The 61,024-nt window shown below is 40.0% G+C and overlaps 1 protein-coding gene across 1 annotated transcript; it reads left to right on the forward strand.

Annotated features, from left to right (window-relative positions):
- The first annotated feature begins 14,681 nt into the window (after nt 1–14,681).
- On the forward strand, nt 14,682–59,254 carry Dipk2b (divergent protein kinase domain 2B). The gene is made up of 5 exons (XM_005323995.5): nt 14,682–15,206; nt 23,451–23,715; nt 46,603–46,776; nt 49,462–49,750; nt 50,951–59,254. Exons 1-5 carry the CDS (start codon nt 14,971–14,973, stop codon nt 51,289–51,291), a joined length of 1,305 nt encoding a protein of 434 aa, XP_005324052.1. The 5' UTR covers nt 14,682–14,970; the 3' UTR covers nt 51,292–59,254.
- The last annotated feature ends 1,770 nt before the right edge of the window (nt 59,255–61,024 follow it).

Below are 61,024 nucleotides of genomic sequence, written 5' to 3' on the forward strand. Positions count from 1 at the left end.
ACTGACGTCACCAGAATGCGGCAGAGGGAATAGCTTCATTGAAACCAGCGGCTCCAGGTGTGTAACCCCTTGGCCCTTCCTCTCTACACAGCGGGGAAACGTCAAGGGCCCCTCCCAGCTCTCCCGTGAGCACAATAGTCAGACCGATGGAGTCGGGAGCGGCACAGGACCCATGCACGGTGCGGGACCCGCAGCGCAGGACCCCCGGCTACCCCCGGCTACCACTCCCACCAGCGCGGACAACCGAGGTCTCTTGCACCAGCTCCCAGGGGCGTGGCTACCGGAGGGCAGGCAAAATACGCTGAAGGTTCCCAGCCCACGCTCCACAACCTTAGGGTCTGAGGGAATGGCAAGCATGGAGAGTGTGCCCAGTCATTCAAGAAAATAGGGCTCCCGGGAGCAGCAGACCTGGCGTGTAGCCAGTATTGTGGTGAGTGTCACCGGTGAGCAGAGCCTGGCTGGAGGAAAAGTGAGGAAGTGACTGGATACCAGAAAAGGCCCTAGGCACTCAGGATTGGAGACCTGCCCAGTCTGGGAGGAAGAGCTGCTGCACAGTGATTGGTTCCTGCGTATTGAGAGGAGAAGCTTGGCCCGGTGGGCACAGCTCCACCTACTGGAAGAGAAGTTAATCAAATTCTAAGACTGCATTTTAAAAATTATTTTTATATATTTTTTATTTTTTTATTTTTTATTATTATTTTTTAAATTTTTTTGTCTTTTCATTTCTTTTCAATTTCTTTATTCCCCTTTTCTTGAATTCTACCTATTTACTCTCATTCTCTTTAGCGACTTCTTCCCTCCCCTTCTAATACCTTTCCTCCCAAGCATCATGACACTGTTTATGTGTAATTTACTAAATGTGTATAGGTAAATGTTCCGAGGCATTATATAGTGCTACCAATTCCCTAGCTACCCCCAAATGCTCCAAACCATTCTCCCGTTAATATTCCTCGTCAGTTGAGCAATCTTTCAAGGTTGCCAAGATATACCAACCTCAATACCATCACATCACTCTACCTAAACATAAGTCCCAAGACCAAACTGCAGACCACTATATGCCATCAGAATCCATACACAGTTTAGGAAACGAATGAATCTGCATTAAAGTGCAACAAAATTCATCATCTCTAGTCATAGTCTCCCATCAGAAAAGAGAGAATCCAGAGATACACAAAACCAAATAAATTTATAGGAGTAAACAGTAACTCAGCAGTCAAACAGAGCTGGAAGTAACATGAGCAGCATGAAAAAGCAAGGAAGAAAAGGAGTACAAACAATGCAGGACAGCCTAAATATACAGGAGAACCTAGAGGCATCAGAAAAATGGTCAAATAAAGAAGTCAAGGAATAACTTATACACATGGAATGGAATCTTAAAGAGGACATGAGACAGCAAATTCAAACAATGAAAGAACACATTGAAAATGAATTACATAAACAGATAAAAGAAGCAAATAAGCAACGTTACCAGGAGATAGAGATTATTTTAAAAAATCAAACAATAATCCTAGAAATGAAGGAAACTATAAGCCAAATTAAAAACTCAAATGAGAGTATCACTAACAGAGTGGAGCAAGTAGAAGCCAGAACGTCAGACAATGAAGACAAAATATATCATCTTGAAAACAGTCTAGCCAACTCAGAAAGGCTGGTAAGAAACCATGAGGAAAACATCCAAGAGATATGGGATAACATAAAAAAAAAACAAACGTAAGAGTCATCAGGATAGAGGAAGGTACAGAGGTCCAAACAAGGGAATGAGCAATCTATTGAATGAAATAATTTTTGAAAACTTTCCAGATATAAAAAAGGAAACGGATGTACAAATTTTAGATGCATACAGAACACTGAACATACAAAATCACAGTAGACCAACGCCAAGACACATTGTTATGAAGATATCCAATATAAAGAACAAAGAGAAAATATTAAAAGCTACAAGAGAAAGGAGGCAGATTACATTCAGGGGTAAACCAATAAGGTTAACAACAGATATTTCAACACGGACGCTGAAAGCAAGAAGATCCTGGAACAATGTATTTCAAACACTGAAAGACAATGGATACCAACCAAGAATTTTGTATTCAGCAAAATTCAGCTTCAGGTATGACAACGAAATAAAAATCTTTCATGATAAACAAAAGTTAAAAGCATTTGCAGCCAGAAAACCAGAATTGCAAAGCATCTTGAGCAAAACACTATACGAGGAAGAAATGAAAAACAATAACCAAAACCAACAGAGGGAAGTGCCTCAGTAAAGCAAGACTGGAGGGGGAAAAAAAGCTAATCATGGAGAAACAAACCAAATTACAAAAAACAGATAAATAATCAAACATGGCTGGAAGTACAAACCATATATCAATAGTAACCCTAAACGTTAATGGCTTAAACTCACCAATAAAGTGACATAGGCTGGTAACATGGATTAAAAAAACAAATACAACAATATGCTGCCTTCAGGAGACACATCTGATTGGAAAAGACATACACAGGCTGAAGGTAAAAGGTTGGGAAAAATCATACCACACACACGGTCCTCGTAAGCAAGCAGGGGTGGCCATCCTCATATCGAATAAAATTAAATTCAAGACTAAGTTAATCAAAAAGGATAAGGAAGGACATTATATACTGTTAAAAGGAACCATTCACCAACAAAACATAACAATTATCAATATTTATGCACCAAATAATGGTGCTGCGACGTTCATAAAACAAACTCTCCTCAAGTTCAAGAGTCAAATAGACCACAACACAATAATTATGGGTGACTTCAACACACCTCTCTCACCATTGGACAGATCCTCCAAACAAAAGTTGAATAAAGAAACTATAGAACTCAATAACACAATCAATAACCTAGACTTAACCAACATATATAGAATATATCAACCATCATCAAGTGGATACACGTTCTTCTCAGCAGCACATGGATCTTTCTCAAAGATAGACCATATATTATGCCATAGGGCAACCCTTAGTAAATATGAAAGTGTGGAGATAATACCATGCATTTTATCTGATCATAATGGAATGAAACTGGAAATCAATGATAAAAGAAGGAAGGAAAAATCCTACATCACTTGGAAAATGAACAATGTTTTACTAAATGATCAATGGGTTACAGAAGACATAAAAGAGGAAATCAAAAAAATTCTTAGAGATAAATGAAAATACAGACACAACATATCGGAATCTATGGAACACAATGAAATCAGTTTTAAGAGGGAAATTCATCACCTGGAGGTCATTCTTCAGAAACAGAAAAAAAACAACAAATAAATGAGCTCACACTTCATTTTAAAGCCCTAGAAAAGGAAGAGCAAAACAACAGCAAATGTATCAGAAGGCAAGAAATAATTAAAATCAGAGTGGAAATCAACGAAATTGAAAAAAAAGAAACTATTGAAAAAATTGACAAAACTAAAAGATGGTTCTTTGAAAAAATAAATAAGATCGACAGACCGTTAGCCATACTAACGAAGAGAAGAAGAGAGAGAACTCAAATTACTAACATACGGGATAAAAAGGCAATATCACAACAGATGCTACAGAAATACAGAAGATAATTAGAAAGTATTTTGAAACCGTATATTCCAATAAAATAGAAGATAGTGAAGACATCGATAAATTTCTTAAGTCATATGATTTGCCCAGATTGAGTCAGGAGGATACACACAATTTAAACAGACCAATATCAATGGATGAAATAGAAGAAGCCATCAAAAGACTACCAACCAAGAAAAGCCCAGGACCAGATGGGTATACAGCAGAGTTTTACAAAACCTTTAAAGAAGAATTAATACCAATACTTTTCAAGTTATTTTAGGAACTAGAAAAAGAGGGAGCTCTTCCAAATTCATTCTATGAGGCCAACATCACCCTGATTCTGAAACCAGACAAAGACACTTCAAAGAAAGAAAACTACAGACCAATATCTCTAATGAACCTAGATGCAAAAATCCTCAATAAAATTCTGGCGAATCGGATACAAAGGCACATCAAAAAAATTGTGCACCATGATCAAGTAGGATTCATCCCTGGGATTCAAGGCTGGTTCAATATACAGAAATCAATAAGTATTATTCACCACATCAAGCTTAAAGATAAGAACCATATGATCATCTCAATAGATGCAGAAAAAGCATTCAACAAAGCACAGCATCCCTTTATGTTCGAAACACTAGAAAAACTAGGGATAACAAGAACTTACCTCAACATTATAAAAGCTATCTATGCTAAGCCTCAGACTAGCATCATTCTGAATGGAGAAAAATTGAAGGCATTCCCTCTAAAATCTGGAACAAGACAGGGATGCCCTCTCTCACCACTTCTGTTCAACATAGTTCTTGAAAAACTGGCCAGAGCAATTAGTCAGACGAAAGAAATTAAAGGCATAAATATAGGAAAAGAAGAACTTAAATTATCACTGTTTGCAGATGACATGATCTTATACCTAGCAGACCCAAAAGGGTCTACAAAGAAACTACTAGAGCTAATAAATGAATTCAGCAAAGTGGCAGGATATAAAATCAACACACATAAATCGAAGGCATTCCTGTTTATTAGCAATAAATCTTCTGAAATGGAAATGAGAAAAACCACCCCATTCACAATATCCTCAAAAAATAAAATACATTGGAATCAACCTAACAACCTAACAAAAGAGGTGAAATATTTATACAATGAAAACTACAGAACCCTAAAGAGAGAAATAGAAGAAGATGTGAGAAGATGGAAAAATATACCCTGTTCATGGATAGGCAGAACTAACATCAAAATGGCGACATTACCAAAAGTTCTCTATAGGTTTAATGCAATGCCAATCAAAATCCCAATGGCATTTCTTGTAGAAATAGGTAAAGCAATCATGAAATTCATATGGAAAAATAAAAGACCCAGAATAGCAAAAGCAATTCTAAGCAGGAAGAGTGAATCAGGCAGTATAGACTTCAAACTATACTACAGAGCAATAGTAACAAAAACAGCATGGTACTGGTATCAAAACAGGTGGGTGGACCAATGGTACAGAATAGAGGACACAGAGACCAATCCACAAAAGTACAATTATCTTATATTTGACAAAGGGGCTAAAAGCATGCAATGGAGAAAGGATAGCATCTTCAACAAATGGTGCTGGTAAAACTGGAAATCCATATGCAACAAAATGAATCTGAATCCCTTTCTCTTGCCATGCACAAAAGTTAACTCAAAATGGATCAGGAAGATTGATATCAAAACAGAGACTCTGCATCTGATAGAAGAAAAAGTTGGCTCCAATCTACATATTGTGGGGTCGGGCTCCAAATTCCTTAATAGGACACCCATAGCACAAGAGTTAAAAACAAGAATCAACAAATGGGACTTTCTCAAACTAAAAAGTTTTTTCTCAGAAAGAGAAACAATAAGAGAGGTAAATAGGAAGCCTACATCCTGGGAACAAATTTTTACTCCTCACACTTCAGATAGAGCCCTAATATCCAGAGTATACAAAGAACTCGAAAAAATAAACAATAAGAAAACAAATAACCCAATCAATAAATGGGCCAAGGACCTGAACAGACACTTCTCAGAGGAGGACATAAAATCAATCAACAAGTACATGAAAAAATGCTCACCATCTCTAGCAGTCAGAGAAATGCAAATCAAAACCACCCTAAGATACCATCTCACTCCAGTAGGATTGGCAGCCATTATGAAGTCAAATAACAACAAGTGCTGGTGAGGATGTGGGGAAAAGGGTACACTTGTCCATTGCTGGTGGGACTGCAAATTGGTGCGGCCAATTTGGAAAGCAGTATAGAGATTTCTTGGAAAGCTGGGAATGGAAACACCATTTGACCCAGCTATTCCCCTTCTCAGACTATTCCCTAAAGACCTTAAAAGAGCATACTATAGGGATACTGCTACATCGATGTTCATAGCAGCACAATTCACAATAGCTAGACTGTGGAACCAACGTAAATGCCCTTCAATAGATGAATGGATTAAAAAATGTGGCATTTATACACAATGGAGTATTACTCTACACTAAAAAGTGACAAAATCATGGCATTTGCAGGGAAATGGATGGCATTAGAGCAGATTATGCTAAGTGAAGCAAGACAATCCCTAAAAAACAAATGCCAAATGTCTTCTTTGATAAAAGGATGGCAACTAAGAACAGAGCAGGGAGGAAGAGCATGAAAAGAAGATCACCATTAAACAGAGAAGAGGGGGAGGGAAAGGGAGAAAGAAGGGAAATTGCATGGTAATGGAAGGAGACCCTCATTTTTATACAAAATTACATATAAGAGGGAGTGAGGGGAAAGGGGAAAAAACAAGAGAGAGAAATGAATTACAGTAGATGAGGGTAGAGAGAGAAGATGGGAGGGGAGGGGAGGGGAGGGGAGAGGAGGGGAGGGGAGTGGAGGTGGATAGTAGAGGATAGGAAGGGCAGCAGAATACAACAGACACTAGTATGGCAGTATGTAAAAACATGGATGTGTAACTGATGTGATTCTGCAATCTGTATTTGGGGTAAAAATGGGAGTTCACAATCCGCTTGACTCAAATGTATGAAATATGATATGTCAAGAGCTTTGTAATGTTTTGAACAACTAATAATAAAAAAATTTGTGATGAAAAAGAAAATATCACAATGGACACTATTAAAATACAGAAGAAAATTAAAAACTATTTTGAAAATTCATACTTCAATAAAATAGAGTGTCTCAAAGACATTGACAAATTTCTATAGACACATGATCCACCCAAAATGAATCAGGAGGACAAACTACAATTTAATCAGATGAATTTCAAGCAATGAAGTAGAAGATGCCCATCAACAGCCTACCAACAAAGAAAAGCCCAGGACCAGACGGATTCTCAGCCAAGTTCTACAAGACCTTCAAAGTAGATCTAATACCAATACTTTCCAAATTATTCCATGAAATGGAAAGTAAGGGAATCCTTCCAAACTCATTCTATGAGGACTAGTATAGCCCTGACACCAAAACCAGACAAAAACACAAGGAAAGAAAATTTCAGACCAATATCTCTGATGAAGATAAATGCAAATAAATAAATAAAATTCTGGCAAATTACATACAAAAACATATTTAAAAGATAGTACATCACAATCAAGTGGGGATAATCCCAGGGATGCAAGGTTGGTTCAATGTATGGAAATCAATAAACTTAATTAATCACCTCAATAGACTTAAAGAATCATATTATCATCTCAATAGATACATAAAAAGCATTTAACAAAATACAGCATCCCTTCATGTTCAAAACACAAGAAAAACTAGGTATAATAGGAACATATCTTAACATTGTAAAAGCTATATTTGCTAAGTCCAAGGTTAACATGATTCTAAACAGAGAAAAACTGAAGGCATTCCCTCTAAAAACTGGAACAAGGCAAGTATTCCCTCTTTCACCACTTCTATTCAACCTAGTCCTTGAAACTCTAGCCAGAGCACATAGACAGATGAAAGAAATTAAAGGGATACAAATAGGAAAAGAATAACTCAAACTATAACTATTTGCCAATGACATGATTCTATACTTAGAGGATCCAAAAAAAATCTACCAGAAAACTTCTAGAACTATAAATGAATTCAGCAAAGTAGCAAGATATAAAATCAATGCTTATAAATCAAATGAATTTCTATACATCAGTGATAAATCCTTTGAAAGAGAAACTGGGAAAACTAATCCATTCACATTAGCTTAAAAAAATAAAATACTTGGGAATCAACCAAACCAAAGAGGTTAGAGACCTCTACATTGAAAACAGAAGAACACTAAATAAAGAAATTAAAGAAGACCTTAGAAGGTGGAAAGATCTCTCATGTTTTTGAATAGTCAGAATTAATATTGTCAAAATGCCTACTACCAAAAGCATTATGCATATTTAAAGCAATTCCTATTAAAATCCCAATGACATTCTGCAGATAAATAGAAAAGGCAATCATGAAATTCATCTGGAAAAAATAAGAGACCCAGAATAGCCAAAGCAATCTTCAGTGAGAAAAATCAAACAGGGGGCATCACAATACCACACCTTAAAGTATATTACAGAGCTATAGTAACAAAAATGTTGTGGTATTGGCAACAAAATAGACATAGAGACCAATGATATAGAATAGAAGACACAGAGACAAATCCACATGAAAATGGTTATCTCATGCTAGACAAAGGCACCACGGGCTGGGGATGTGGCTCAAGTGTTAGTGCACTCATCTAGCATGCGAGAAGCACTGGGTTCGATTCTCAGCACCACATAAAAATGAAATAAAGATATTGTGTCCACTTAAAACTAAAAAAAATAAATATTTTTTAAAAGGCACCAAAAGCATTTACTGGAGAAAAGATAGCCTCTTTAACAAATGGTTCTTGGAAAACTGGAAATTCATATGTTCCAAAATGAAATTAAACCTCTATCTCTCACCATGCACAAACCTCAACTCAAAGTGGATCAAAGACTTAGGCACTAGAACAGAGACCCTGCACCTAATAGAAGAAAAAGTAGGGCAAAAATCTTCATTGAGTTGGCTTAGGACCTGACTTCCTTAACAAGACTCCTAAAGTGCAAGATGTAAAATCAATAATCAATAAATGGGATGGTTTCAAACTAAATAGCCTCTTCTCAGCAAAGGAAACAATCAATAATGTGAGGAGAGAGCCTACAGAATGGGGAAAAAATCTTTACCATATACACATCAGATAGAGCATTAATCTCCAGGATATATAAAGAACTCAAAAAATTTAATATATTACATATACAACCAGAGATACAAAAATTGTGCTCTATATATGTAATAAGAATTGCAGTGCATTCTGCTGTCATATATAAATAAAAAATTTTAAAACAGCATGGGGTTCCTCAAGCTAAAAATATGAAAAATAACTACCATATGATCCAGCAAACCCACTTGTGGGTAAATGTCTAAAGGTAAGGATTTCAGTACATCAAAGAGGCATCTGCATCCCCATGTTTATTGCAGCAGTATTCACTATAGCCAAGATATGAAAACAAGTATAAGTCAACTGAATATTAGATAAAGAAAATGTGAGATAGATAGATGTCAGATAGACAGAGACATTCACACATACAATAGAATAGTACTCAACCATTAAAAGGCTGACAACATTTGTGACAATATGGATATTTTTCTAAGTTAAGTAATCCAGGCACAGAAATACAAATACTGCAAGATCTCACTTATGGGGGCTAGGATTGTGGCTCAGTGGTAGAGTGCTTGTCTAGCATGTGTGAGGCACTGGGTTCGATCCTCAGCACCATGTAAAAATAAATGAATAAATAAATAGAAGGTTAAAAAAACCTCACTTATATGTGGAATCTAAAAAAGTTTAACTTATTTAAGCAGAAAGTAGAATGGCAGTTACCAAAGGTGTAGGGGGTTGGAGAGATATTGGTCAAACAATACAGATTTTCAGTTAGCAGGAATGAGTTCAAGAGATCTATTGTACAGAATAATGATTATAGTTAATAACAATGTATTGTACTCTTGAAAAATAGCTAAGAGAGTAGACTTGAAGTGTTTTCATCCCCAAAACATAAGTATTCACATATTAATCAACTTAATTTAGCCATTTCACAATGTATACATATTTCAAATCATTGTGTGGTACTCAATAAATACATTCAATTTTTATTTCTCAATTTAAATGCATTTTTGCAACTACAATATCATTTATAAGACTAGAATTCTAAAATCCACAAAACACTTATTTAAAAAAAAAATGGTGGCAGCAAGGCTGAGGCAGCAGGATTGGAAGTTCAAGACCAGCCTCAGCAGCTTAGCCAGGCCATAAACAACTTGGCAAGACCTATCTCAAAATTAAAAAAAAAAATTAAGGGGCTGAGGATGTGGCTCAGTTGTTAAGCACCTGGTCCCCCCACTTAAAAAAAATCAAAGACAACCTAAGTGGAGAGACATTTTATGAATTTCAAGACTCAACATACTAAAGAGGTTGTTTTGACTAAACAACTAAAGAGGCCTACTAAAGAGGCTTTTTTTGCCACTGTGACTAAAAGACCTGAGCAGAAAAATTGTAGAGGAGGGAAAGTTTATTTGGGTGCTCATAATTTCAGAGGTCTCAATCCACAGATAGCTGGCTCCATTCCTTGAGGCTCCAGGTGAGGCAGGACATCATGATAGAAGAGTAAGGCAGAGGGAAGCAGCTCACAAGATGATCAGTAAGCAGAGAGACTCCACTCACCAGATACAAAATATATGCCCCCAAAGCCACACCCCCAGTGCCCCTACCTCTTATAGCCACATCCCACCTACCTTAAATTACCACTCAATCCCATCAGGTGATTAATTCACTGATTGTGTTAAAGCTCTTCTAACCCAATCATTTCTCCTCTAAACCTTCTTGCATTATCTCACACATGAGCTTTTGAGGGATGCCTCACATTAAAACCACAACAGAGGTAAATTCTCCTCAAAATTGATATACAATATACAATTCCTATCAAAATGTATGGAAGTTTTTTTGTAGATGTAGACAAGATTATTCTAAAATGTATATAGAAATTCAAATGAACTAAAAAAATCTAACAATTTTGAAAAAGAAAATGGGAACAATCACTCTATTTAGTTTCAAGATTTATTAATATAGGTATACTATACTACCAAAAGTGCTATACAGATTATACAGATTTAATGCAATTCCTATTAAAATTCCAATGACGTTCTTCATAAAAATAGAAAAAACAGTCATAAAATGAATTTCGAAAAATAAAAGGCCCAGAATAGCCAAAGCAACCCTTAGCAAGAAAAGAGAAACAGGAGGCATCACAATACCAGACCTTAAATTATACTACAGAGCCATAGTAACCAAAGCAGCATGGTATTGGTACAAAAACAGAAATGAAGACCAACAGTACAGAATAGAAGACATGGAGACAAACCTACATAAATACAGTTACCTCATACTAGACAAAAGCACCATAAACATACATTGGAGAAAAGATGTCTCTTCAACAAATGGTGCTGGGAAAACTGGAAATCCATATGTAGTAGAATGAAATTTAACCCCCATCTCTCACTCAGCAGAAAACTCAATTCAAAGTGGATCAAGGATTTAGTCATTAGACTAGAGACCCTGTGACAACTTGAAGAAAAAAAAAAAGGCCCAAATCTCCATCATGTCAGCTTAGGAACCAAATTCTTAAACAAGATTCCAAAAGTATAAGAAGTTAAATCAAAAATCAATAAATGAAGCCTGGCTTGGGGTTGTGGCTCAGTGGTAGAGCACTTGCCTAGCATGTGTGAGGTACTGAGTTTGATTATTAGCACCATATATAAATAATTTTTTTAAAAAATAAAGGTCCATCAACAACTAAAAAGTTAAAAAAAATTTTAAAAGAATTAATAAATGGGATGGTATCAAACTAAAAAGGTTCTTCATAGCAGCAAAGGAAACAATCAAGAATGTAAAGAGAGAGCCTACAGAATGGGAGAAAATCTTTGCCAACTGCACCTCAGATAGAGCATTAATCTTCAGGGTATATAAAGAGCTCAAAAACTTAACACCAAAAATTGAAGTAACCTAATCAATAAATGGGCTAAGGAACAGAACAGACACTTCATAGAAGAAGAAATACAATCAATCAACAAGTATATGAAAAAAATGTACAACATCTTTAGCAATTAGAGAAATGCAAATTAAAACTATACTGAGATTCCATCTTACTCCAGTCAGAATGGAAATTATCAAGAATACAAGCAACAGTAAATGTTGGCAAGGGTATGGAGGCAAAAGACACACTCATACATTGCTAGTGGGACTGCAAATTGGAGCAGCTGATTTGGAAAGCAGTATGGAGATTCCTCAAAAAACTTGGAATGGAACCACCATATGACCCAGTTATCCCACACCTTGTTTATACCCAAAGTTCTTAAAATCAGCATACTATAGTGATGCAGCCACATCAATGTTTATTGAAGCTCAATTCCCAATAGCTAAGTTATGGAACCACCGAGGTGTCCTTAAACAAATTAAGGGATAAAGAAGATGTGGTATATACACACAATGGAATGTTACTCGGTCATAAAGAAGAGTGAAATTATGGCATTTGCTGGTGAATGGATGGAACTAGAGACTGTCATGCTAAATGAAATAAGCCAATCCCAAAAAACCAAAGGCTGAATATTTCCTCTGATATGTGGATGCTAACATATAATAAATGGGGGAGGGAATAATAGAAGATCATTGGATTAGACAAAGGGGAATGAAGGTAAGGGAGTGGGAAGGGAATAGGAAAGACAATAGAATGAATTGGACAGTACTTTCTTATGTTCATATATGAATACATGAACAGTGAAACTCCACATCATGTACTACCTAAAGAATGGGATCCTAATTAGGAAAACTTATATTCCATGTATGTATAATATGTGAAAATACACTCTAATGTTGTATATATCTGAAAAGAACAAAGAAAAAAAGAAAAAAATAGGTATGATAATTAAGACTATGGTGTTGACAGAGGAATAGATACATAGATCAATGAGAACCCAGACATAGCCACACACAAGTACAGACAACTGATTTTTGACAGAGGTACAAAAGCAATATCAATGGAGGAAGAATAGGGTTTTAAAAAAATGGTGCTGAAGCAAGAAATGAACTTTGACCTAACCTCATACAAAAATTAACTCCAAATCATCATAGATTTAAATGTAAAATATAAAATCATTAAGCTTTTATAAGAAACTATTGAAGAAAAATCCTCAAGGCATAGAACTAGCCCTAGTTCTTATACTTGTTTAAAAAAATATAATTGGGAGGACATTAGACTGTGGTAGCTCTGGCACTTTAACTTTCTACATGAACAAACCGAAGCTTAACATAAACAGTGAATTGAAATTAGAATCTGTATTAATCAGAAACCACAAACTAACCTATAACAAGCAACTTGCCACTGTAACTAAGCAAAATTGTTTTTTTTTTTTTCTTTCTCTTACAAACACTTTATCAAAGTTCCTTTTGGTCCTTCCTGGAAAAGTCCTAGACATCTGAGATCTGGTTCTACATTGATCAATGAATTGCTGAATGCAATTCATAACTTTTTCTCTGCTAAAAATTCAAGAGAATGAGACTAGTTACTGCCTAGGAGAAAATATGTGCAAGCTACATATGTGTGTGAACTTTTTGTTGCTGTAGCAAATACCTGAGAAAATAATTTTATAAAGAAAAAAGGTTTCTTTGGGCTTAAAGTTTTGGAGGTTTCAGCCCATCGTCAATTGGCCCCATGCTTTGGGGCCTGTGATGAGGCAGTACATCATGGCAGGGAGCACATGGTGGATCAAAACCTCAGAGTGGGGAAGCAAAAGAGAGAGGAAGAGGAAGAAACTCACCATCCCACAATCTCCTTCAAGGGCTCAATTCCAATGACCTAAAATCTCCCTCTAAAGCCTTACCTCTTAAGTTTTCCATCATTATCCAATAGTGCCAAAGACTGAGGATCAAGCTTTTAACACATGGGCCTTTCAGATCCAAACTATAGCACCATGTATCCAACAAAATAAGATCTAGAATATATATTAAAATCTCAAAAATCGACAATAAAAAACAAAATGTGATCTGAGGCTGTGGCTCAGGAGAGGAGCACTTGCCTAGCATGTAGGATGAAGTCCTGTGTTCAATCCCTAGCAACACACAGAAATAATAATAATAATCTGACCAGACATTTTGCCAAAGAGGGTACACAGATGGCTAATAAGCACATTTTTAATCACAGAGAACTGCTTTTATCCTTTCTTCCCACTGACGTTTAGCAAATCTCATCACTTCTCTTGAGGCCATTCTTGTCCCCTGTCACCTCCCTTTTCACCTTTCCCAGCCCCATCTTTCTATACACTCTCTTATATTCTTAAACTGACCAGGTAATCAAGCTGCAACCCCTAGCAGGAGGTCAGGCAACCTACCTTCCCTAATTTAGTGCTTGTAGGCTCACTCTGGTTCCAAATTAGCTCCCTCATCTACTCCATGCTGTGAACCTTATCTTGGTATCCAGAGGAAGGCAATCCCAGGGCAGTTCAATCTTCCCAAGTCAGGCCAGGTGCTGAGAAGTGAGGCAGGGTGGTAAAGTAAAGAGGGGCTTTCAGGCCTTGGGAAGAGGGACCAACAGAGGTGGGTGTAGGCAGGGGGCTCTTTCTGGCACTTCCCTCATCAGCCTATAGAGGCCACGAGATTCTATTCTTCACTATTATTCTTACGTCAGCAAGAGAAAATGGACTAAGCTAAGGTTTTTCCATTTCCTATGCAGCAAAAAGCCTTGACCTTTCCTATCAGTTTAAAAGTGCCATTTTATGGCCAGCAAATTAACCTCTAGTTATTTCACAGCTAAATATAGTAAAGGTAGGGAAAATATGACTGGTTAAAGGAAAGGACAGATTGTCCTGTACAGAAGAGAACAAAAATTGATGTGTGTGTGTGTGTGTGTGTGTGTGTGTGTGTGTGTGTGTGTGTGTGTGTGTGTAATCCTTAGGGGCAGATGTAACCAGATTTAAAGCAGTAGAGGGCGGGGGCCATCAGGATTCTTTGAAACTCCCAGGTGGAACCTAGGTCGGACAGACATCCTGCATTAACCTTTCCTGCCCAGCTGGGATATCCTGTGTTTGTCGAAAGGACCACACGGGGAAACTGTGACCATTGTCCTTCCCGAAATCTGCCAGTGAGCCCCTCCCTAGGCTGAGGCAGCCACCGCAGGCAGAGGAAGAGTAGCTCTGGAAACATGTTATCAGCATCCTCCATGGACTTCCTCACCCTCTCCCCAGCCTCATTAGCCCCATGCTCCTCAGCATCCTCAAACAGAAACCTGGGAGGCCAGGATGGGGTCAGCACCCTGAAACCAGCTGCATCTGACAGCTTCCTCTCTGGCCAAGCCTTGCCTCTGTACAGCCCAGAGTAGGCAGCTGAGGCTGCAGGCACAGCCCAGAGCCCAGGATGGAACCCCGGCCAGGGCCCAAGGCTGCCGCTCTCCGTCTGGGCTGGCTGGCCCTGCTGCTGTTGTGGATCTCAGCCCTGAGCTATTCTTTCTCCTCTCCAGCTTCTCTCCCTCCTTCTCCGGTGCCCCGAGTCCGAACCAGCTACAATTTGGGAAGGACATTCCTCGGTCTTGATAAATGCAATGCCTGCATCGGGACATCTATTTGCAAGAAGTTCTTTAAAGAAGAAATAAGGTCAGAATCTCAATCAAATAACTCTAAGGGGAAAAATTCTGTTCCCTTCATGTAAAGATGGCCAGGACTTTGTTGAATATGAACTGGGATGTGATTTATGGGTGGGAGCTAAAATGAAGCCATTTAATGATAGTGGTGATTGTTCGAAGCCAAATAGCAGCCAGGAATGCTCATTCCAAAAGTTCCTTTTAAAATAAAAGCTTAAGGTTCCCTTTTCTATGAATGGAGTAGCCTGGGGCTATTGAGTTTGCCAAATTCATTTCTCATAGTGGGGGGAATAAAATTTATAGCAAACCTACTATGTGGCAGACATTTTAAACCACCCTGTGTGTTAGTGATTTGCACCCATTATTCAGATAGTGAACTGAGACAGCAAGATTAAGTGACTTGCTCAAGGGCACCATCTAATAAGTGGCAGATCTGGGATTCAAGCCTGGACAATTCGTTCGAAAGTTTTAGAGCCAGTTCCCTCTTTTGAGGTATTGTCTTGATGAGAGTAAAATTAGATTTTTTGTGATACATTTTTGGCTCTCACCAAACAATGGTATCTGGAATTTGAGCCTATTAACACAGTCAATGCCCAGGTACCAAGGCAAGATCTAGCAGGTGCTATGGTAACTGCCACTATAACTGGTCCCTGCACTCTATTGGGTCAGGAAAAGGGAGCCATGTTACAGATAATTATAAGATGTGGTGTGATGCAGGCCAGTATAGAGGACTTTCAGGAATCCTCCAGGAGGTCCAGGGAGGGGACATTAATTCAAAATGGAGACTGTGAAAGTAGTTCTGGGGGTGGGGGATTTTGAGCAACATCTTTAAAACTGAGCTGAAATTTCCTGGGAGGGGAAAGGCAGAAGGCAGAAGAAGCAGATCAAGAAGAGGACCAGAATGTGGGAAGGGGTTAGAGGTTCTTAAGGACTGGAGCACAAAACCTCTATGGAGGTGTGGCAGACAGGAGGTTGGATGGGGCACGGGACTTGAATGCCATGCCAAGGAACTGAAACTTTAACCTGGGAGTTAGTGGTTCCCAACCTTTTCAGTACCAAAGACCCTTGAAATATACCCCTTTTTCTCTACCCTCCCCCAAGGCCCTACTTTATACTCATAAGATTCAGTGACTAAACTAAAGGCATAAACAATAATTTTATTACCAACCTGTATTAATCAAAAACATATTTGATTAATCAATTAAATCACTAAACAGATATAATGAAAAACTACTGATCAAAAATATTTGACTTCTTTTGAGAGACCACAGATATTTTAGGAAGTTCATGTGAAGGTTTCCTATTAAACCTTTTTCAAGACATTTTCAAATATTGAAAATTGAAAGAGCCACAACTGGCACAACTCCGTAGCTGGCACTAGTGAAGGGAAAATGAGATTTGTGTTTTGGGAATATCTCATGGAAAGCAGCATGTAGGATAGACTGGGGTTACTGGCAGGAGCTCTGAAACAAGTTCTCATACTCCAGAAGAGAAGTCATCAAGACATATGAGGGCAGTTTGAGAAATACAAGTCAATTCAGCTAGAGTCATATTTTAACCAACTCCATGTGAAATAAAGATGGAGATACTGAACATGAGCTCAAGGTTTTTCCATGTAGGAAATGAGATGAAAAAGAACAAGAATTCAGGTGAAGTGGTGCTGATTCTTTTGAGAAAAAAAGGCAATGAGAATATCGATATATTCTAAGATAGAAGAGAGTAAAATTAAGGGATTCAACTGAAGATGAGCTCTAGGTTTCTATCCTCCTTATTCACTAAGTGGCAATAAATGAGATTTTCTCACCAGGCAAGTACTAGCCTAATTCAGAAGGCATGTTCCTAAATGGGTTTTTGTGTTCATAGAGTTCAGGATATTACTTCACCTCCCTTAGAATTCATTTTCCATGTGCTTCTAAAAGGGAAGTATGCAGATACATGCAGGAAAACATCAGACAGGACAGGTTTGGGGTTACAGTTCTCCATACTTCAACCTCAGTGGGGCAGAAAAAAGGAAGTGAGTGGATCTGAGAATGTGAATTTGTTTATAGTCCTCCTCTCTACATTGTAATTTTTTCTGGTTGTAAAAGTAGCATCTGTTTACTTTAGAATATTTATTGTAACTGTTGATTAAGGAAAATACAAAATAAAAATCACATATAATTCCTCTCTCAAGAGATGACCCCTTAGAGCAAACATTTTTTTTTGTCTATCACTACTACCCTTTTTCTAAGTATGAATCATGAAATGTTTGCAACAAAACTATGATCATGTTATGTATAACTCTTTGAGGGAACTTTTATTGAACCATGTATGAGAAACACCTTTCTACATGATTAAATATTTTCCTTCACAATTTTGACTTCTAATGGTTTTACAATAGTTAATTACATCAACTAACTATAATTTACTTAGCTAATTCACTACCATGAGACAACTAGGATTTTTTAAAATTTTTCAGTATTATATGCATTGTTACATTGAACATTCCTGTGGTGAAATTTTGTGTGCATTCTCAATTCATTCCATGTGAAAAACTCTTAAAAGTAGGATTTCTGGATCAAAAAATTTGGTAAATTTTTAGGAGGTATATATTATGTATAATATGTGATATAAAATATAGTATATTAATATACTATAGATTATTTAATATATTATTTTTGTATTATACAAATGGCATATGTATTTGTGTGTGTATATACATAAATGGAGACTTCCACATAAAGAGCCCATTTCTTACACACTTACAAGTATTTAATATTACTTTTTTTTTGTACCAAAGATTGAATCCAGGGCCACTTAACCACTAAGCCATATCCCCAGCCCTATTTTGTATTTTATTTAGAGACAGGGTCTCTCTGAGTTGCTTAGGGTCTTGCTAAGTTGCTGAGGCTGGCTTTGGACTCGCCTCAGGCTCCTGAGCTGCTGGGATTACAGACATGTACCACTGTGGTCAGCACTATTTATTTTTGTTTTCATTTCTTCTGAATTGAGTTTTTCTTCAGGTTTATTGAACATTTGTGTTTCTTCTTTGCTAAATTATCTATAAATTCATACCCTTTTCCTGTCTCTTGCAATCTCTCTCTTTCATTCTTTCGCGCTGGGAATCAAAGCCAGGGCTTTGCACATACTAAGCACAAGCTCTACCACTGAACTACATTCTCAGCCCCCTCTTTGCCTTTCTTTCTAATGGTATGTTTGTTCGTTTTAATCTTATTGATCTCCAAACATTTCTCCATTTTAAAAAATGATTACCATAACCTCAAGAGAAAATCCATCCCAAACTCTCAGATATTTGGCTGCAAAGTTCTAGCCAGACCAGCATGAGCATTGTAGCCCTGCTCCTCACGAAGGACTGGAAGATGATCAAATGATAGATGGGCTTCCAAATTCAGCTAGGTATGCTGAAGACCTATGATTGGTAGTTGAATAACACCTTTCCTTGTTTCCTTTATATTTGGAAAAAATTCTAGTGACAAATGAGAGGATTCATATACTGAACCATCAATCTTTGAAAGTTTGAATGTTTCCTATACCCATTTTCTCATGCATTCCATGTTGACTTTTATCTCCTGACTTAAAAGTTGAGGAAAGCTAGGAAATTGAGTAAGCCTAGTTGGCATACATTTCCTACTGAAAATATGACTATGTGAACCCCTGAGTGATTCCATCAACGAGGAGGATCTACCGGTATCAAGTTGATCAGTACTGTGTATAAGGGTGGGTACTTTTAGTGGCAGTAGTTTAGAAAGATTTAGGAGGCCCAAAAGAATGTGCTTGGACTGGTGTTGTGGCTCAATGGCAGAGCACTTGCCTATCATGTATGAGGCACTGGGTTCCATTCTCAGCACCACATATGAATACATTAGTTAATGAAATAAAATTATTATGTTCATCTAAAGCTAAAATATATTTTTTTAAAAAAGAATATGGTTTTCCCAAGGGTTGCCAGTTGTTTGATAAGATCAAAGCAAGCCTGTAAAGGAAACAATAGATAATAGGACTAGAAAGAGAATTATCAACTGTGCTATGACTATCCTGAGAGTTTGGGGAAGATGCTGGATGGTTTAAATGTGTGGTGAAAAGCTGTAGGGTGAAGAAGAGAGAAAAGAGGCAAGAAAGGTTTAGAAAGGCATGTCTACATATGAAGGAAGAGGGCATCTCATTCTAATTCTAATGCCATCTCCCTCCCCTACACACCCATCCTCTTCTCCATGTTGAGAAGCTTGAGAGATTGACCTTTCTGCTTCCTTCCAGCTCTGAGAAGCTATGATCCTGCTTGTCAAACTTTTAACACAATGAGGAACCTGGCAAGCCACCTCAATCATGCCCATGATCTCATTGCAGAGGGAAGATTGGAAAGCTGTCACAGTTTTGAGGTTTTCCAAATTCCAGGATATTAATATTGTAGTGACCGAAAAGAAAGATCTGTTTTCTCACTTGAATTCTTCTATTCAATAAAGTAGGTGATCAATATTGTAAGAATATACATTTTTCTCACTTGATGCAATAAATGTATTACTATTTTGAATAAGGGAGAAGTGAGGCCTGGGAACCTGTTAGTTTGTCTCAATTCATCCTCACGGAGTGACCTGAGCCATTGCTGACCTTGCACAGGCATTCATTGAAGGTTACCTGTCAGCCTTGCTGTCATCTAAGCAGAGCCTACTCAGAGATAAGGCAGAAAAATAGGACAATGATCTAGTCCCACAGGGCAGGCAGGAAATCACCCAACTGGATGAACAGGAGCCCTGAGATCTGCCTCCCTCTACCACTGGGGGGCTTGTGTCTCATAAGGGTGTGTTACTATTATTGTGACTGAAAAAGTCCAATTCTGTTGCTGCTTAATAAAGTCAATGACTCAAGAGACAAGAGTGTCAAGAGAAGAAAGAGCCTTATTTGCTGGCCAAAAGATGGAGAAGAGGGAGCTCTGTTCACAAAACATCTTCTCAACTCCAGGGAATTGAAGGGTTATAAATATAGAATGAGAATAATGAGGGAGGGAGAGAGATTAATAAAGGGGAGAAATATTCATGTTCTTTCTGGGAATAGGCAGAAATCTTCCAGAAACTGTACTGCCTCCTTTTTGCATTCCTTTCATGATCTGGTGTTTCTGGTCATGGAGATTGGTATCTTTATCCTTGAAAGGAGACTAAGCAAGTCCAGGCTAGGTTAACCATGGATTATAGTTCTGGACAAAATATTTCTCAAGTCATCAACACATCTGAGTAGAATCCGACCCAAGGTTAAGGCAGCAAAAAAGATAGACACAATATGAAGGCAGAGTTGCCAGGCCTTTTCCTCCCATTCCAGTTACCCATTTGATGTCTGCAGGGCCAAGTGAAGAGTCAATGTTTTCAGCAGAAGTGGCCTTCATATCCCTGAAAAGTAACCTAGGTAACTGTTATCATCATAAGCCACATGTCAGAGATGTTATCTACAACAAAGCTAGTGAGATACTAAGAATGCATTGCCCAGCTGTGTGACCTCCAAAACCAGTGATTTTTAAGTCAACTAAGCAAGTGAAAATAGAGGGCTTATTTAGGTTTTTCCTCAGATATGTCAACATTATCTAAAAGAGACACTGAACTGTAAATCCTTAGTCCCAGGACTTTTGCAAGTTTCAAACAAGAAAAGCAGCAGGAAACAGGCCAATAGCCCTGCCTCTGGGCCCTGATTCTCCCGGAGGGGATGATCATTTCTCAAGGTTGTCCTGAACCTTCCAGTAAAATCAACTCATTACAAGTTTACAGTGTTTTGTCTTTTCAAAATATCTTTGTGGTAATGCTCTTGAATAGATTTTTTGGTACTAGAAATTGAACCCAGGTGTGCCTAAACACTGAGCCATATCCCCAACCCCTTTTATTTTTATTTATTTATTTTTTATTTAGAGACAGAATCTCACTAAGTTGTTTAGGACCTCACTAAGTTTCTGAGGTTAGCTTTTTTTTTTTATTCATTGTACACAAAGGGAACACAGTTTTTCACTTCTCTGGTAGTACACAAAGTAGGGTCACACCATTCATGCAATCATACACATACCTAGGGTAATGATGTCCATCTCATTCCACCTTCTTTTCTATCCCCATGCCCGTTCCCTCCCCTTTGGCCAATCCAAAGTTCCACTACTCATCCCATGCCCCCCCCATTATGGATTAGCATCCAATTATCAGAGAAAACATTCCGCCTTTGGTTTTGGAGGATGGGCTTATTTCACTTAGCATGATATTCTCTAATTCCAATCATTTACCTGCAAATGCCATAATTTTATCCTCTGTTAATACTGAGTAATATTCCATTGTGTATATATACCACAGTTTCTTTTCTCATTCATCTACTGAAGGGCATCTAGGTTGGTTCCACAGTTTGGCTATTGTGAATTGAGCTACTATAAACATTAATGTGGCTGAATCACTGTGGTATGATGATTTTAAGTCCTTTGGGTATAGACCAAAGAGTGAGATACCTGGGTCAAATGGTGGTTTCATTCCCAGTTTTCCAAGGAATCTCCATATGCTTTCCAGATTGGCTGCACCAATTTGCAGTCCCACCAGCAATGTATGAGTGTGCCTTTCCCCCCCACATCCTTACCAACACTTATTGTTGTCTGTATTCTTGATAACTGCCATTATGACTGGAGTGAGATGAAATCTTAGAGTAGTTTTGATTTGCATTTCTGTATTACTAGAGATATTGAACATTTTTTCATATATTTTTCATATATTTGTATATCTTCTTCTGAAAAGTGTCTGTTCAGCTGCTTAGCCCATTTATTGATTGGGTTGTTTGGTTTTTTGGTGTTAAGTTTTTTGAGTTCTTTACATATCCTGGCTGAGGTTGGCTTTGAACTTGCAATCCACTTGCCTCAGCCCCTTGAGCCACTGGGGCTCAGCTTGAATAGAATTATTGATGTCTACTTCCACTGCAGTTTGCATTGTTGCATTACAGAAGTTGCTTACTGACACGTTCTGTTGGAGCACCATTCCAAATGAGAGAGGCCTACAGCTCAACTGTAGTCCTCAGGGACACAGAGTCCTGGGCTCTCTAGTTCCCTGGACAAATCCCCAGACTTCCTTGCCTTTGGGAGTTTTTGTTTGGCTTTCTTCACCATCAAAACAGTAGTCTCTTAGGATAATGCTACATCATATAAATGAGAAAATAAAATAATCTAGGGTTCGGGGTTCACTGAAATGCCAATTCTTCCAAAATACATTATCTAAAACTCATTATCATAGGGATATCCAATAATGCCCAATAATAAGAATTTAAAGATTTTCATTTAAGTTAAATACATAACATATAACCTGCTTTTCACTTGAAGTATGACCCTCAGTTATTAATAATAATGAAGGTAAACTTTTTCTGAGTGATTTTTCATACATAAATCAAAAGGAGATTTAACATTCTTCCCTGATGGAAATGTCAGCACACAGCTGGAGAAATGATTATGCAGAAAGGGTAAATGTTGGGCCTAGGAAATCAGTAGATGATAATAAGCCTGTGCCTCTCCCCTGAGGAGGATTAAAGAATGGCCAGACCATTGCATAATTTCACACCTCCTGGAGCCCTAATAGCTTCCAATTTGGTGACCTAATATTTAGTAGCCAAGGTTGCCCAAGTCTTGGTTGGTGCTAATTACTTAAACTCATGGGAAAAAAAAGCAAAATTGATGAGCTCCTTGGAGTTGGATATGGAGGATCAGCGGTTTCCCTAGAACAGGCCCAAGAACCTCTTCAAAAACTATCATTCCAAGACCCAGGCACTGGTCAGAGAATGGTGTATTGAGCAATGAGTATGCGGAGGGGTAAGCATGATAGTTTGCTGATGAATAGCCCAGAGTTTGCATCACGGCTTGGCAACATATTGTCTACCTTCAACAAAATACTTAAACTCCATGACCCTCAGTTTCTGCATTTATAAAGTGGGGATGGAATGTGAAGAAAATCAAAAGTGTTAGCACATGTAAAACTACTATCTTTACATGGATTAGATGTTCAGAGGACCATAGCTAGTTATTGCACCAGTGAATTGAGAAGGATATTCTGTCTGACCCATACCTTCCTAACCTTTTACTGACAATAACATATACACTTCCCTAAGTTTGAGGAAATAGAAGTAGTCTTCTCATTGAAAGAATTTGGAACACTTAATCTAAGGAAGAGAAACGGATCAGACAGGCTGTTGTCCCCAGTCTCTCTGTCTTTGGTTCCACTAGCCTCCAGTTCACAGGCCAATCCTAAAAAGACTATTCTTCTGACAGGTTTGACAACACGCGGGCTTCCCACCTTGGACTGCCTCCTGGTGACTTGCCTTCTTACTCTGCAAATTACTCAGATGATTCCAAAACTTGGCGCCCTGTGGAGATTTTGAGGCTGGCCAGCAAATACCAAAATGAGATCTCAGACAGGAGAATCTGTGTGTCAGCATCAGCTCCAAAGACCTGCAGCATTGAGCGTGTCTTGCGGAAAACAGGGAGATTCCAGAAATGGCTGCAAGCCAAGCGCCTCACACCAGACTTGGTGCAGGTGAGTGTGTAGACCATGGGCAGGATGGGGTTGGGGAAACTGAGGCAGAGAAAAAGCAAGATCCATTCCCATCTCACATCTCAGCCTGAAACAAAAAGGAAAAGTTGTGATCTTTGTAAAGTGCAACAAAACTTTGTTCCTGGCTTGTGACAAGACAGATACAAAACATGATTTACTTGTAAGTCTCTTATCCCATTGTCAGGCACCATTCTCTTTGAAATGGCCTTCAGTGATTATTTGAGAAACAGTTCCTAACTGCCATCTCTGATCTAAACATCTGACAGGATGACTCTTATCAGCTTTTCATCACTGTGAGAAAAACAGCTTAAATGATGAAAGATTTATTTGGGTTCATAATTTCAGAGGTTTCAGTCCATAGTTACTTGACCCCATCACTATGAGTCCAGGGTGAGGCAAAATGTCATGGTGAGGAGCATGTGACAGAGCAGACGGGCTCACCTCATGGTGGCCAGGAAGGCGGGAGGTAGAGAGAGAAAAAGAGAGAGGTAAAAGGATGGGACAGGGACAAGACATTCCCTTCCAGAGCACACCCCAAATCACCCACCTCTTCTACCTAAGGTCCACCTCCAATAACACTATCAACTAGGGATCAAATATTCAACACATGAGCCTGTTGGACATTCCAAATCCAAACTGTAGCACTAGCTCTCCCCCTCTAGCAGGGTTTAACTCACCTGCAACTATCCTCTGAGAACCTCCACCAACCCCCAGGCTAAGCGAGCATTCACCTGTAGAAGCTCCTGTATGTATTCTCTTTCACAATACAGAGAGAGCATTTTGAAAATCAACCTCCTCTTGTATTTCTTCTTGTAAAGAAGAAGCAAACTTCTATCATCACAGGAGCAAATTCTGATAATGCAACACCCTTTTCCCTTCTGAGAGCTCCCCACCCATTCCCAAAAGTATGCTGCCCTGTGAACTTCAACATGTTGCTGGTGCCATCATGTCCTATATTGGTTCCTTCCTGCACTATCACCTTAAATATCATCCTTCTTTGTTCAAACTGACATACTCTTGGACCTTCACACACAACAAGCTGAGCCCCCTTTGGGCAGAAGATGCCACCTCCAAGGACTGAGAAGTGACTTACCTCCATCAAAGATGGAAAGAAGAGGCTCACTCCAACTTCCCTGCCATCACAAGACTGGAGGATTTAAAATGGGTCACAAGGCTGGAGGACTTGAACTGACCTTCTCATGGCGATGCTAAGAATGCTTCCCACTCTCCCTGGGCCACTAAGTTTTTTACATGGGCACCTAAGACTACCTGGGTGAATTCTGAGAACAGATCCTTCTTTGTCTTTTTCAAGATGAAGGACAAGGAGCAAAGAATATTCACTGGCTCCTGGATATTTCATCCATTTAATAAAACCACCTGGCTTTGCTCTTAAGTTTTGTGGCATAATGGTTAATTTTATATGTTAACTTAATTGGGATATGGGATGCCCAGATATTCAGTCAAACAGTGTTATGAGCATTTCTGTGAAGGTGTTTTGGGATGGGATCTGCATTGGAATCAGCAGACTAGATAAAACAGGCTATAGGTTGTCCTCCCTAATATAAGTGGGCCTCTTCTAAAGCCAAATAGAACAAAATGGCTGGCCCTCTCCCAAATAAGTGGGAACCCTACTGCCTAACTGACTGCATTTAAAAGGAACATTGTTTTTCTCCTGCCTGCAGATTTGAACTAAAACATAGGCTCTTCCTGGGCCTCAAACCTGGTAGCCTTTGAAGTGAAACTACACCACCTGCTCTCCTGGGTCCTTAGCTTGTTAACTTCAGCTCTTAGGACTTTTCAGTGTCTATAATCATGTGAGCCACTTTCATACACACACACACACACACACACACACACACACACACACACACCATTGGTTCTGTTTCTCTGGAGAACTCTGACTAATACTTGTGGAAACTGTTTTGAAATAAGGAGGAGTCAGGTTGCTGGTATTAGGGCCATCATTTGACACAAATAAAACTGAACTTTCCAATGGGGTCCTTTTGCAGTCTGCACTGTATGAATTTATTGGCACTGGGGTGGGAGAGAACAAACCAAATGATGTCAAGCTGTCCCCAGTCCAAGGGGATGGTGATATGATTCAGCATAGAGTTGGTATAGGAGACAAGAACTGGAAATTCAGATAGAAGAACCTCATGAGGGCTACTTAAAATGAAGCAAAATCAAAGGACAGAGGTCAGATACCAAAGCCTATAACATGATCAATAATCTAGATATAATCCCTCCATGCCTCTCTTTCTACCCTGCAGACAGGCCCTATGGACTGGCCTGGGTACCCAACCTATGCCATTCACAGACTGGCCACAATTAATACCAGAGACACCTTAACTAATATGGGCTTAGGAGCAAATACAAGTCCCCAGGAAGGTCAAAACAGGTAGACAAGGAATTATTTCAAAACCTCTTGAAAATCCCATCACTTCTTCTTCTTCCATATTACCAAGTCCCACACTGAAGAGCACAATTCCTCAAGATGTTGGTACTTCATAGTGAAGAAAGGAAGAGGGAATCCTATGGTTGAGTCCTGCATCTGCCACTAAAACCTGTGGCAGAATTGAGAAGGAGCAGAGACAAGAAAGAACAGAGAGCTTTGGGTTCCTGTTCATCCATTCAACAAGTTTCAACAACTGTGCTATATTTTGGGGAATCAAAGATGAATCAGACACAAACTCTATCTCCAGGAGCTTATGGCTCAGTGGTGGAAACAGACAAGAGTGCAAATCATCACAAAACAATGTAGTTGATGTTATGGAGGTAGAGGATAAGACTACTGACTTGGGTTCTTCATTCACTGACCACAGGACCTTGGATTTAAGCCCAGGACTTTCTCATTCTGCTCTAACATTCCTAATCTGAAAAAATGAGGAGGGAGGAAGACTTGTGGATGGTCTCAAAGACTCTGGCAGCTCTGACAGTCTTTGACTTGCTATGACTCTGTTTCATTTATTTTACAAATACTGACTGAATTCTTATCATCACCAGATGCTGTGCTAGACACTTGGATTTTTTTGTTGTTGTTGTTCCTCAAATGGCAACAAATGGTACCTCCTCTGCCTCATTCATTCATCCTAATGAATATAATGATATGAAAATGCTTTAGAAAAAGTCCATCACTATAAAAATGCACATCAGCATTCTTGTAATAAGTGAGCCCCTTTCTTTAATTAAAATTTGCTCTACCTATTTTGCCATCTTAAGTTTTCCTTCTTTCTGCCCCAAAATCATCCATTTACAACACCCTGTTAAGACAACCTAAACTATAAAACAATTTTTAGTTTACTTTGGCCCTCCCCTAAGGCATCTTTTTATCTCCATCAGATTTCCCCCTTCCTTATTAAAAACAGAAAAAATCAGCAGCCATTTTATAAATTCTGAAAAACTCCTTTCTTCATCTATCCAACAAGTTCAAGATCCTTCCCATCTGTTTTTTTTTAAACATATCTTTTTAAAATTTTTTTTGTAGTGGTAGATAGATAGCATGACGTTATTTTATTTGCTGTGTGTGTGTGTGTGTGTGTGTGTGTGTGTTACTGAGGATTGAACCTAGTGCCTCAAACGTGCCAAGCAAGCACTCTGCCACTGAGCCACAGCCACAGCCCTCCCCATCTGTTTTGAGTGTGGGGGGGCACCATCTTTTCCTTCTCCTGCCCTCCTTTTTCCCCACACTTTTACCCTTAGGATTCCACAGCCTTCCCAGAGTGCTCTGTTACAGTCTTTTCTACTCCCAGTTCTTATCCAGGCAACACCCAAACTCTTGCTTTTTTCTTCTTAGCAAAATTCGCCCATTAGACTGTTTTGAATAGATCTGTCTTCACCAAAGGTGTGTGTTGGCGGGGAATTTCATCTATCTACCTAAGAGAATTGAAAAGCAAGTGATCAAACAAAAACTCATAACTGAATACTCATAATAACATTATCCATAATAACCCAAAAGTGGGAACAATCCAAATTTCCAGCAAATGATGAATAGATAAATGAAATGTTTTATTGATACAATGGAATATTATCCCACCATTAAAAGGAAAGGGGTACTGACACATACTGCAACATAGTGAACCTTGAAAACATGCTCAGTAAAATGATCCAGGTACAAAAGGCCACATACAATTCCATTTCTAGGAAATGTCCAGAACAGGTAAATCCATAGTGATTAAAAAAAAAAAGTCAGATTAGTGATCACTGGTACCTGAAAGAAGGAGAGAATTGAGAGCGACTGTTTAATGGATACAGGGTTTCTTTAGAGAGTGATTAAAAAGCTCTGGGATACAGTAGTGACAGTTGCACAAACTTGTGAATGTACTGAAAGTCACTGAATTGTACATTTTAAAATGGTTAAATTGATGAATTTTTATGTCTATTTTAGCTCAAAAGCAAAGGAAAAAACATCATTTAACATACTAGCCTATCCTGTGACTATATTCTCTTAGAGCCATGTGAAGGCAGCTAACCAAATAATCTAATCAATGCCAAAATGTTAACAGCTGATAGCATTTCTCTCCATTTGAGAGCCAATATTGCAGTATTTCTACCAGTCCATCCACGACTATTTCAAATCTTCCTAATACTGTTGACTCTATATCCCTGAGCTCCATACATGCAAATTCAACCAACCACAGAACAAAAATATTCCGAAAAAAAATTATGCCTGTTCTAAACACATTTTTTCATTATCATTATTCCTTAAACAATATAGTACAACTATTTGCATAGCATTTGCATTTTCATACACTTATATATATCTAGAAATGATTTAAAGTATACAGGTGGATGAACCTATAGGTTCTATGCAAACACTACATCATTTTGATGAAGAATTTGAGAGCCTGTGGATTTTGGTATTCATAGAGCATCCTAGATTCAAGTCCCTGCAGATAATGAGCCCCTACTAAGCCCAAATGTGGCCTCAGAATTCTTCTCTGTGGTATTCCAAGTAAGCAGCCTCCGTTTTTTATCTCATCTAGAATATAAAGAAAGCTCTGAATAACCATTCATCCCAGATTTTTCTGAACAGCTCTGCCTTACTTTTCTGATAATCCATCAGACATGAGTCCTAACTCCTGGTTAGGAAGTCATAGAAGTCATGATCATTTTATACTTATATTGGAGTATAAGTATTTTATACTTATATGGGAGTTTCAGGCACTAACCATTATAGGATAGATGGTAGGGAGATGTGCCTCACCCTTCAACTTACACCAAATGGCCCAATGCCAGCTGAGCCAACCAGTTGGGACAACCCCTGGGATTTTGTTCGCACTTGACTTAAGTGGGTTTTCTCTGATTTCTTTAAGAGCCACTATCCAACAGGGATCTAGGCCAAAGCCATTAATTGTGTGTATCTGCGTGTGCGTGTGTGTGTGTGTCTTGGTGTTTGTTGTGAGGAGGAAACTAACCAGCTTTTCTCAGAGTACTGACAAGGCAGAGATAAGAAGAGAAAAAAATCAAAAAATGAAAATAAATCAGAGGGAGGAAGCATCTGACTGATTCAGGGGCCTTGGAACTTTGACTATCAGTCCAGTTTATGAATAAAGTCAACTAGGATTTAAAAAAAAAAAAAAACAATAGTCTTCATGAACAGCTGAGTCGGGGAGTCTGGGTCTCCCTTCCTGCGGTTCCAAGTGCAATTTTGTCCTAAGAGCACTTTGTCTTGAGCTGCAGACAGGGTAAGCTACAGCAGGGACTGCCAAGGAGGACAGCAGGACCAAGAATCAAGAAGGAGATGAAATAATGCAGGGTATGTGTCCGTATGTGGGCAGCACTTATGCTAATAAAACCAGGACTTTTCTCCTCTAAAAGCTGCATTGTTCGGATGGGAATATCCCACAGCCTAAATTACTAGTTCACAAATAGAACCACAGCCAAGAAAACCACTCAAAGAGTTTTTCATGATGTACTTGTTTGCAAAACCACAAAGAAGGCTTCCTCTGCTATTATGCCAATCGCAAAGGGGTAACCACCCTAGGCAGTCCGTGGCTAATGAGGGGAAAACACATATCCTCCATCGTGCCCGCCTTCCATCCCCTCCAGTACGATGTGATCCGCTTTTGACCTTGTGCTAAACACAGACCCTGTTACTCCCTCCTACGGGAATGGACTTCATAGCGCCGGAGCCTTTCCTCCCACTAGATGGCAGTGTAGAGCGTTCAACAGCTTTGTTTAAACAAGGAGCCGTTGGCAATTTTATTTCCAATGTCTCCATTATTTCTTTAAATAGAATCGGGGAAATAAACAAATTAACTAAAATGCACTTTAGTAATTCAATCAAAATATAGGCTTATATGTAACTACAAAACAAAGGAAATTAATTTTTGCTTAAATTTAACTCAAACACACTTCAGGGGCATTTATAAAACCTATACTAGGCACTAGAAAGGCATAATAAGGGTGACAAGACAAGGTCTTTGCACTCTGAAGATAACACCATACTAGACTCATTCTGACACAAAACAGGTTATGATAAAGTGTTTTAATGAAGATGAAAATGTTATATTGGATTCACAGCTACTTTTCATACTATATTTTAATTTCCCTCAGGCTACCAAGTCAGGACCCTTCAGAAATATTGCATTTGATTTTTTTTAAAACAACAGCATGACTGTAATGATGCTGACAAAGAAAAACAGGTCACTGGTGGCTGTATCATTTTCACACCCGTCTAATGTTGAATCAAAGATGAAATGACTATTGAGGCAAAGGAAATCTAAGAGACCAAAAGTGCATCCCCAGGACCACGTGGGGCAATATTCCCAGCACATCATCTAGTGAATGGCCTTCAGGATTGGAGCCCCATCAGAGGTACATGGTGACTATGAAATCATGAGACCTCACTCCCAGTGACTCTTGTAACATAGTCACTGTGCTGTGTTTGTTGCCCATAGAAGTTTTGAGATAGACCTGGAGAGCTATTATGGGATGGTTGCAAGTATCCCCACAGCCCACTTACTCCCTCCAATAGTGGAATTGCTGAGCGTTGAAACAACTAATATTTTGAATGGAATTTGTTTAGGGTTAAAATCATTGAGACTTATCACCTCTCATTTGTGGCAAAGGAGTTATTTGGAACTTAACATATTCATTCCAGGCCTCCATTGTCTTGGACTCATAGAAAAGGGACTAATAGATCACCCAGTCTGTCCACTAAAAAAACTTCTAAATCATTCTTAATGGATCTCATGAAGGAAAAGGAGACAGTGAAAAGCTTCCCCTGTCTTGACACACACATACACACCAAAAAAAGTAGAGAAAGAAAAAAACAAGACAAGAGAATAATAGGGGAAATGTCAACACGAGACAGGTCACCAGGGGGCCCCTTCCAGATGATGCTTAAATGCAGAGTAAAAGCAGTCCCCTAGCAAAAACATAACTGAAGCCTGAACAATCATCAAGACAGACCATTCAAGGCAGGCTTCATCTTTATAGACTCTCAGCTTTCCCTGAACTTAGATGTTAGTGAACCAGGCCTCTTTTTAAAAACTCACTATGAAATTTTTCCTTTGATATCTAACTATTCCTGTTCCGATGGATAGCAGTCTCCCTTTATTTGCAGTTTCACTTACCACAGTTTCAGTTTCAGTTACCCACAGTCAACCATAGTCTAAACATACTAAATGGAAAATTCCAGAAATAAGCAATTCATAAGTTTTAAATAACTTTTATTATACTACATTGTAATAATTGTTCTATTTATTGTTATTTTTTCTATTAATCTTTTATTGTACCTAATTTATAAATTAAAATTTATCATAGTTGTATATGTATAAGAAAAAAAACATAGAGCTGGGCACAGTAGCATATGCCTGTAATCCTAGTAACTCAGGAGGCTGCAGCAGTAGGATCCCAAGTTAAAGGCCAGACTCAGCAACTTAGGGAGATCTTGTTTCAATATAAATTTTTTTTTTAAAAGGACTGTGGGGCCGGGCATGGTGGTACACACCTGTAATCCCAGCAGCTCTGGAAGCTGAGGCAGGAAGATCACGAGTTCAAAGCCAACCTCAGCAACTTTGCAAGGCACTAAGCAACTAAGTGAGATCCTGTCTCTAAATAAAAATACAAAATAGGGCTGGGATGTGGCTTATTGGTAAAGTGCCCCTGAGTTTTCAATCTCTGGTACATCCCCCCCCAAAAAAAAATAGACCAGGGTGTAGCTCAGAGGTAGAATACTCCTGAGTTCAATCCCCAGTACTAAAAGATAAAAGAAAAGAAAAAAAACATATAGAATTTGATACTATCTATGGTTTCAGGCATCCAAGGAATGTCTTGAAATGTACCTCTTGCAGATAAAGGAGGACTACTAGACTCTAAAACAAATACTTTTGCTGTAAATGGGACTTGGTTCAGAGACCTCTGAAATTGGCTATGCCTCCATGTATGTCCACATAAGATGAAGTAAGCAGAAATTAAACTATATAATTATGTAAAATGTATCTATAAAAAATTCACTTGGAAGAATTAATGAGAAAATGTTAAGTTCCAAAAATATTAGACCACAAAACCCCTCAATAGTTTTTTAAAGTAGAAACTGTAAAGAACAGTCTAATGAAAGGCAATAACATTAGATATTATCAATAACAAAAAGACAAAGAAAAAACTTACCAAATCAGAAATTTTAAAAGATTGTCTTTTGAATCACAGAACAAATAAGTTATAATAATATCAAGAAAATCAAAATGAAGAAAACTCTATATTCCCCCAATTGATGATTTAGTATTTGCCAAAGCATTGCTTAGAGGAAATTAGAAATCAATCTAGTGTTTTGTTGGGCAGCTGTCAATACAAGATTGGTCATTAATGTGGAGAAATAATAAAAATATATATATATATAAATTTATGTTAATTTGGTTCTAACTCAGGGCCACTTAAAGCAGTCATAATTTTTCCAATTGTGTTGGCTCTTCTTCTCTCTAAAGATTATCAAGAGTTCTATGGAAAGCATGATTTGTAAACCTTTTCTGTGGATTAATGAGAATATTTATTCCTGGTTTATATATAAGAGCAGAACATAGAGCAATATACCAATTTGTTAAAGATCATTTCTACCCCACTAAATGTATAACTATAATGCAGTAATAAAAACATTTAAAAATAAATTTCTATTCACTGAACCATATACTTCATAGATTTCTGAAATAAACTTGAAATCTTGCCAGCTCAAACTTTCAAAATATTCGCATCATTTCTATAAAATAAAGAATCATCTATATGACCATAGAGTGACCAGAAACTCATTACCTTCAGAAAGAGCTTTTGCCTTCTTTGGACAGATGAGCTCTTTAGAAAATTCATCTCAAATCTGTCTTTTTAAATTTTTATCAATTTGTTTTTATTTATTTGTTTGTTTGTTTAGAAGTGGGCTCTTTGCTGCCCAGTCAATTCTCAAACTCACAATTCTCCTGTCTCAGGCTCCAGAGTAGTTGGGATTATTGGTGTGAACTATCACCTCTGGCTTAAAATCTGCCTTCTTGTAACTTTCATTCCTGTAAATTATTTTTACCCCTTGAAGTTGTACAGATTACACATGACATTTCTGCCTCTCTTACCTTTGCCTCCTAAATCCTGTCCTCCTCAGTCTAAACATCCCCAATTTTCTTTCCCATATGGTCATTCCCCTCATATTTAAGCATATTAAACACTATGCCAATTAAAACCCCATATGTGGCTAGATTTTAGTTTATAAAAACAGAATATTTTATTTATCCCATTAAATACTCAGAAAAATGAGATATTATATCCCATCTGATTCAAATGTATTATATGTCAAGGTCATTATAATGTCATGTGTAAATTAATTAAAACAAATAAAAAAATTAAAAAGAAAAAATATGGCCTTAGATTAAATCTTACTCGAGCCTGTTAGCTTAATGCTGTGCTGATACTTTTCATAACCTCTATAACCCCAAGTATGTATCATCTTCAGTTTAAATGAACTCAAATTTAATCTCTGCCCTTTGTTGTTAATAAAAATACTCAATGGAGCCAGGCTCAGTGGCACATGCCTGTACTGTAATCCCAGCAGCTCAGGAGGCTGAGGCAGGAGAATTGCAAGTTCAAAGCCAGACTCAGCAAAAGCCAGGTGCTAAGCAACTTAGTGAAACCCTGTCTCTAAATAAAATAAAACATAGGGCTGGGAATGTGGCTGAGTGGTCGAGTGCCCCTGAGTTCAATCCCTGGTGCAAGAAAAATAAATTAATTAAAATTAAATATATATATATATATATATGTATATATATATATATATATATATATATATATATAAACCAAAGAAAAAGCCTTGGTAATACATTAATTGTTAAGTAAACTCAGTTCATCAATTTTTAAATACTTTAATTTCCTAGCAACCAAAGTCTTGCTTCCCTAGTCTCCTTTACAGTGTTATTATGAGAATCACTGTTGAATGCCTCACTGAAGTCCATATATTCTCAGTCTATTTCATTTTTCTGATTTAAAAATCAAATTACCAGGTCAAAGAAAAATGCAGTTAGTATGGGATGACTTGATTATAAGAATCCTCAGTGGCTCCGTAGGATCATCACTTCTCCTTCTAGAGGCTTACAAATCATTCTGCTAATAACTTGTTTCAGGCTATTTGTTATGATCCAGGATCAACCCACGAATCACCAATTTGTCAAATCTGCCCCCTTGCCCCTTTCAAATATCTGAAATGGGTTTTATGTCTTTTCTGTCCTCTGTATTCACTGCCTGAGGTTCACCAACATTGTTGGCAAGGTCTCTGTGAATCCTTCAGGCTGAAGAACTCAGAACAATAATGTCTTCCTTTTTCTATCTTGCTTTTCATTCCTGTTTGCCACATTTTACCTCACTTTTTTTCAGATCAAACTCCAACACCTGACAAAGAAGAAAAGCAAATATTAGAAATGAAAATTGGGCCTTCATTTTGTTACCCATCAAAGTTCTCCCCATGACCCTATTCAACAAGTCTGCTTTCTTTGTGCTCTCTGCTTTGTGAAATACAGCTATTTTTAAGGATTTATAAAATTATAAATTTTATACATAAATCTTAAGTGTATGGGCAGATAAAATTTCACATATGTGTTCATTTATAGTCACCACCTATAGCAAGATACTGGACAATTCTGGCTCTTCAGAAGGTTTTTTATGTCCCTTCCTAAAAAGGGGGTTCTTCCCCCTCCTAGGGGAACAACCATCCCAGTTTAATTGGGAATACCCTGATTTTATCACTGAAAATCCCATCCAAGGAAACCTCTCAGTCCAAGGCCAACCAAAGCAGTAAGTCACCCTATACCCTCCTGATGGTAACAACTATTCTAGGATAAATCACCATGGATTAGTTTTACCTAGTTTTGAATTTCATGTAAGTAGAATCATACCATATTATCAACAAGTCATGCTATCTATCCTTGCTGTTGCATGAATCTGTAGTTTGTTTTCTTTTTCATCACAATATAATATTCTAGTATATGATGATACCATAATTTATGTACCCTATTGTTTTGTATATTTAGATTGCATTTAGTTTGAATTATTATGAATTTAAATTACTACCAACATTATTGTATATGTCTATTGTTGAACATAAGCTCACAGAGGTGGAAATTCTGGGTCATAGCATGTACAAATCGACATATTTAGTAAGTACTACCAAATAGTTTTTAAAGTTTTTGTACTAATTTTCTCCTATATGCAATGAAAGAGAAAATTCTGTTGTTTCCTATCTTCTTCAATGATTACCATTGTTAGTTATAAATTTTGTTATTTTCGTGGGTGTCTAGCAGTATCTTGTGTGGTCTCATTCTCATTTTTCTGAAATCTTTGTTACAGGTTCCTTTTCATGTATATTAGTTTCTTTTATCTCATCTTTGGTAAAGTGCTGGCTTTCATATGTCCATTTTTTATTGGATTGCCTTCTGTATTATTGATTTGTACAAGTTATGCTCATCTTCTGGATATAAGTTTGTTTTAGTTAGCTATTTTGCTGCTGTGACTAAAAGACCAAAACAGAACAATTATAGAGGAGGAAAAATTTATTTTGGGGCTCACAATTTCATAGGTCTCAATCCATTGACAGCAGGCTTCATTCCTCGGGGCTCAAGGTGAGGCAGGACATCATGGCGGAAGAATGTGGCAGAGGGAAGCAGCTCACATGATGATTAGAAAGCAGAGAGAGACTCCACTCTTCCGATACAAAATATATTACCCTATAGCCACGCCCCCAATGAGCCACTTCCTCCAGCCACACCCCACCTGCCTCCAGCTACCACTCAGTTAATCCCATCAGGAATTATTTCGCTGACTAGGTTAAGGCTATAATCCAATCATTTCTCCTCCAAACCTTCTTCGTTATCTCACATGTGAGCTTTTGGGGGACACCTCACATCCAAACCATAACAAAGTTTTTCTCAGATATATATATATATATATATATATATATATATATATATATATATATATTATATCTTCTCTCAGTCCCCATTACAGACCTATTTCCCTCTGATTGGACCTCCTGACTGTGCATGAGGAATTCTCCTAACCAAACGCTCCTCCTACACAGTATTGCCTCATTCATTGCAAGGTAGAAAGCCACCATTATTAGCCTACATCAAAGAGCCTTGTGACCTGTCTCCTTGCCTCTCACCTTTCCTTTATCAAACACATTCTCTACTTGGCCACCTGCTACCCTTCCCTAAAACAGTATCTTTTCTTGTCATTATTGCCTAAGCAATATAGCATAACAACCATGCAAGTAGCAGTTGCATTTAATTAGGTATTATACATCATCTAGAGATTATTAAAATTTAAAAGAGAATGTGTGTAGGTTCTGTGTAAATACTATGTGATGACATATATTATGTCACTCTGGCTCACAAGAAGGCCAGTTCCTTGGAAGTAGGGCCCCTCTCTTATTTATCTTTGTGACATTAACTTTATATAAGACACTTGATATAAATTTTGACTAACTTTTGTTGAATAAATGACTTGCAACAACCTCAGGGGGAGCTTCTACAAGTTTCCCAGTTCAGGTTCACATTTGCAGAACTATATTTGGGTTGGGGAAAGAGTTCTCAAATTCTTTTTGGTTTTCCCTGCAAAGACGTCCAAAAGGGCTATTGAGCCGAATGGCAGACCTGAATTCGAACTGCTAGCACTTCCTCCTCAGGGAAAAAATCCAGCTTATGCCATTCAGGACTTTGTGACCTCTCTCTCTCTCTCTCCAGTGCCTCTGGTGCTACTTTCTCCCACCCAAGAAATTGCCTGCTTTTCTGTCTCTGTTGACCCTTATTGTCACCACAGAAAGGACCTGGTAGATAGCAACCTGTGAAGCCACCCAGGGTTCAGGGGAATAAAGGAAGTAAAGTAGGGCAGAACAGATTTTGGAGTGGCAAATGGAAAGAAGTTACAGGGGCTGGGGATGTAGCTCAGTGGTAGAGTGCCCACAGAACGTGCACAAGGTCCTGGGTTCAATTCCCAGCACAGAAAGAAGAGAGGGAGGAGGGGAGATGGAGGAAGAGAAAGTTAGCCCACCAGAAACTCCTCTCAGGTATCTAAGAGAATGCATTACTGGCTCCTCTCTGAGTTTCATCTACACTGTCTCCCTGCTAAAGATCTCTGCACCTACAATTCTAACACAGAAGCCACCTACCCAAGTCTGTTCTTTGGTCCAAGCTTTTCTCAAGACAGTGAAATTCCATGCCCCAAATATACTCTCAGAGAGGTTTTACCCCAGTGAGATATCTCAGTCAGGTCAAAGAAAAGAAATGAAAGATGTAAAGAAAGCCAAAGGTGTGGTCAGGTTGAACTTCATTTCCCCAAATTCTCTTCTGTGCTTTCTGTCTGGGTGGGCCACAGAGAGATTCTGTTGGGAATTGGGGAGGGCAGATGTGGAACAATAGGTCCTTTGATAATTCCCACACATTGTGGCTTAACTGCCAGCTCCCCTTGCTAATGGGAAACAGCATCTGAGTTTATAGCTACTCTGCCTTTCCCTGGCTCCTCCTTCAACTTTTTTGACTCCTGGGCCAGGGTTAGCTCCATACTGGAGAAGCCCGTGTTGAGCAGGACACTGCACCATCAAGGTCAGGAGCAATAAGAACTGACATGGGTTCTTATACACTCTGGCTTTTGTTTATGGGTTCAATCTTGTCCTTGATCTTCCCCTAGTTTGTTTCCACATTCCTTTTCCTGCTGTCTGCCCTGTGAACTTCAAGCCTCCAGCATCAGGAGGAGAGCAGCCTTATAGAGACTGCTTAACTAGTTCCCAAGGCTGACATAAAGTCAAAACCCTGTACAAAATTTTTAAATATCCTGGGCTGGGGGTGTAACTCAGTGGTAGAACATATGCTTAGCATGTGTGAAAACCTAGTTTTAATCCCCAGCACTGAAAAATGATGATAATTATAATGATGATGTTGTTGGGGGCTGGAGGTGTAGTTCAGTGGCAGAGTATGTGCTTAGCATAAGTGAGGCCCTGGATTCTACCTCCAGCACCACACACAAAAAAAGATCTGGTGATTCTACTTCTCTGATTGAAATCTGACTAATACAGGTGGTACTACCTCAACAAAAGAGCAGAGGAATGAAGAAGCCTAGAAGCTTCTCTCCCAGGCCAGCAGGAGGGTTTTCCTGACAATCAAAATTTTCTCTGAGCCTCCTGGACTCCAGGACCTTTGCACAGCAGAAGTCGCTGAGCTCCTATGGATGGTTTTACAAGCTTGGATGCACAGATATGTTGTCAGAAGCACTTGGTTTCTTAGCTTTTGATTAGAAAAACAAAAGGGAAAACCAGCAGCCCATAGAAAGAACTAGCCCATTGGAGAATTATGACCAGCTTTAGCATACCTGAATCAAAATGACAGGCCATGAAATAATTTGTTTTACTCTGCATCAACTGCCCTGCCTACCCCAACTGTCAGCTGAATTTCCTGCCACAATGATTATTTCATCTACCAGGGTGAAAATCTTTGAGCATCCCACAAATGCTTCAGTGGCAAAGCCCCAGGGGCCCAGGAATGGAAGAAGACACAGGTTAAAGTTGGAGGTGGGAGGAAAGATACAGAGCCTCCAATGGGAGGGGAAAGACAACTACCACTTCCACCAGCAGGGCATCCAAGATGTCAGTTATTCCGTGGAAGAGGTGGCCATGATCACTACCATGTGAGCCTCTGGATGTCAAAGGTTTGACAAGCAGGGGTACAGGAAAGCAAGGGAAAATAGCCCTGACCAGAGCTACTGCTACACAGACACCATGTATAACACTGATGGGCCCCCTACTTAACCATGGCAAGACATGTCTCCAAAGCAACCATTTTCTAATAATCAGGGCTCAGTAGTTACAAGGATCAGAAACCTCCTCAGATCAATTAAAGGTTATCATGCTGGAAGTACATTCATCCAGGCCTCCTGGGGACTAGGAAATTGCAAGGCACCTTGTCAGTCCACCTCCATCTCCAGAATCACATTGCTTCCCAGCTCTGCTCCTATCTGGAAATCTGCTCCATTACCTCTGGGAAGACTGGATCTCTCTGTTAGTCATGCTCCTTGCTATTCCAACATTACCTGAAGTTACAGGTTCCTGGACCAAACAGCAGCTCCCTCACTCAGCTTCTCAGGAATTGGGGGTTGGGACAGACACCCCAATTAAGAATGCTGCAACATATCAATCAGTCTGTGTTTAACAGTTTGCTTCTTAGAGACCTCTTAGATGCCATTACCTACTAATTGCTGTGGAGGTTAAAATGTAATTACTCAAAGTTCCTGTCCACAAGGCACTGAACAGCTAAGGAGAGATCTGATGTGCATACAGCATGAGGCCTGTATATCACAAATTGTAGGAAAGGGGAGAAAATAAGGAATGGGAGGGCAAGGAAAGCTGCTTGGAGGAGGTGAGGCCTGAACCTGAAGAGGATAGGATTAGGAAAGTGTCAATGGCAGATTTTCCATAGGCAGGACAAAGATGCAGAAGTGAGAACATGGTATGATTATGGGAAGTAGTGAATGTCATGACCATTCATTATAGTGTCAGAGAACACTGGGTAAAAGTTGTAATGGCAGGACTAGGGCTGGGAATGGGGATACAAACTTCATTCTATAAAACAGTGGTTCTCAAGCTTGAGCATGTATCAGAATCCCCTGGGGAGCTTCTTAACCCACACATCACTGGACCCCAGCCCCAGAAGTTCTCATTCAACAGGTTTGGGACAGGGTCTGAGAATTTATATTTCTAAAAAAAAAAAAAAAGTGACTTGAGGAGAGTGGATCTTTCTACATGTGGGCTTAAAAGTGGACAAACAAAGATCCAGAGAGGGATCAGGGAGGCTTGGTGGCAAAAGTAGGGCAGGGCCACACCCACACAGGCTGATGGAGAAAACAGATTGAGGAGGACTCATCCAAGAGATATGGCATCTGCCATAATCCAGACACTGCTTAGGTTTCCTGGAGATATAAGAGTAGGGTCCATAGGATCCGATTCCTGCGCTTGAGGCATGGACTACCTGTCAGTATTGGAGAGAGAAAGCCCAATAAAGATGTTGCATGTTCAAGGTAAGGAGATAGTAGGGCCTGAGTTTGAATGCTGGCTCCACCACTATATAAATAATGTGTTTATGTGTTCCTCAACTCCTTGGCAATCAGAATCCTCACTGTGGGCTGTCACAGTGTCTCCCCCGATAAAAGTGAAAATTAACATGGCAACATACTCCAGACACAGAGTACCATTCCCAGAGCAAGCATGCAGTAATATTAGCTATTGTTTTATTATCATCATGTCAAAAGTCATCTCTTCACACATTTGACCCTCTCAACACTCTCATGAGTAGGGATCACAGTTATTAAGGTGACCATCTGTTCAGGTTTGCCTAATGTGGGCCCAGTGTAGGCCTGCTGTGCTGATTTAATTATTAAAAATCACCTGTTTCAGGGACTGGGGTTGTGGCTCAGCAGTAGAGCACTTGCCTAGCATGTGCGAGGCCCTGGGTTTGATCCTCAGCACCACATAAAAATAAATAAACAGAATAAAGGTATTGTGTCCAACTACAACTAAAAAAAATAAATGTTTTTTAAAAATCACCTGTTTCCCTTTCAAAAATATCCTGGTTCAGGATATTTTAATAATTAAGGGTCCCCTTAATTATTATCCTTCAAATGCACCTAAGGAAACTGAGACACAGAAAAATTAAACTTACCCCCAGACATTCAGTTGTCAAGTGACAGGGATAGGATTTGAACCCAGGCAGCTTGATTGGTAAAGGACGTGCTTGTAACTACTTCATCATACTGCCTCCTGAAGCTGGTGTGAAAACCAATGTTTTGCCTTTGAAATCTGGGGTGAGGGCTATCCACCCATCCAGGCCAACACAATACAAGGCAGAATGAATGGAAGCAGGCAGTCCTCTTGGAGAAGTAAAACACAGAGCTGTGCCAGAAGGTACTCATAGTCGCAGGAGAATGGATAAGGCCACATATGGAACTCCACACATTCAGGGTAGCTCTTCATTACTCCTCTCCTGGGAACCCTCCCCAGCTATTACAAAAAAAACTTCTCTCAACACCTCTACTCCTGAGAGACTATTCCATCAGGGCTCACCCAGAACCTGGGCAGAGTATCCAGAGTCTATACAAATAGAAGCTCTGCTCAAGGAAAAGATGTCACCCAAAGTTAGAGAATCTTTCATACACAGAAATGAACTCTGTGAGAAATGAAACTTCCAGTGCAAGGGAAACTTTCCATATCTCTCACCCCACAAGAGATGTTTAGTTTTTAATGTTAAGTGGTTTTGACATCTATTCAACACTCCTGAGTATGCTATGCACTCTGACATGATCTGAGGCAAATTCCAAATTCTACATTCACTCCTGGCTCATTCCCCCTCTCTCTCTGCTTCTACTCTTTCTTTGCACTTGACTTTCCATTGTTGACTGAATACCTGAGTATCAGGGAACCCAAATTGATCAACCCAGGTAAATGGTAGCACTGAAAAATTTCCTTGGCGAGGACCTATCATAAACTTGCCAGATCTTAAAGACTTCCAAGCAAAATTGAAATGATTTAGGAACTGTCTCCTTTACAGCTTCCCCTCCCTCCTTGAGTACCTGAAACAGTGGGCTTAATAAGTGAGCTCTGCTTGCAAAATAACATGACTGAGAGTTGCAAAGACATTTTTGGATGTCTAAACTATCGAAATCATCCACATGGTTTCTCCAAAATAATCACTGTGGTGGCAGACATTTGTAGAATGGAATTTAACACACCAAAACACCTCGCGTTGTGTCTGAGTTTCAGAGGAAAAAAATAATCAAAAAGTACTTTCATAAAAGGAAAAATATCTTCTATTGGAATAGGAAAAAGAACTATAAGATTTTCCCCTTAATATCACACAAAAAGGGAGTTTTTGCAATTTTGAATACAACACAGCTTGTAGAAATGTTCAGTAACTTTTGGTTTAATTATCCATAACAACTGAGACAGTTATTGAACTGTCATTGTTTTAATTATGGCACGATGATTAATTATGATACATGATTAACCTCAGCTCTGTCTCACAGCATATTTAACAACTAAATCATGCAAAAAAGTGTCCAGGCATGTAATCGGAAAGTAGTTTTATTAGCACTAGAACTTTCTCTTCTTCTCCCTGGTTACTAGGAGAGCTTGAGAACAGTTCAGCTCACTCAAAGTAAAACTTTGTTTGAGATTTCCCTTGGCTTTCCAAATCTAGCCAGTGAAGGTGACCTTCCTACAGAGAAGAGCTGACTTCCTATCTTAGAAGGCAAAACTATCCTTCTAATTTTTGATTTCCTAGTAGCAGTTTTATTCTTTCCTTCCACACATTTATTTCCAAAGGAGCAAATATTCAAATATGTTCAATGGTGATGAATCTCTCTTTTTTGAATATCTGATTTTGAAAGCAACCAAGTTCAAATGATTAATTTGGGAAATGAGCTTGAGCATAATGTGACTATACAGAGGCCCAGAATACTGAATGCTTTAAAAGAAGGTTCACACACACATTACACACATTATCTTCCTTACTATTCCTGTGAAGTAGTGGGGGGAAAACCACCATCATTACTCTTTTACAGAGACAGAAGTTGAATTTCAGTTGGTTCAGGACTTGTAATCCTAACCCACTGCCCTTCTCCGTGACTTGATAAAATCACATTTCTCTGGGCTGGTGGCTTCTTGAGAAACAAGAAGCAAAGATTCAGAGAGCCTACTATCTGGAAAAGGAATCTGTGATAATACCATCTATCCTAGCCTGTTTTCTGTTGTTATACCTGAATATCATAGACCAATTTATAAATAATGGAGATTTATTTAGTTCACAGTTATGGAAGTTGGAAAATCCAAGAGCATGGCACTAGCATCTGGTGAGGGCCTCCATGCCTCAACATGACATGGTGGGAAACATCACATGGTGAGACAGAGCAAGTGTGATAGATAGATCAGGTCTCTCTTCCTCTTTAAAGAATAATGCCATCATAGGGTCCCAATCTCATGACATTATCAAATCCTAATCCCTTCCAAAGGCCCACCTCCAAATGAATTTGAGGGTTAAGTTTTTAACTACAAACTTTTGAGGGATACATCCAAACCCTAGCACCATCCCTAGCCCAAAACCTGGCACAGAAGCTTCCAGGCATGCCAGCTTCCTGAGCTTTGGCATCAGCAACCAAGTATCTGTTGCTTCAGCCCCTCTTTCATGGACCACAGTCACCTGGCTCATGGCATCTCTACTTCTTTCCATATCTCTATCTTTTCCCAGATGGATCCCAAATCTAAATTCCAAAAAGGAGTCAAAATAATTGACTTAACTCTTTACCAATAGACCATTAGGTAGAGCCTTTCATATCAGGTACTTCCTATTCATCAAAAATGACCTCACCCAAGCAGGTGGTTATGGGAGGGGAGCTTCAGCTAGAAGGGCAGGGAGAGTGGCATAACTGGTTATGGATGATTCATCTATAACATGGCAGTGATGGTGCTCATGCTGATGACCATGATGGTGACAATGATATGTGCCATATATTGAGTGCAGAGCACATGCCTCTCACCATGCCAAGCTTTCTGTACACATAAGGCTTAAAAACTGAGTCTGTGTTCAAGTCTCAAAGAGATAGCAAGATAGGCAGTAGTAGAGAATTCTAACAACTTCTGTCCTGCCACATGTTAAAGTGAACTATTCATTAGTGTAACTTCTCACATCTTTTCCTAGCCAAAATCACCAAAAGGATAATCCTAATATCTTTCCCCATCCCTTCCCAACATATGAAGTCTGAAAGGGAGTCATATAGGATTCCAGCTCTCTTTTGTTCTTGTCACCCTGAGATGCAGTATTGGGATAACGGTTAAATGGATTCAATATATAGATAAGGTTTGGGTGGTCAATGCCTGTCCAGAGGCAACCTGGCACTAATTTTTCTTGAAGGCATCATTGCTGTCTGGAATAGAGCTTCAAACCTTCTGAGAAGGCAGAGTTGGCTCCTTGGTGTGATTTGAGTGTCAGTAATTCCATCTCTCCTCTAAGCATCTATGATTCCCTCCTGAGAGATTTTGTCCTATTTTTTAAAAACTTTTAAATTATTATTCTAATTTGTTATATATTACAGAAGGATGCATTATAATTCATATTATACATATAGAGCACAATTTTTCATATCCCTGGTTGTCCACAAAGTAGAGTCACAGCATTTGTGTCTTCATACATGTACTTAGGGTAACAATGTCCATCTCATTCCACCATCTTTCCTACCCCCATGTCCCCTCCCTTCCCCTCCCTGCCCTGAGATTTTATTTTATTTTATTTTATTATTTTAAATGGTATCTCACTGTGTTTCCCAGGCTGTCCTTGGAACTCCTGGCCTCAAGTGATCTTCCTGCCACAGCCTTCCAAGTAGCTGGGACTACATGTGTGCCCTGCCATGCCAGCTGTTCCTAGATTTTGAAGGTTACCTAGGTTTCTAGATCAACATTATTATAGTGTGCATATCCCCTTTTAAAAGATAACTCATTGAGTTTTGTTAGCCAAACCCTTCCAGGGAAAGATGACAGCTGTTTGAGGAATGATGAGGAAGCTATCACCAAATATCCTTACTCTACTATCAAGATTGCACAACCATTTGTATTTGCATCCAAGGTAATGGGAGAGGTCTGCCCAGAGACTTCTTCCAAGGTTCCTAAGACAGGCAGGCTGAAACACATTTAATTCTTTATCTCCATACTCCCTGTTTGTGTTCCTCAGATGTGCCTAATAGCAAAACCCAGGACACCTGTCAAAATATAGAGTCCTACATCCCTACCAGACCTATTTATCCCAAATTTTTACACAAGGGCCTAGTGATCTGTATTTTTACCTTTATTTTATTTATTTATTGTTTTATATGGTGCTGCAGATTGAACCCAGGGCCTTGAATGTGCTAGACAAATGCTCTACCACTGAGCCACTTCCCCAGCCCCACAATCTATGTTTTTATATACTCTGAAGGCTTTGGGACATACTGCCCATTCCAAAATCACTGATTTTTCTCCCTCTCTCTGCCTACCAGGGTTTGGGTATGAAAGAAAGCCTGGGCACCAATAAGCAGCATAATCTTTACCAAGCCACATCCCCTTCCTGGTCTTTTTTCTCATCTGGAAAATGGGAGTGTTCTTCTACTAGATCACTTGATAATGCAGTCTACCATTTGCATTTGCCAGTATGGACTATGAAAATTAATGTCACAATGTTTTCAACACCTTTTTTGAAGCCCTTTTCCATTCAACCACTGTAAACTTCCAGGAGAGTCACCATGGCAAGAGAGCACAAAAGGCTCTTGAGTTCTTGTGTTTACTGAGATAACACCTGTGAAGAGGCCTAGCATAGGGCCTAATACTGAGAACTTCCAGAAAGTATTAGCATTCTTCTCCCAACTGTGTTATGCCAACCATGTTTTCAAATGGCAATCCCTACAGAGTTTTGCTATTCTTCTATGCATCCCTGTGACCAAAATACCTGACAAGAACAACTTAGAGAAGAAAAAATTTACTTGAGTTCACAGTTTTGGAGGTTCAGCCCATAGAAGGCCAGATTCATTGCTGTGGGCCCAAGATGAGGCAGAACATCATGGCAGAGTAACACTGCTCAGCTTGTAGCATCCAGGAGGGAGGGAGGGAGGAAGGGAGAGAGAGAGAGAGAGAGAGAGAGAGAGAGAGAGAGAGAGAGAGAGAGAGAGAGAGAAAGGGGCCATGGACAAATGTAGTCCAGGTCACTCTGCCACACACCCAGTGATCTGCTTCCTCTAGCCATGCCCCACCCCACATGCCTACAGTTACCACCCAATAGTCCATTCAAATTATTAATCCATCAAATGGATTAAGCCACTGATGAGGTTACAGTTTCTCATAATCTAATCTGAACATTCTGAACTTTCCTGTATTGATCTCTTTGGAGGGCATTTTCAGATCCAAACCATAATAAGAAGCTTCTGCACCAGCCCTCTACACACAGACTCATCAACATACAGGACTATTGGTAGTGGGATACCTTTGTACAATATGCTGCAACAACAAGTGGTCAACTCCAAAGTCTGGACTCTTTGTCACATTCTGGCCTCTATATATGCCATCTTTTACTCTTGGCCTCCAAGCCTCCACAATCCTGTGTAGCCTGCTCATCCCTCTCCCACCATCTCCCCCAGGAGTACTCTTTCTCCTGTACCTTAACCCTCATCCCCGAGGTCACCCTGTCCTCCTCCTGCTCAGCACCCTCTCCTATGTCCTGGGGATCTCTACCCCACCAGCAGCCCAGCCCATCAACCCCAAGGTCTCCTGGACCAGCAGAACCTGCCTGTGCTCTAGAAGCATTCAGAATCCTTTCACTTCTCTCTCCCACATACCTGCAGGGACTACCCAGCCCCTTCCTGCGCTGCCCTTCACAGAGACTCCTAGACCGTGTGGTCCGGCGCTATGCTGAGGTAGCTGATGCTGGCAGCATCTTCATGGACCACTTTACCGACCGTGACAAGCTGCGTCTGCTCTACACGCTTTCTGTCAATGCTCACCCCATCCTCCTACAGGTATGCTAGGTTGAATGTTCAACCCCCTTTATAGCCTGCTCTGGGGCCACCAGCCTATGTTAGTCCTTTTGTGACATTTGGTAATTACTGTTTGGCTTCTGCAGTATAAAAGTGCTATAGCTGCTTTAGAGGAAAGAGGTTTGGGAGTGCAAGGCTGGCATTGTGAGAAGGAGGTGATTGTAGGCATCTTTTCTGCTTGAGGCAGCCATGAAGGGTTTTGTGAAAGAGAGCAACTTTGACCTGTGCCTCAAATATCAGTAAAATTTGAGCAAACGCAGAAGATAGGGAAATAGCCAAAGTGTGGCTTACCCCTGCAGCTAAGCTTAAAAAGGAGAAATAAATGAAAGTAAACTGACTGTTCATCAATTAGGAGGATACTCAAATAAATAAGGATGCATTAGGGCCTGGGGATACACTGGTTAAAGAAACAGGTATGGTGGCTCTTGCCTTTGGGAACTTCTAATCTAATGGCAGAGACAGACACTTAACTATAAACAAACACCCACAGAACAATGTGGAGCCCAATCTCCCTGACCCCAAAAGTCAGGATATGGAAGTTGTATTATGAACAGAGAGGAAACTAGGAAGGAGGAGGAGTAGGAGAAGAAGGAAAAAGAATAAAAGACAGAGAAGACAGGAAGGAAGAGGAGGGGGAGAAAATACAGGCAGAGGAGAAAGGCACTACAGCAAAAACAGTTCATAAATATTGGCCAAAGGAATGATGGATATCTGAATACCCTAATAATGACTCTCCTTTATTGAGCACCTGCTTTACTGATCACTACTCTATCACTGAGCTGCACCCCCAGCCCAACTTTGCCAGGCATTGTGTTGAGTGTTTGAAATAATTATGTCAGTTGATGCTCACAACAACCTTCCAAGAATTTCATTATTGTCTCCTTTTCTAGATGAGGTTAAGTGAGTCCCAGAGATATGAAGTGATTTGGCAAAGTCACTTAGACAGTGTCATCAATGGAATCCAAACCCAGAACTCTCTGATGTCAGAGGCCATGCCTTTTCTGCTAAAACCTGCCTGGTAACATTGGCATTTAAAATATTAGGGGCAGAGAAGGAATTGCTGGTTGTCCTGCACTCTTTTATCCCATTGTTCTAACCTTGGTTGGTGACAGCAGTAGACCCTGTCTATACCTGGGTTTGGCTTCTGAGAGGCCTGGCTAAGACCATGGAGGCTAGGACTTTCCACTCAACCCTGAGCTCCTCCAAGAAAGAACAGAGCATGGAACTAATAATGCATTTGTGGCTACACTTTTAAACAATGACAGTAGGCCCAGGACCTCCTATAAAAGCACATAGTGAAGGCTGGGGTTGTGGCTCAGCAGTAGAACACTTGCCAGGCATGTGTGAGACACTGGGTTTGATTCTCAGCACCACTAAAAAAAATCTTTAAAAGAAAGCACATAGTGAGAAAGGTCCCCTCCAGTCAGGTGAAACTCAAAGAGTAAATGGGCATGGGATTTTCATAACATGAAATAAAATGAGCAAAAGGGACAGAAAATTATGACATTGGGGATGACTGTTGTTTGGGTTTTTTGTTTTGTTTTGTTTTGTTTAGAGCTGGGGATCAAACCCAGGGCCTTGTGCATGCTAGGCAAGCACTCTACCAACTGAGCTGCACCCCCAGCCCAACTTTGTTTTTTTTTTTTTTTAAAGAAGGAAAAGGGTTTTTTTTGTTGTTGTTATTTATTCCATAGTTTAAAGAAACACCCTTCTGGATATAGCTGCTTTAATAAACTGTCAAGAAAAAACCCAGCTAGGACTCCCTCCCCTCTTTTTCACCTCACAAATGTGCAAGTTGGGAGTTCTTAACAGGAGTCAGGCTGTGCTATGCTTCCTTAGGCCAGTGTTAGGATATCTAGAAGGGTCCAGTTAGTTAAGAAGCATCTGTGAGTATGTAGTTACTTCAGCTAGGCAGATTCACCCAGGGCTGTCTGGAAAGAAAGTTAAGGTCAGTGCAGGGGTTCCCCAAATCTGAATTTCCCAAGGGCTACAATCATGATTTTTGTCCTGCACTTGTTATTTTTATTTATTTTTTAGATATCTCACTCTTGCCAGGCTGGCCTCAAACTCTTAAGCTCACGTGATCCTCCTGCCTCAGCCTCCCAAGTAGCTGGGATGACAGGTTCTAAACTGTTGTCACACCCAGATTGCACTGTTATTTTTAAAAATATTTTTCTTTGAATCCGCTTTAAGTTGACCCTTCATTGTTTTCCCACAGTCTCTTCGTAAGTAGTGATATCTCAAGTCCTTGTGAAATCTCAAGTCCTACTCATATTTTTCCAACAATACAACTGTTAGACATATTTCTCTGAATCCTGGATACCATCAAAAAATTTTGCAGGTCCATTAGCATTCTCATACCCTGCTTGGAAGAAACAGTTAAAATACAATCCACTGCACAGAAATGAGAGGAGCCTCCTTCTAAAGTCTTCCCTTCAATGACAGAATGTAAAAGGGGTGGCCGGTGGGGTGGGGGGAGTGTAGGGGTATTGCCATGTTCCAAGAAGTATAGAAATGATGAAGAAACACTTTGCTGGTGTATTTTGAGACCAGGGATGCCTGTGTGAGGCTGATTTTTCTGTGTTCTCTCAGTGAGAGGTAGAGAGAGAGCTGTCTCCATGAGATTTTTCTCTCATTCTCTAATGTCTGTTCCTTCCGGCTTGGCAGATCTTCCCTGGGGCGGAGGGATGGCCGCTACCCAAGTACCTGGGCTCCTGTGGCAGATTCCTTGTCAGCACCAGCACCAGGCCACTGCAGGAATTCTATGGTGCACCCCCAGACCAGGCAGCTGACCTCGCCTACCAGCTCCTTGGTGTCCTGGAGTCCCTGAGAAGCAATGATTTGAACTATTTCTTCTACTTCACCCATGTTGATGCAGGCATGTTTGGCATCTTTAACAACGGGCATCTGTTCATCCGGGATGCCAGAGCACTGGGCGTCATCGACAAGCAGGAAGGTACCCAGCATGGGCCTGGCTGAGCAGCTGTCAAGGGGGATGTCAGGGTGACAGAAGCTAAGGAGAGGTGACCTGGGGTCACACAATTGGGCCTTTCCAGTGTCCATGTGTCACAGTGAGAGCAAGCCAAGTTTGGGGCATATTAGATGTTGTGTAAAATGTCCCTTAACCCCGTTCAGATTTTGCCTCTAGCTCCAGCTCCAAAGCGGAAACGAATTTGACCTTGTCCACAAGGGGCATTGTCCACAGTAGCTCAGCCCCAACTGCACCCTTCCAGGGCAGTGCTATTGTCCAGTTGGGTTTATGAAGCCCAGCAACCTGCCCTGGCCCTCCTCACACATAGACTTCCAGGGCCCATCTTCCTCTCAAAGCCTTTTTTTAGCAGATGCTTTTAGCCTTTATCTAAAACTTAAATATCTGGCTGGTTCACTGGCGCATTTGGCAATCTATATTGGCACATCTGCTTTTTATAAAGTTTTCAAATTAAAAAGCATGGAACTGAATGAGGTGTATGAGTGACTCATGTTCTTCACTATGTGCAAAGGCTCATCCAGCAGTCTAGAGCCCTTTAAACATCCCAATTTCCCATGGTGAGCACATTTTTTGAATCCAATAATAGAACAAAAATTTTTTTCCCACTTCTGATTTTGTTTATATGAGGAAGTCTACAAAGATAGAAAAATTTAAACAGCACTTACTCATTTTCTGATGTGCCTTTATTAGTAAAAATCGAAACAAGGCTGATTCTAGAATATTCAAGATGCATAAATCACTGGACTGGTATCCACCCCATTACAACGTGTTGAATGCATATTTTGGATTACCTGTTTTTTATCCTAACTTTGTATCTTAAAAAGGCAAGTGAAAGCAGTCCTAATAATTTCTTGAGTTCCCTAGTTCAGTAGTAATGGAAAAATAACAATATGGATGTGACCCCTTATCCCTACAAGAAATAGAGCCTATCCCAACTTCTGGTAGGGATAAGTGGGTTTTCCATGTTCAGGTCTCAACCTATTGTAACTGAGAGAGTTCCTCCCATGTTGTTTTCAGAAGAGGCCATTGTGTCCCTGAGCTTTAAATTCCTGGTGACAGGGAAATGCTGGGAGAGTAAACCACTTCACCCAGAAATTATAATTAGTGGTGTCCTCCATCAAGGAGAACAGGTTGTAGAGTGTGTGATCTTCTCCTTCTCTTTTCTAGGTAGCCAAGTAGCCACCAGGGCAGGAGAAGATCAAGACATTTTTAGCTGCCTGGTTTCTGGCTGTCAGGCCCAGCTGCCCTCCTGCAATATGGTTCCTGAGAAGCAGAGCCTTGTGCTGGTCTGTCAGCAGTTGCTGCCTCGACTTCTCCAGGGGAGGTTCCCCTCCCCAGTACAAGAGGAGATAGACACTGCTCTTGCTCTGTGTGGCGAGGAGGCCAGCCCAGATCCAGAAGTCCTTGGGGCTGCCACCCGGCTGAAGGACATCTTGAGGCCCCTGAGAACCTGTGACCCCAGATTTGCCTACCGCTACCCAGACTGCAAGTACAATGATAAGTTCTGAGGAGCTGGATCCCAGGCTGATCTAGAGGGGATGACACACTTGGCTGCCAGGTCAAACAAAGCATCTCTATGTCAAACATTAATAGAAATGCATATTCACTTCCCAGGGGCTAAAGAACACTCAAACTAAGGAGGACAGTTGTGAAAAATCATGTGATTGCCCCTCCTGGCAATGTCATGGCAGAACTGAGATGTCATGGCAGAGCCCAGGGATGGGCATCAGCGAACCTTGGTATGGACACTCACTCAATGTGTTTGAGCCTTGGTTTCTTCTCTTCTCCACCAGAGTTTCATAAAGGTGAAAGAAGACAGAGATGTAAGAGATCTGGGACACATGCTCACTACCCCCAGTCCAGATGGTGACAAAGCATGTTCTAGAAGCACACACAGGTGGGCTGAGAAAGAGCCATGCAGGTCACCAGGCTGGTGTAGAGGGAAGGCAGGGTGAAGGTGAGTCTCTGGACTACTGGAATTTTAGATTCAGACAAAGAGACCAACTTCCTGTTCCCTGTTCTTCCTACCATGCTTCTCACACCACTGTGGGGGAGCAGACTGCAGGCCAAGGGGACATACCCACCATTGTCTGCTCCTGAGCCACACTTCAGGTACCTGGAACTCCCTACTTCTACATAGGAGGCACCTCATAGTGTGGGGAGAAACTAGATCTGAGAAGGGGACAGCCAGAGCCAGTGTGTTAGTTTCATTCCTCTAAGAAGTGGATGTCAGGACAGGATTCTATGGGTGAGAATTTTCTCAGGGAAAGTGCCTGTGGGAAAGGCAAAAAGGAGGAAGCAAAGAGCTGAGAGCAAAAACAAAGCCAGCCACCAGACAAATCCCATGTCTCCCACAATAGACCTCTCTTATTATCTCTGCTGTACTCAGTCATTGGCAAAAGCAGGCTATGAAAGTGTAACCTCAGTCCAATCACAAAGATGGACTTCACAGCACAGTAGCTGGGGTACCAAGTATCTACTACTTTCTAGAACATTTTTAATGTAGCCACAACTGGGAACCAGGGTGGGCTCTTTCCATACCATGTGCTCCAGAGTACAACTCTAAGGAGTCAGAGTTTTCATTCAAACTTGGCTTCACAGGCCATTACAAAATCATTTTTTTCAAAGTCAGCCATTAGAACACAGTTTAGTTAATAGTCAGTCTGCTTTATACCTTTTAAATCAAACATTTAGCCACATGAGATGTGGACTTCCATGTATGCAACAGTAGTGGGGTTCTTCTAGACCTTCTCCCAGTCTCCTGCCAACCCTCTTTCCCCAGGGACCTTTCAGTCTACCTCCTCTTTTCTTCCTCTAAATCAGCACCTTTAAGGTCAGAACACTTGGCTTAACATGACTCACTATGAAAATGGAGAAACTGAGGCCCAGTGATGAAGAATGATTTGCTGGGATAGTTCCAGAACCCATGCTACCAACCCATGCTCCTCTTGTCTTCCCCATCAGCTTCTGACTCTCGCCCTGTGCTACTCAAATCTAGTCCTTTCACTTACATTTAAAGATGGGCCCCCAAAAGTCTTCTTTTTTGTCATGTGCTATGTTGCCCTTTGGGTTTGCTTTTGACTGCTCCAGATACAGCCACATGGCAACCATGATAATGAGGATGACAGGCCAAGCTTGTGGAACAGCAAGCTTCAGTTGCCTGAGAATCTGAAACTGCCTTCCAGCTTGTTCTGGAAGGTGAAGTCTGACCACCCTTGCCACCTGCCCAGCCACCCTTCTCCCTGCTGATCTGAATGCACTGTGTCCTCCTAGCCTGGACATTATCCTGTACAGAGTCCAGAGAAGAGTCACAGCCTCTAGACTTTCCAGAATTCCACTGAAGAATAAGGGTAATCACAGAGACCCTCCAACACTCAGCCCATCTCTCAAGTTGCAGGTGTTTTTCCATTGCAAAATTGTTCCATATGATGAGTGACTTTGAGTGAGGTCCCCAGAGAGTACAGAAATGGACCCTTTCATGGGGGATGAAGAAAACTTCCTCTAACCCCTCTATCACAATTCTGCCCACCTGCACAGACCTCCAGACCCTTCCTTCAGACCAGTATCTTGAGACTCTGAGGAATGTTCCTTCAAAACCATCACATAACCCCTGGAGCTGCTGAGTGTTAGGCAGGAAATACAGACTCAGATCCCTCCTGAATTAGGAGAAAGAGATCTTGGTGCCCTACTTGACTGAGTCCCAGGAGACAGCAAAGAACCAAACCACCCAAGCACCCTCAGGGGGCTATTGAGAGATTGTTTTTAGTGCAAATTATAATCAAATTCTGTATTTGTACAGCTGTGCTCACATCCGCAGTACAGGCCAAGAGCTAATGAAGGCAGGACAGATAGATGTTAGGCAGAAGCTATGTATGCTTTGGAATGGCCTAGAAATGATTCTCCAACAAGTGAATTTTTGCAGGTTCAGGAAGTCACAGAGTCCCTTTTCTCATATGCTTTCAGGACAGAGCAGATGTGTCGCTCTTGTCAACAGGCCTAAAATCACAGGCCCCGCTCAGGCATTGCCTTCAGGAGATGTGTCCCACCCACACCCCATACAATCTACAGACCATCTCTGCCACTCCCTTCCTGCGGCAGAAACAGAGCAGAGTTGTCTGGATCCCCTCCCTACTTTAAGGAACAACTGTCTGCCTAGCTGCTGACCCCTTTGGACTCTGCCTCAGCTACCCTGCAGCTTCAGAGTTACACCCTTCGTAGGGCATAGTCATATCCAGTGACTGGGTTTGGTGAGGTGTGAGGTGTGATAGCCCAGCCATATTGGTTCACTGAGTAGCAACTCTGACAGGCAATTCTCATTCCAGAACTCCCCACTGAGCTGGTCAGAACTCTACTGGGCCTATATCACAGTCTATCTTCCCTCTGCCCATCCTGCTTCTCCTGTATTCTTTTTACAGATATCTGTCCCTCTTAAACATCTTGCACCCTGTAGTGGGCTGAATGGCGGCCCCAGAAAAATATGTCCACGTTCCTAATCCTGAGAACCTGTGATGATGACTACATGGAAAAGACATGATTAAGTAAAGGATCTTGAATGGAGGGGATTATCTAGGAATATCCAGTTAGACCCTAAACACCATCCCATGTAACCTTATAAGAGAAAGGCAAAGAGAATTTTGAGACAGAAGAAGAGGGGCAATGTGAAAATTGAGGCCAAGTCTAGGGCAATGTGACCACAAGCCAAGGAACTCTGGCAGCTACCAGAAGCTAGAAAAGGCAAGGAATAGATTCACCTCCAGAGTCTCCAGGGAGAGTGAGGTCCTGCTGACATCTTGATTTCAGATCAGTGAAACTGACTTCAGATTTCTGGCCTCTAGAATTGTGAGAGAATAAATTTTTTTTTGAGCTACCCATTTTGCAGTAATTTGTTATAGCACCCACAGGAAACCAACATAAACCCCTAAATCTATCTTAATAACTACTCCTAGAGAACCCATCTTATGACACACATCAACTCCAATCTAGTGTAATTGATTCAAAAGCAAGCCAGGAACACTCAATGTCAAGCATAAGGAAATTCTGGAGAAGTATGTGATGCCTTCATACTCAGGGTTGATGGTGACCTTCTCCAACTTACAAAGTTCTGATGTTCACTGAAGACCCTGTGTGGGTGCTATCTTGACCCAAATCTTTCTCTTACATACCAGCCCTGATAGGTCACTTTCTGAACCTTATCTCAACTCCTAGACCACAGTTCTGTGTCCCACTTGGGACTAATCCCAAGAGTATACCAGAAAGATCTGTGTCTTACCCTCCCATCCACCTGGAAACTTCCTGAGCATGGTGGTAATGTGGGGCACTTCATATTCCCCATAGCAACACAAGGCTAGACACAGCAGATGCTGGGAAAATATTCCTACTGAGGACAATGAATGTGTTCTTCTGCCCTATTTTCTTGGTAGTGTTCATACATCATACTGGCTATATATAGGACAGAGCCCCTTCCCCAGGAACAGTGCCTTTCCCTCAACAGCTAGGAGACAGGTGAGTCAACACTCAAGTGACTTCAGCCAGAACAAAAATATCATCATGTATTCTCAGTCCCCTGGAATTTTACTGGAGGCATTAGTGTATATTTCTGAGTTAGATCAGTCAATACCTTTTAGCCTACAGAACAGGTTACATGATTTGTTGGACCCAGAGGAAAATGAAAATGCAAGGTCTCCTATTCAAAAATAAGAATTGCAAAATGAGACAATAGAGCATGAAGTTAAACTCAGACCCTCTACAACTGTACAACTTGCAGGATTACACTTGGCATTGAATGCTCTTGGCATTTTCTGGGAGCTCATTTGATTTCTACACCCAAGGGGAGCAGGGGTGGGACTAGGGATGATGTATAAATATGTAACAACTGCCATGGCAAAGACCTATGAGAACAGACTCTACTGGCTGCCACCATCAAGAAAGTTTAACCACAGGCCCTGGGGCAAGTCCTTCTTTCCACAGGAGGAAACTAGTTTCAGTGATTTGCTAAAAGTGACAATTTTTAGGTCTCTTGCTTTCCCAGTCCTCTCCTATAGCATCTGACTTCTGCCTATAAGCAATTTCACAAACCTGAACATTTCCTCTAGAATTAAAATAAATATTTTGTTGGATTTGTGTTCTTTTGGGGAAGATCTAGAGCTCTGGAATCAGACAGACCTGGTATCAACCCATAACTATGCTAGTTACCTTTGGAAGGTTACTGAACCTTTCTGAGCCTTACTTTCTACATCTATAAAATGAGGAGAAAAATATTTATTCCATATTGCCATGTTTAAAAAGTGTGATGTCTCTCCAGACCCTATATTTGAAGGCAAATGTAGCTCAAAAGCCAAGGGTCTCCCAGCAGAAGGGTTCATTATGCAGCCAACACAAACACAGAAGCAAAAGAAAAGGACCCTGAACCCTGCCCCAACCCTTTACTCCAGCCCCCAGAAGCCCTCAGAATGCCTCAGGATGCTCAATAATCAGACTGCATTTTTTCACTTCCCACATCAATCATCAAAGGCAGGTAGGTAGCCATTATACATACCTCCCCAACCTGGCCCTCCACCAGGCTCAGAAGGGAATTCTCCTCCATCAGATAATATTGGGAGCCTGAAGAAGTCTATCCATGCTTACTGTAGGAAGAGAAATGAGGAACACATCTTGGCCCATTGAAAGCTCTGGCCTCACTGCTGGTTCATGGTGATATGGTTTTTTTCCCCACTTTGAGCCTGTCATCATATATTGGCATGTATGAGCTTGCATGTACACAAGGATACTCACTGATCTGTCTGCAGCTCTTCAGCATATTAAGATTAGTTTTAGGCCATGTGGGAGGGCCAAAACCTAGGCAAGAACCCTTGTATTTGCAGACATAATGGCCCTCCAAGAAAGCAGCTCAGAGAAACTAGCCAGCAAAGGTGGCCTAGGCAACCTGTGTGTGCCCCCCACCCACTAGAGCTCTTTAGAGAGACAGACAAGGAGACTAGAGCACTCCTGACCTACTTGAGTGACCAGAGAATTGCCTCAAACCTAGACTTTGACCCTAGGGCCAGTGTGGCATCACAGAGGGAGATGTGTCCATCTTTGGATACTGCACCAGCCCCTCTGGCAAAAGTCAGTGCATCCAAGTTATTCATTGCAGCAATGGTGTTCACTGCAGTTGAGTAATGAATAAGCAAATAATTTGCAATGGATATGCAAAGTTATTCATTGTAATTAAAAAAATTGGAAAAATCTAAATCTCTGTACATAGGATATAGGCTTGAGTGAACTAGTCCATGCACACTATGGAGTGTGATGCAGCTGTACAAATGAATGAAGAAGCACTCTATGAACTGATATGGAGTTATTCACAGGATACAGTGCTAAATAGGAAAGAAACAAAGAACAAAATGTTATTTCCAGGATGTTGCCTTTCATGTAGGAAAGAAAAGGATAAAAAAAAAACATTTATTTTCCTGTTCACTTCTGATGTTCTGAATTAGATGCTTTCAGGAAGTGGGGATAATTTTATGATTGCATATCTCAAGAAATCTTAAAGGTAGTTCAGAAGGAATGAGACATGGCTAAAGCTACAATTCGCAAGATAGCGAACATCCCATATTTTGGAACGTTCGGTCATTTTTGTTTGATGTTCATGTTTTTGTTTGTGTTCAGATATGAGTGCTCTTATTTAATCTTGGTCCTTCTTGGTCACAGTGTGGCCTTGTTTGATGCTGGCAATCTCAGAAATTGTTTATAAGAGAACATGAAGGCTGAGCTGTGAGGGCCAGGTCAGCTATGAGCAACACTGAGGGCAAGTCCTAACTGATAATGCCATGCAAGTTTCCAGATATTGTAGGTGCTGTTCTCTTTCTCGGTTGGGCAACTCTGTGGGTAAAATTCAAGTAAGGTCTATAGATTAGCAAATAGCATTTTATCAATGTTAATTCCTTAGTGTCAATAATTGTGTTATGGTTATGTACAGTGCTAACATGAGAGGAAGTTGGGTGAAGGGTATAGAGGAAATCTGTATACAATTTTGGAACTTTTTGGTAAGTATAAAATTATTCCAAAATAAAAAGTTTTAAAACAAAGAAAAACTCAAAAATTAGTTCAGCACTAATTTGCAGGGGTTGGCCTGCATATTGGGAATATATTGTATAAAACAAAATAAGTATCTCAAAACACCAAAATATTGCCTATGTGACAAGACAGTCCCAACTAAAAACACAAGGAAACTAAGTTGGGTTCAAAGGAAGATCCAGGTCTCCCATTTGAGATGCACTTTAGGGTCCTGTTCACTGAGTAGAAGCATCACAGCACCATTTCCATTATTCCCATGTTTTCTCTCCCTTTCTTTTATTTAATTTGCTTAGGTGAATGTGCCCATGCTTGGACCAAGGCTGCCCTTATCTACACAAAAAAGCAGCAGAGACCCAGAGTTTCCTCATACTTACCTGTGATTTCCTCCTTCCTCACACAAACCATGGTGCCTCTTACAGAGGGGGCATGGAGCACCAGTGGAAACCCACCACTCCCCACCTCCCTACCTTGCTATTCCCACCTGCCACCATTGAACCAAATTAATCTTTCTGCCTCCTGCTCATACCTGAAGCTTCCTAGCGAAAAATCACTCTTTAAGGGAATCGTGCCAAAAGTGAGTTCATATTTCACTTGTCAAAATAGAAAATATTTTAATATTTTATCTTTTTAATGATCCTACCCAAAGCAGGAAACATTTCAGGAAAAGAGACAAGTCATGGAAACTTGGTGAGAATATAATCCTATTGCAAAGCAATTTGGCAAAGTTCATCAAGAGCCTCTGAAAGGATGGCACACTCTACCCAGTAATTCCACTTCTGGGACAGTATCCAAAGGAAGTAATCAAGAATGCAGAGAGATTTATGCACAGACTGGTTGTTAAAAATCATGGATTGAACATTTGTAACCCCCCACTGAACAAGAGTAAGTGGAATTTTTAATAGGCATAAACTACAAGACAGGGGGAAATGAGAGAGGAGAAAAATAGAAACACAGTTTTGAAAGCTGGAAAGCAAATAACTTAGGACCAGAAGAACTGAATCCTAAACTGGCAGCAGAGAATGCTGAGAACCAACCCAATTTATACCATAAACTCCCTCAAAAGGTTGAGGAATTGGAGGCCTTAGATTGTTCAGGAAGTGAGGCGGGACAAGGTGGCTAAAACATGGATAAGGTTTGAAGGACTATTTTCAGAAGCAGTCAGATCTCTGGTCTCCCCCACTCTGTACAGCCAAATAATGGCCCTCCAAGACCAACAAATATCAGAGGCCCCTTCCCTGAAAAATCCATTAAAGGTTCTTCAGGAGCCACATGCAGAGACTAGGGTGGTAGGTCACACTGAAAACCAAAGGATCAAGGTCACCGTGGTTGTGAGCTCCCCACCCTTTGCTGCACTGGCAGTCTGGCCTTCACCTCCAGGCAGAATGATGAGGGAACCCCCATGGGAAAAAACCAAAAGACTTGACATCAGAAGCTCCTCAGCCACCCCAACCCAGCCATGTTCAGAGCGAAGGTCACATTGGGCCAAACCCACTGGCTCTCCAGAGCACTCATCCATCTGTTTGAGTTCCCTACTCATTTTATTTTCATTTTCCCCCATTACATTATTTTGAAATTATTTCAGGCCTTCAGAAAAGCTGAAAGAAAAGTACAAATAATTTCCATATGCCCTGCATCTGTATTCCCACTTGTTTGCCTTTTTTTCTCACATTTGCTATATCATTTTTTCCCTCCCTCCTTCTATTGCTCCAATGCCTCTTGTTCTCCCCACTTCTCCATACCCCTTTTTTTTCTGAGCCATTTTAGAAAAGTTACAGATGTGCCTCTAAATACTTGAATTTATATCCTAAAAACAAATAAAGGCTTACATAATCACAGTATGATGCTCAAAATCAGGAGACTAATATTGATACAGCACTATTGTCTAACTATAGCCCTTATTCAAATTTTGTCAATTTCTCCAAAAATATCCTTCAAAGAAACTTTTTTTTACCCATCTCAGGACCCAATCCAAGACTACATATTGCATTGAGCTGTTGTATCTCTCTGGTCTTTTTCAATTTGGAATAGTTTCTCAGTCCTTGCATGTATATGTGTATGTGCGTGTATTTTATCACTTTGATGTCTTCAAAGTGGAACAGCCAGTTATTCTGTAGAATGTTCTTCAATCTGGGTTTGTCTGATGTTTCCTTATGATGTGATTTAGGCTTTTCACTTTGGGTGATGCTGTACCTTCTTCACTATAGACTATCTGAAGACATATGAGGTCAGTTTGTTCCCTTACTAGTGATATTCATTTGGTTAAGATAGGGTCTATTAGTAAACCTCCAATTTAAAAGTTAAGACAAAATTGAAGAGGAAATACTTTTAGACAACGTAAATATTCTCTATTCATCAAGCTTCTACCTACTCAATTTAACTTCAATTGATGGTTCTTGCCTGAATCAACTTTTACTCTGATGGTTGCTAAATGATGATTTTCTAATTCTGTTGTTCCTTCTACATTTATTAGTTGCCAGCCTATTATAAAAAAGAACTTTTTCTTTCCCCCAATTACTGTTTTATTAATATGTTTGTGTAAGTGTGAGTTAGTCTTATCTTATTCAATGGGTTATAATTTAATATTTATTTTGATGCTTTGAATTTTCCCATGTTTGGCCAGTGGGAAAACTCCCAGGAAGTAGAGCAAAAAGTGAGATTAAAAACTATGAAATAAAAAGTGAATTACAGAATTAGTCCAGCAGGTCCAATATCCAAAAATAAGAGTTCCAAAGAGTACATACACACAGGTTGACAGACATACAGAGACCCAGATAAGGTACATAAATGCAGGCACCATATAGTAACATAGGAGCACACACAAAGACATATGCAGTTCAAAGACACATAGCCAGACAGAGACACAAACATGCAAATAAACATATGCTTGCACACAGGAGGCAATCATCAACACAAAGATTAACATTCCAAGAATTAAAGTCCATCCGTGTTTCAATTAGGACTTTTGCAGTACTCGTTGCAAATAGATGAAAGTTCAGAATCCTAGGGATAAAGGGGAAAAGCTCACAATTTTTCAGAGGTGGTGATGACTTCCAAATTCTGAAGGGAAATTACTTCCAACCTTGAGTTCATTATCCAAATAATCAGTCAATTTTGTTTCTATTCAAACTAAGCAAAATAACTTCAGATATTCAAGTTCTCAAATGTTTTTCCAAGCACCCTGTGGTA

The sequence above is a fragment of the Ictidomys tridecemlineatus genome, chromosome X, assembly GCF_052094955.1.
Source record: "Ictidomys tridecemlineatus isolate mIctTri1 chromosome X, mIctTri1.hap1, whole genome shotgun sequence".
Classification (NCBI taxonomy): domain Eukaryota; kingdom Metazoa; phylum Chordata; class Mammalia; order Rodentia; family Sciuridae; genus Ictidomys; species Ictidomys tridecemlineatus.

Coding starts and splice junctions, on each gene's coding strand:
- Dipk2b (XM_005323995.5), top strand. CDS start 14,971: ATGGAACCCCGGCCAGGGCCCAAGGCTGCCGCTCTCCGTCTGGGCTGG. Junction 23,716..46,602: donor TCACACCAGACTTGGTGCAG/GTGAGTGTGTAG, acceptor ACATACCTGCAG/GGACTACCCAGCCCCTTCCT. Junction 49,751..50,950: donor CGTCATCGACAAGCAGGAAG/GTACCCAGCATG, acceptor TCTCTTTTCTAG/GTAGCCAAGTAGCCACCAGG.